The 71256-nt window shown below is 44.8% G+C and overlaps 3 protein-coding genes across 6 annotated transcripts in view; all 3 read right to left on the bottom strand.

Moving 5' to 3' along the window:
- The window catches only part of lrif1 (ligand dependent nuclear receptor interacting factor 1), a 4300-nt gene extending 1354 nt beyond the window's left edge, over window positions 1–2946 (bottom strand). Inside the window, exons 1-2 of the mRNA XM_023957101.1 lie at window positions 2355–2946; window positions 586–1633 (exon numbers count right to left, since the gene is read on the bottom strand). Coding sequence (XP_023812869.1) covers window positions 586–1633; window positions 2355–2371 — 1065 coding nt within the window. The 5' untranslated portion in view covers window positions 2372–2946. The remainder of the gene's footprint in view (window positions 1–585; window positions 1634–2354) is intronic.
- An 8370-nt stretch (window positions 2947–11316) lies between these two features.
- On the bottom strand, window positions 11317–21944 carry renbp (renin binding protein). Of its 3 annotated transcripts, none has more exons than XM_023957098.1 (11): window positions 21746–21944; window positions 20122–20254; window positions 19977–20052; window positions 19815–19890; window positions 19081–19259; window positions 16588–16815; window positions 15739–15820; window positions 15482–15657; window positions 15278–15409; window positions 14902–14989; window positions 11317–11453 (listed from the first exon to the last, which is right to left on the bottom strand). In XM_023957098.1, the coding sequence occupies exons 2-11, from the start codon at window positions 20220–20222 to the stop codon at window positions 11377–11379; spliced, it is 1215 nt and encodes a 404-aa protein (XP_023812866.1). In that variant the 5' UTR covers window positions 20223–20254; window positions 21746–21944; the 3' UTR covers window positions 11317–11376. The 3 variants fall into 3 exon arrangements, with proteins under 3 accessions (XP_023812866.1, XP_023812867.1, XP_023812865.1); XM_023957099.1 differs by having other exon boundaries at window positions 21721–21917; XM_023957097.1 differs by lacking the exon at window positions 21746–21944 and adding an exon at window positions 21512–21641.
- Window positions 21945–23341: 1397 nt separating this feature from the next.
- pex10 (peroxisomal biogenesis factor 10) lies at window positions 23342–45023 on the bottom strand. 2 transcript variants are annotated; one of them, XR_002873573.1, is made up of 7 exons: window positions 44750–45023; window positions 38358–38438; window positions 37890–38287; window positions 37219–37385; window positions 36993–37128; window positions 24115–25404; window positions 23342–23593 (listed from the first exon to the last, which is right to left on the bottom strand). XR_002873573.1 is itself a non-coding variant. In XM_023957100.1 (6 exons), the coding sequence occupies exons 1-6, from the start codon at window positions 44859–44861 to the stop codon at window positions 33019–33021; spliced, it is 963 nt and encodes a 320-aa protein (XP_023812868.1). In that variant the 5' UTR covers window positions 44862–45020; the 3' UTR covers window positions 32844–33018. The 2 variants fall into 2 exon arrangements, 1 of the variants encoding a protein (XP_023812868.1); XM_023957100.1 differs by lacking the exons at window positions 23342–23593; window positions 24115–25404 and adding an exon at window positions 32844–33087 and having other exon boundaries at window positions 44750–45020.
- Window positions 45024–71256: the final 26233 nt, after the last annotated feature.

Below are 71256 nucleotides of genomic sequence, written 5' to 3'. Positions count from 1 at the left end.
AGGAGAGTTCAGCTCACAGCCAATCACAACAACACAAGAGCGGAAACAAACTCCAGAAGCACAAAGATGGTAGTTTCTGCACACAAAACAACAGAATCCCCGTAGCATCGTCCTCATTTGGACTTCAGAACTGAAAATGGGTTTTAGTGCTTCTGTCCCACTCCCATCATCTTTTATTCTACCATGAAAATATTCCCAGTGGTCTTTTAACTATAATTATGCTGCTTTTGTCAGTTTACATCCTGGCAGCTATAGACCAATCAAACTTCTCCTTTGTTTCAAAAAAATCAATTCAATTTTCAATTCAGTTCCATTTTATTTGTTTACCCAAATTCCCAGCAGCAGTCGTCTCGATGGGCTTCCTATCCGTCATTGACAGATACGCAGCTTCACGCCGCCTACAGGACAATCCATACTTTAAGTCCTTCCTGCTAAGTTGCCTAAATTCACATTACTGTGATGAACTTTGCTCATTTCAGGACAAGAAAGTTTATCGAGTGAAGAAGATATTTCCCATCATGCCACAGGGCAGCTTTAAACTCCATTCTATTTTCTGGTTCATAAATGAGATCAGGAGAGCCTCACCTGTTCTTTCTCTGCAGGAGGTCCCGCCCCTGAAAGAGGGTCCTGGGCCCTCTGATCCCCATGTGTCACCTCTGAAGAACAGATGATGTCAACGTCTCTAACCGAGAAGCTCCGCCCACCCCCTGAAGAGGAAACACGGCAGGGGCTGAGGCGGCCCCCGCCCTCTTTCTCTGATGTCGGGTCTCCGGCTGAACCAGGCTGGCTGCGGGGATGAGTGTACGACACGAAGATGACGTTGTCTTCATCATGGGAGGGGTCTGCAGCATCGGGGTCCTCATCCTCACATAGATCAATCACCTCTCCTGGCTGGGGGGGAGGTCTGCACTTAGCCAACTGACAGTTTGGGGGGCTGTTGGACTTGCTGGTTTCTGGGGGGGTCTTCACAGCTGAGCTGCTTTTCAGGCCCACGAAGAACACCTTCCCGTTGCAGACCACCAGCGCGTCTTCCTGAATGTGCTGGTGCCCCCCCGGGGGAGGGGAGGATTTAGGGTTCTGTGCGGGGGGGGAGTCAACCTCTTCAATGACCCATCGGGTGGGGCTGCTGGGCCTCTGTGAGACCTTTGGAATCAGTTTTAAATGTGGCTTCAGTGGAGGCAACCCCGTGGAAAATGGTCTGGGGGGCCCTGGGGGGCGTTGATCCACGGTGGTGATGGGGGACACATACACAACGCTGGCCAAGCCAGAGCTGGACAACGAAGCAAAGATCTGCTCCTTGACTTCTGGTGGGAGGTGGGATGCAGGGACTCTCTGCACCTGAGCATGGGGGGGGATCTGCAGGCACTGACCTCGAGGGAGGGCGGGGGACTCCACAGTCACTGGAAGCTGCAGCGGGAGCGCTCCGGGCATCCTGGGGTTTACTGCCCCCCCAGATTTCTGCAGCAGTGAAGCAGCAGAAGGAGCCACGGTGGGGGATTCCTGCAGGTCTGACGGGGGCCGGCCCTGCAGGGTTTGGTTGAAGCGCCTTTTGGCCACCTGGACTGGGATGAGCTTCATGATGCTTTTCCCGTCTGCACCAACAGCAGGCATGGCCCTGTAGAACACCCCCGCCCTGAAAGACAGCAGGTTTCACAAACCCAGCAGGTTCTGTGGGATCAGTACCTTCTCACAGGTGGGTTAACCCTGCTATCAGGAAAACAGCAGACCCCCCAGTCATGCTGGGGGAGTCTTAAAATGGTCTGCAGCCTTAAGAAAGTTCAATCCCAGAATCTCTAGGACCTTTGAATTAAATACAAAGAAATTCCGATTTCCTTCTGATAGCCACAGACGTTCTGCGTGGAGCGAAGTGACGTTCCTCTGGACTGTCCATCATGTCTGGTTTAGCCAACAGGCACAGCAAATGTCAGGCTACAGGAGTAAAAACTGTTCCTCTTAAGATGTTCTGGTTCTCAATCTGTTCTGACAGTTTAACCACAGAAACTTTGAATTGGGACAGAAACGTTTTTTATCTCATATTTCTTGTTCTGTTTTTTTTCTTTCTTTCCATTTTTACCAACAAAATAACATGAGCCAATTAGCCAGCAGATGTAAAATGCTTAGGACCAGTTCAAGTGACCGTCGCCCCAAACCTCCATGATCATCACCCCCCCCCCCCCCCCCCCCCGGGGGGGTTTTGGTGATAAATAAAGAAGCATTTATACTGGAATTTAAAACAATTCCATTAGAACACGCAATAGTTCAACAAGTGTCTTTAACACTTAACGCATCCTAAGATCAGACATGAAGCATTTCCTGGCGGGACAGTAGAGGTTTCGTTCGGGCCCCCCACCCACCTGTGCCGCGCATCCATCCTGTCCCTCTCTGAGGAACAGGAAGAAGAACCGCTCCTCACAAACGGACACTCGAACCCCTGGAGCAGGAGAATTCCTGGTCACGGATGATGATCCACGGCGCCGTCAGCGGCGAGAGTCTTTACTAAAACGCTCCGGTATCGAGGCTCGAGTCTCTCCATCGCCAGCAAAGATCAAATAAAACAGGAGAATTATTGGAAAACGGTTCTGTTTCTTCATCTGTGTGTTCGCTGTCCGTCGTTGGCCTCTTATTACCTCTTACATCCAACATGTACGTTTATCCAGCTGACGGTCAATCTCACATTAACGATTAAAGGTTCGGAAATTCTATAAAACACAGAAAGAGGCATTTGCCCGGCAACGGTGTCACTAACTAAATGGTCCCCTTCGTTTAGCTTTTGTTCCGGGTTCCGCTCGAGTTTTTCTTTTGAATTAGAACTTCAAAAGATGATACACACGTTCACATAACTACAACGGAAAGAGAAAAAAGGAAAAAATACAAAAAATTACATTAGAATTTTAGTTTGCAACACTAGGGATTGTCATACAACATGTGATCTTCAATGAAAATGGACAGTTTTGTTGCGTTTTTGTTTTTCATGAATTTCAAACAGATCTCTTTATGAGATGTATTGAATAATAGTTTGGTTTTTAAAAATCTGCTCTTATGAATGAAGAATTTCCCAGAAATTAACAAAGTACTAAACGCCAAATCAAATAAATTATCACCAGATACTACTCCAGATAATACAATATGTTTTTGTAACTATATAGGAAAAGGAAACTTTGAGGACCACCAACGAAAAAAAAATCCTCCTAAAAACCTATAACATATATACATTCAAAAAACAGATGATCAAGTATTTCTACACTTATGTCACAGAAAGAACAGTTGTTTTCTGAAAACCCAAACGTACATGTAGTAGTTCCTTGCATGGATAGACTGCACTCATTATTTTAAAATGGATTTCTTTGTATTTTGGAAAAATTGGGTATTTAATAAACTGAGATCTTAACTTGCTTATCTCCTCTTTTGTGTAATGCTGTGACATAGAATGATTTATGTAAGATGTTGGAAACAGTTCTCTAACAAACAAAGATCTTATAATTGACTTTGGAAGTTTTGAATTAAGCGGTTGACCATCAAACAACATAGATGGAAGCTGAACTTGAACATTATGACCAGACTGGAGGACATTTGGACCAAAGTCTGAAGGGATTGCTTTGATTACATTGTTATAATGTTTTCTATCATTTAATTTAAACTTACTGGAAAAACTTTCAGATGAGAAAATGTTTCCATTATCATTTATGATGTGTAATAATGACCAATTACCGTATTTAATCCACTTTTTGTAAAATATTGATTTATTCCTACATAAAATATACCGACAGTTCCATATGGGAGTGTTGTGTGGACTACAGTTATGTTTGAATATGAACTTCCAGTACAGTAACACCTGCTGATGATGAGTAGAAAGTTTAATAGGAAGTTTTCTGTGATCAAAGTCACATTTTAGAAGGAACTCAATGCCCCCTAGATGAGAGAAAATGTTTGAAGTTATATGAAGCCAAATATTTCTTCCATATTGCATTAAAGGGGTTCCGCTCGAGGTCATCTCCATGATTCCGCATGACAGACAAGTTCCTAAAGCTGTTTGTCGAAAATGAGCCTCAACAGAACTTTTCACTACATATATATCTTTTATTTACTGAATGCAGGGGTGGTGCCAAGTGGTGGCTAGGGGTTGCTATGGCAACTGCAAGATTTGGCAAAGCAACCCCTAAGCAATGCGAAATATATAAAACCTAAATCTGATGCTTTATTTAAAAAAAGTTAAAGTACAAAATTTTATTGCATGTCAACTGTTACCATCAAACCTTTAACGTATTTCATGTTTGTCTCGTTTATTTTGTGTTGAAATTTGACACAACAACGAACTAAAACGATGGTCACTGCGTAACTGTGTACAATCATCAGGAGAGCACAACCATCACAAAGCCCTCTCCTCTGCCGCTAACACAAGCCTGGCTGCACTGCTCCTAGTGTCTGTGTCTGTTAGCAGCCGGACACACGGAGAAAGAACTGACGTCATCGCCCCGCCTCCCCGCTGGAAATGCTTATTTGAATTGAATAATGCAACAATGTTCACAGGATGGATGTGAAAATGCAAATGCAATCCCCTCTTTGCATTTTCATTTTAATTATGACACAGAATAAGTAGAAAAGGAAAAAGCATTTTGAAGTATTGATTTTTCATTTTGATTTTGAGTCCTTTGATGCAGTTACATTTTAAAAATGAAAAAGCATTTCTGTAAATCCATTTTAATTGTCAAATCAGACATTTCTAAATGAATTTTGCTACACATTTACCAGAGAACTTCTTGAAAATGAAATGTCAAATACTATTTTCATTATCATTTTAATTAAGTGGCAAAATAAGCAGTGTTGAGGACGGAAAGGAAAAACCATTTTGTCGAATTGCCTTTTCTTTTTAATTTTGAGTCAAAAAATGCAGCTTCATGTTGAAAATGAAAAACCATTTCTGGTTTTGACTTTTATTTTTAATTATGCTACAGAATCGCTTCCATAGTATGTAACTGGGATTACATTTTCACTGTAAAGACCGTTGTTTGTGGAAATAATTTTTTTGTTTTGTTTACCTCTTTAAACCTGTTTCACACATGCGTGGACATCACATTTTGTGTATATTGCCACATTAGTCAATTCTGTTTAACTGGGACCCTGTGACTGTGTGTGGAATCTGAGGCCAGATCAATTACATAATTTGGAAATGGACACAATCCGTTTTAAAAAATGCACACCCCCTACATGAAACGGCACCATGGAGGGGTTTGAGACCTCAAGTGATCCCAGCAGCCAAGTTTTCTTGGTGGGGTCTCCCATGGTAGACAGGTCCTGTTTGACAAGCAAGGCGGTGTGGTTCAGAACCCCCTTTATGAAAAGTACAAGTAAAGATTCTGCTACGTCGCCCGGATTGGCATAACCGGGGCCCCACCCTGGAACAGTGGCGCCTCCAGAAATTTTTCATGGGCCGGTAGGGGACCACATTAAATCTTGGGGTGGCACACAAAAACCATGAACTATATTTTTAAAATTCATTCTACAAAACATAGTAAAACAACCTTTAGAAAACCAACAGAAAGTTAAATGCCTACTGATTTTTTTCTAGAACATTAACTTAGTAGTAGATACTACTAGATTCTAGTAGATATCATTAGGCCAGTGTTTTTCAACCTTTTTTGAGCCACGGCACACTTTAACCTTGACAAAAATCCCACGGCACACCAGCATCCAAAAATAAAAAAGGAGAAACTTATAGCCTGTTTATGATCTACAGCCCTTCTGTAATCTTACGTGCATTTTTGTGATTGTGTCAGAAAAAGCTGGAAGTCGCAGCTGTGTTTTCTAAAAGATGTAATAAAAGTTAAGTTAAAATGTTCCATAACTCTTTGTGTGTTCGTTGTTACAAGACGTTAAGAGGAGAGACACATTGTGCGCCAATGCATCATGGGAGATATAAACAGCCGCCAAACACAGAAAGACTAGCCTCTGAGCTTCATTGTTTTGTTCACTTGTTCCACTGTCTGATACCGGATTCTGTGGAAAGTTACACCGCTTAAGACGAGCTACAGGGACATCCTTTTTTAAATATTAATAGAAAGTAATGGCACATCCACCAACGCTGATGATGTGGCGTATTTGCACCAAGTATTTGCACACAATACAGATCAAGTGATCTAAAGTACAGTAAACAGATTGTTAAAAGACCCCACAGAAAATAGTTAACAGGCATGAAAAGAAATGTAGTGTTTTGGGATGTTTGATTGTGTGCGTGTGTGAGTGTGCGCACGCATGTGTGTGTGCGTCCGTGCGTGCATGTGTGCGTGCTGAATACCGGTGCTCGCGTGATGCAGGAAGAGAGGGGGGAGAGCACATGTGAGGGGTGGAGCGCATACACACGCGGTCAGTCACTGCTTTGGACTCAAGGAAAAAGTAATAAAGAAAGTTCATCTTTAGTAACTGAGACTGGTTCTTTTGTCTAACCAGCCCGGAGGCTCTGAGGGTTGGAACGCGGAAGTGAACCCCGCGTCTTATTCGTGTTCTGCGTCTTTAGATGTCTGCGCACTCAAAGGCAGCAGGGACAGGAGGGGTGTGGGCTGGTTTAGGTGATCAGATCAACTTGCCACCTGCTGGCTGTGCATTTGGGATGAAACGCACAACTGATGCTACCACAGCTTATAGTGGCTAGTGGGGGGGCCACTGGGGTGGCCAGGTGTCGGAGGTGGGTGGCCGTGGTCACCCCTGGCCACCCCCTGGTGGCGCCACTGCCCTGGAACCAGGCCTTGGGTTGAGACTCGCAGGTGAGCACCTGGTAGTTGGGGCTCCTGCCAGAGGCCCCGGTTGGGTACAGCCTGAAGGAAAAACATGGGATCACTCTCCCGTGGGCCCAGGGTAGATATAAGTACCAGCTAGATATAGAGGGGCTCATCTCCACGCACAGCCGGGGCTCTCAAACTCAGTCCCTCAATAGAGGTTGGACTCCCTACCATTCTGGAGTTGTGCATAGTAAGAGGCAGCGGTGTGGGCCTACTTGTGAGCCTTCAGCTCACCCACCAAGTGTTGGAGTTCACACTGGTGAAGGGGGTCACACTGGTGGGAGGGTCATGTCCCTCAGCCTTACTGTGGTTTTGGCTTGTGGGCCGAACAGCTGTTTGGAGTACCCAGCCTTCCTGGTGTCTCTCTCAAGGGTACTGGGAAGTGCCCCAACGGGAGACTACATTGTCCTCCAGGGGGACTTTAATGCCCACGTGGACAATGACAGCTGCACTTGGAGGGGTGTGATTGGTAGGGATGGCTTTCCTGATCTGAAACCGGGTGTTGTTTTTTTTGTAGCACTTCTGTGCTCGTCATAGTTTGTCCATTAGAAACACCATGTTTGAGCACAAAGGTATCCATCAATACACTTGGCCCCATGATACCCTTGGCAGGATATCGTTGATCGACTTTGTAGTTGTTTCAGGTGACCTTTGGCCTTGTGTCTTGGACACTTAGATAAAGGCAGAACTGCCCACTAATCACTACCATTCCCTGGCAGGGAAAGAGGCTGGAAAGACTTGGAAGACCTAAACGTACTGTGAGGGTCTGCTGGGTTTGACTGAGCCCTCTGTCAGGGAAATCTCTAACTTCCACAGCCGGGAGTTCTTCAAACTGGTACCAAGGCAGGCTGGGTCAGAGTGGACTATGTTCTCCACCTCTATCGTCTCTGCTGCTGTTTGGAGCTTTGGTCAAAAGGTCTTGCTTTGCCACTGTCGCAGTGGCAATCCTCATAAACAGTGGTGGACGCCAGAAGTAAGATGCAGTCAAGCCGAAGAAGGAGTCCTACCAAGCCTGGCTGGCTTGTGGGACAGCAGAAGCAGATGACAGGTACCGGCAGTCTAAGCAAGCTGTGGTCCAGGCTGTTGTGGAGACAAATACTTGTTCCTGGGAGGAGTTTGGTGAGGCTATTGAGGACTATCAGTTGGCCTCAAAGAGATTCTGGCAAACTATCCAGCACTTCAAAAGGGCATGCACTGTTTTCAGTGAAGGTGGGGAGCTGTCGACCTTGACTAGGGAGCTTGTTGGGTGGTAGAAGGAATAAATTGAGGATGTCCTCAATCCTGCTGACATACTTTCTCTAAAGGAAGCAGAGGCTGAGGACTTTGAAGTGGGGCTGTCCATCACTGTCCCTCCAAGCTGAAGTTGCAGAAATAGTCGATGAGCCGTGGTGGCAAGGCACCGGGAGTGGATGAAGTCCACCCCGAGTACATCAAGTCTTTGGATGCTGTGAGACTGTCCTGGCTGACACGTCTCTGCAGCATTGCATGGCAGTTGGGAACTGTACCGATGGACTGGCAGACAGGGGTGGTAATTCCCCTTTTCAAGAAGGTGACTGGAGGGTGGGTTCCAGCTACCGGGGAATCTCATAGCTAACTCTGTGACAGGGGGTGGGGGGCCTGGTCGTCGCCGCTCCTTGTCCTTCTGCCGTGGTTCGGGGTGGGGGTCGGGGCCTCCGGTGGCCGGCGGGGGGTGGTGGGTGGTCGGGGGGCTGGGTCCGGTGCCTGGGTGGGGCGGGCTGGGGGGCTGTGTGGTCCTCTGGGCTTGGGTGTGGGGGTGCGTGGTGGGGGGGTGGGGTGGCACTCTGGCTTGGCTTGGGGGGTTGGTCCCTTTGCCTGTGCTGGGGGGGGGGGGGGGGGGGGGGTTGGCGGGGGCCCTGCTTGGGGGGGGGGGGCGGTATTGGATGGGCTGCCCGTCTACACCTGGGGCTGGGATCAGCCCTTCCCTGGCTCTGGGACGGGACGGGACAACCCTCTTGGGACCCCCGGTCGCTCTGGGGGTCATCCGCTTCGGCTGCGGGGTCTGGGATGGGGTGGGGGGCTTGTCGGCCCTGTCGTGTGGGGGGGCGTTCTGGGGGGAGGGGGAGTCCACTATCGGCACGGGACCTTGGGGGGTTGACGGGTCCGGGTCTCCGCTGAGGCAATCGGCGGTTGCCCTGGCCGGTTGGCTGCCTCGGTCCCGTCGAGGCCTGACCATCTGTCTCCTACCCCTTCCCTGGTGGGGGGTACGGGGCCCTTGGCAACGGCAGCCGTGTCCCCTGGGTGCCGGTTTCCTGGGCGCGGCGGTGCTCTCTCCGCACGGGGAGGGGGGGGGGTCCGTGGCCCTGGGGGGTGGGTTCTGGTCCTTGCCCCTAGGTGCTGGGCCCCGCCAATTCTCCAACTGTGGCCGAGCCTGGTTGGGCCAAGTTTACAACACCCCTGGTGGGCCCCCTTTCTCCCCGGGGCGCTCCCCTCCTGGGCGGGGACGGCTGGCCCCTGCCTTGCTCCTCCCTGGACCAACCGTGGGCCGGGTGGGTGGCTGCCTGGAGTGCGGAGCGGGTCTCCCTTGGGGGGTCCTGGCTCGTACCTGGAGTTGGGGCGGGGGGATGCCCGGAACTCCTAGGGGGTGATGGGCTGCTCGTCTGGGGCTGTGGGCGCCCTTCTCGGGTGGGCCCCTGCGTTGGCTCTCCCGGCGCGGCGGGGGGGCTGTTCTCCTGGTTGGGCTGGGGCGGCTCTCCATTTCCCTCCGTGCCTCCCTGCTCTCTGGCTCTGGGGGCCTCGCGGCGGCCCTGCTGGCCCTGGCCTGGGTGGCGGACTGGGTCGCCCGGGGGGCGGTTGTTCCCTGCCTGCTGCCGTGTGGCGTTGGGGGTTCCGGCTGCCGCTGCGGCGGGGGTCTTGGTGTGGGGATGGCTGGGCACTCTCCTTCCTTCTTTTCACATTCCACTGTCCATTTTAGAAAAACATAAACACTCACCTGAGCACAGGTGTTAGCTCACCTTTGCACTAATAGTTTGCATGATTGAATGAATGAAATATTTCACACTAGTTGGTTTAAAGGCATAAGTATGCGTGTGTGAACACTATCGGTTTTATGTACATGTTGACATGTGGACATTTTTTTCAGCCAGCAGGTGTGTTGATAACATTTGAGTGTGTGTGTGGACAGGCCCCGCCCTTTTTGTATTACATTTGAACCTTACCGTAATGATAAACAACCAGTAAACTTGTTGCTTTATGCTGCTTCATGGTATCCCCCCCCCCCTCCTATTATCACCCTCTTACCCCCCCCCCCCCCCCCATCTCAATAACGTCCCTCTCTCTTCTTCCCTCCTTTCCTTTTCCGTCCGGTCCAACACCAAAGATTTTCAAACATGATTGAAGTTAATAAAGTTTGGCCTCAATTACAAAAGGGGTTTATTCAGACATACCTTTGGTTTGTCTGAAGATTAATAACCCCTATTGTTAAAGTAAAATATGTCCAACACAAGAGGCCGTCAGCTCTCATCTTGCCTGCCCAGCTGTTGGACAGGACAAGTTAGAAAAAAATAAATAAATAAATAAAAAAAGAGGCTGAGGACTTTGAAGTGGGGCTGTCCATCACTGTCCCTCAAAGCTGAAGTTGCAGAAATAGTCGATGAGCCGTGGTGGCAAGGCACCGGGAGTGGATGAAGTCCACCCCGAGTACATCAAGTCTTTGGATGCTGTGAGACTGTCCTGGCTGACACGTCTCTGCAGCATTGCATGGCAGTTGGGAACCGTACCGCTGGACTGGCAGACAGGGGTGGTAATTCCCCTTTTCAAGAAGGTGACTGGAGGGTGGGTTCCAGCTACCGGGAAATGCCACTCCTCAGCCTGCCTGGAAAAGTCTTTTGCCAGGGTACTGGAGAGGAAAGTACGTCCGATAGTCAAACCTCAGATGCAGGAACAATAGTGCAGTTTTCGCCCTGATTGTAAAACAGTGGACCAGCTGTACATCCTCTTTAACCCTTGTGCTATCTTAGATGACCCCCCCTTCCATTGCCGTGTTCCCCCTACCATGACAAAGGAGGATAAAGGTGGAAAGATTTCATGTAATCCATGGACACCAGTGAAGATCACAAATCATTGAAAAAAAAATGTTCAACACACTGTCTAGTGGGTCTAGATGACCCAACTCCCAATGTTAAAGTGCCTAGGATAGCACAAGGGTTACAGAAGTATGAGCATTTTGAAAATGGATTGATGGATGGAAAAATGCACAGTGAGTCAGTGTTCTGGATGTCAGAGGGGAGATTTCTAAGGAGGACAGAGTGACTGAACTCTCTCATGGTGACTATATAAGTGGTAGAACTATATAAGAGGATAGACACCCCCATCCTGCCCCAGCAGACCTTGCAGGAGTGAGGTTGTGCATAGAGCACGTGTTGTCCCCGCCAAACTCTTTCATGAAACCACCCTTCCTTCGTGACAAGTGCTGCTTCTCTGGATAGGTCAATGATAAATAAACACAAAAGTATTTCTGTGACAGAAATGTGAGAAGAGCTTCAGTGCTGCATTAAGGAGGTGCTCAGCAGTGGGACACAAGGAGGACAAGCCTTTGACATCTCTTTATTTATGTTTTGCTGATGTTCAGAATCAGTTGGAGTGTTCATTCATCATGCATTTGGAGCAGATCATCCAGTAGGCGTTCACACATGAGCAGGCAGCGAGGCACATGGAAGAACCCTGAAGGTGAAAGAAGACCTCAGTCAGTGGACACTAGAATGACACCATTGACTGCACAAGAGAACTGGACTGAGTGACTCCTCCCCTATGGCGCTCAAAACAGAGTACCCGCGGACTCCATGAAGCCAAAATCCCATATACGACTTCTTTTTTCCCTTTAGAAGCCCAAAAATAGTGTTTTTAACATGTTCTTTATGCATTTTCTCTGGCTGGCTCTGTCCTGGGCTGCACACTTGAGTCCATCGAGGAGGTGGCGGACAGGAGGATGTTAGCTAAGCTGACATCCATCATGGATAACCCCTCCCACCCCCTGCACAAAACTGTAGAGGCGCTGACCAGCTCCTTCAGCACAAGACTGTTCAGTGTAAGGAGCGCTACCGCAGGTCATTCCTCCCCACAGCCATGAGACTGTACAACACCGTGTCAAAGTGACACTCCACGGTCCCAGGGGTGTTTTTCTGTTTAGTCATTGATTCATTTACTTTTGTTGTAGTTGTTGTTTTTCAATTTTAAATTGTTTTTTGTTCCTGAACAGTTGTTTGTTTTTGTTCTTGGTGTGAACTTCATTAGTTATTTCTGTATTTTGAAAAAATTTGTAATGTTTTTTTTTTTTACAGTTTACATGTTTTGCAGACCGCATGTTTTTTTACACTTTTGCAGCTGTATTTATTTAATATTTATTTCTTTATTTAATAAGAATCTCATTTTTGATAATAATTTTTCATAATAATTTTAGTAATTTGTGATGTCCTTTATTGATGTTATATTATATAGATTATTTCTGAATGTCGTGTTGCTGCCACAGATAAATGAAATTTCCCCATTGTGGGATTAATAAAGTCATCCATCTATCTATCTATCTATCTATCTATCTATCTATCTATCTATCTATCTATCTATCTATCTATCTATCTATCTATCTATCTATCTATCTATCTATCTATCTATCTATCTATCTATCTATCTATCTATCTATCTATCTATCTATCTATCTTAATATGGAGGACATATTTAATGACAATTAAGATTAAAATGGCATTTCTGAGTATTTCTTTATTCAAATAGTTGGGAATCAGGAGCGGTCAAAAAATGCTATTGGAAAAAGCCTGTAGCCAGCTGTGGCTGCTACACACGGCGTGCCATAAGCTCCCCGCTTCACTCCATATTGATGCATCCACTTTCAGACAGATTGATCCATCTTCTTCTTTTCCTTTGGGCTTTTCCCTTCAGTCGCCACAGCCAATCAGCTTCCTCCATCTAACCCTGTCTTCTGCATCCTCTCCTTCAACACCAGGCACCTTCATGTCTTCATTCACTGCATCCATAAACCTCCTCTATGGTCTTCCTGTAGACCTCTTGCCTGGCAGCTCTATCAATAGATTCACTGTCTCTGTCTGAACCATCTAAGTCTGGCCTCTGACTTCATCTCCAAAACCTCTAACATGTGCTGAACCTCAGCATCTTCATCTCTGCTACCTCCAGCTCTGTTTCCTTTCTTTTCCTCTCTAGGTCCAACAGCATGGCAGTTCTCACCACCGTTTTCTACACCTTTACTTCACTTTGAGCTGAAACTCTTCTATCACACCTGACACTTTTCTCCCCCCATTTCAACCTGGCTGCACTTGTTTCTTCCCTTCTTTTCCACACCTCCATTACTCTGGACTGATGACCCTAGATCAGGGGTGCTCACACTTTTTTGGCATGTGAGCTACTTTTGAGTCGACAACGTTTGGGAGATCTACCTGTGTGTGTGTGTCGGTATATATATATATCTTATAAACACCATAGCACATGTTTGTTAGTTATGTTTATTAGTTACATGTTTATTTGAACATTGTTGTTTATATACTGATGATTAAAAACTACACAATAAGATTACACAACAATACTTTTGTATTAACAGATATGGCGTTTTTTTTACAAAGACAGAATGCAGCGTCTATCGTTTGTCATGCTCTGTTGTAAATTGTGCAATGGGGGGAGCGTGGCATTTCAGAGGCGCTGACGGCTGCGTACGAAGCGTGCGCCACGAAAAACACTGCTTCCTTAATAAGCTTGTATTTATCGGGCGAGATCTGCGGAGCCGATAGCAGGAGGACACACACGGGACGGCCCGGGCTTCAATAAACACTCCGGTTGTCTGGAGTGGTCTTCTGCCGGGGAGAAGACGTGCTGCGGGGCAGAAAGCGACTTTCTGATGACAGACAGAACTTGGGCTCTGTGTATTTAAACACGCATGTGCAGTGACGTATGTGTCAAAGGATGTTCGATTGGCCGTTCTGCATGTCAATCAAGTCCCGTACCTCTCGGTGAGGATTTTGATTCGCATACAGATTTTTCGAATTCACCTTACGTAGCATCTCCCTGTATACCTGTCCGGTCTCCTCAGTGTCCCACTTCTTCTTCGCTAGTCTCTTAATCCGTTTACACTCATGGACCCCCTCATTCCATTATCAAGTTTCCTCACCAACTTTCTTTCCTGATGACACAACACTTCTACCTGTGTACCTGATCACATTATCTGTAGTTATCTAGTCATCTGGGAGTAGCTCCTGACCACCCAGAGCCTGCTTTTCTGTATTTGCCCTTTCTTTCTTTGTCTTCTTTATCACCAGAGTCATCCTACACACCACCATCCTATGCTGTCTTTAAACACTCTCACCTACCACTGTTTTGCAGTCACTGATTTTCAAATTACATTGTCTACACAAAATGTAGTCTATCTGTGTGCTTCTACCTCCACTCTTATAGGTCACCCTATGTTCCTGCTTCTTCTCAAGGAAACTTTTTTACTACAGCCATTCCCATCTTTTTTGCTAAATCAACCACCATCTATGTTCATCACCTCCTCATCACCTCTGTTTCCTGCACCAACATGTCCATTGAAATCTGCACCGATGACAACTTTCTTACTTCCAACCACAATGTCTCCTTCTCCTCCAGCTAACATTCTACCTGTGGGGTAAACCCACTAACAACATTAAACATCACACCTTCATACCATAAGTTAAGTTTTCAACAGGAGTTCTACAGAAATTAGCAAACCTGACATTCTTCAGTTTTCTTCAATGTTCCAGCCATCAACCCAAGTGGCTGACTGTTCCTTTGGTTTATGTTCTGTCACCCTTGTGCTATCCTAGCCACTTTAACATTGGGAGATGGGTCATCTAGACCCACTAGACAGTGCTCTGAACCTTTTTTCTTCAATTATTTGTGATCTTCACTGGTGTCCATGGATTACATGAAATCTTTCCACCTTTATCCACCTTTGTCATGGTAGGGAGAACACCTCAATGTAAGGGGGGGGGTCATCTAAGATAGAACAAGGGTTAAACTGCTTTCATCCACTGAGTCAGATGAAGTGAGCACAGAAACTCTGCTGAAGATTCATTTGCATTCCTTCCAATTTCCATTCATTTCTTTGACAATCCCTTTTTCTGCAGCTCACCTTTGAAGGGTCCTCCTTTGAAATCCAGTACTGTGCTGCCCTCTCGGCTCAGATAACCAACCCACTCGCCGTTCTTCTCATCAGGAAACTGTGCAAACCCACAACCCCCAACAAACACACACACCCAACCAGCACACACAGAGAGTTATATAGTTCATTTAATTGAAATATTAAAATAATAACATTTTTTTAAAGGGGGAGTTAGGCTTTGGTGGATTATGAAAGAAACCTTAGGCTGAAAGCAGGGGGCATGTATTCTTTAACATGACTGATTCCCAATCAGTAAAAGCACTAAAATTACAAACTCATTTGTATTTTAACCCACTTAGCAGCTCAGACTCTGAGAACATGGACAGACGTGGGCAGAGAGACTCACGTGGCTGAAGCTGTAGTCGTAAACCTGAAGGAACCTCTGCAGCAGCTCCGGCCTTTTGGTCTGACTGTAGGCCATGAGGAGGGCGATGAGAGCCTCACAGTGGGGCCACCACGGCTTCATGTTCCACTCCAGCTGCCCTAACACAGCAGTTTCATCAGTCCCATTTTACAGAAAGATCCAGAAAACATGATGAAGGTGTCTGACCTGGGTGGGGCAGTGACCATCCACATCCAGAAAGTAGAAAAGGCCGCCGTGCTCTCTGTCCCAGCCGTATTCCAGTGGGAGTTCTATGAACTTCTCAATAGCAGTTTTCTGGATCTCTTTGTCACCGGTCTCTGCACTGAACTGCAGCAAAAACCAGCCCGCCTCCAGAGCGTGGCCTAGATCAGGGGGGAGGAGGCAAAAGATGTTGAAATGACCAAAAGCTTTGGTCAGATGTGTCACACAGCTGGGTCCCGTACCCGGATTCTGCAGACGGCCTGCGCTGCCCGGCAGCTCAGCTCCGCTCTCTGACACGTTCTCTAAGATGGCGGTTCCTGCTCTCTGCAGGAAAAAAGGGGACGTTGACCGACAACAGTTTACAGTACAACATGACTTACTGTGGAATTATTGCACCTGGACTGAACCATCAGCAAAGAAAACTTCAAAGAGGAAATTCTCTGGAACTTGTTGGAACCTAAAATTGTTGGCAATAAAACTAAATAATGGTGAACAGAGCTACAGATATAATGCTAAAATGATGTGTAGCTACATGTTATTGACGGATACATTTAAATAGGCTATAGTTTTCAGAAACTTTACGGCAACCAAAACAGATGAAAATGAGTTTAGATGGAGGGCTAATGGGAACCTTTATTTTTCTTGAATGTATTTTAGAGGCTGATATTTAACACTTTCACTTAATGTATATACTTTGCAAGGAATTCCCCATAGAGATAAAAGAATAAACCTCACTTTATTGTTTGAATAAAATACAAAAGCAGAACACATCTGATGTTAAATATTACCATGGCAACTATGCGGCTGTTGGAAACAAAATAGGCTAACTATTACTGAAACTTTGACTTTTACATAAAGAAGATCTCTCCACGCTTTTTCCCGCTGCAGATGTGAAAAAATCTTCGGCTTTTTCGTAAACCACCAGCTTCAAGACAGTTGCTGCTCTGATAACCATCGTCATCAGTGGTCAGAGTGGACTGTCTCTGCCGCGTCCTATTCTTGCTTTTTGAGCAGGTTCAGCTAACATGTTTGGGTTTACTGAACCTCATCTGCCCACAGATTACAAAACCTTCAATCCCTCATCCACTCACCTGGACATGTTGGAGAATCTGAGCGACACACCAGCTACCAAGCTCCCGGTACTTCTGGGCCGCCTCATGGTCCCGGCCTTCAGTTAGCTGTCGAACCAGACACAGCAGCATCATGGGAACTGCCATGCTGTTGGTGGCAACATCTCCTGGAAGGCGGGGGCGGCCCAGACCTGAAGGGTCCACCTGGACCCAGTAGATGAGCTGCTCCATCATCTGCTCAGCTTCCAGCTGGATGTCAGAAAAGGGAGACAGCATGAAAGAGGGCAGAACATTTTACAGCTTCCTCTGCAGCCTGAAGGATTCTGTATCCATGCAGTTTTCATTCATCCTAATCTGTAGGTCTGATTAAAACTGGATGATGCTAAAACACACAAAACTAGATGAACCATTTGAAATAAAATGGAAATGAAAACAAACTGGGTGTGCTCACTGATGCTGCAGCTGGCCTTAGTCAGTCTGAGGAACATCTGTTGTCTGTAGTTCTGGGCTAGAAGCCAGTTTTAGGCATAAAACTTTGCTTTGCTTTAGAGAAATACAGGAGGAACTACGGGTTTGACCCCTAGCTGATTTTGTAGGTTCGCCGTCTTAATTAGAAATTGACAGTCTGACGTCCTGTGGTAGGTTTATTTGAAGAGCGAGATACAAAATCATAATAAAAAAATCAATAAAACAGTTTTAAGGAATTTGTATAGATTTATCTAAATTTCATTGAGGGAAATGAGTATTTCTTCTTCTTCTTGGGTAGTTTTATGGTGTTGGGAAACAACAGAATGGGGCTTTACCGCCACCACCTGGTGTGGAGTGTGGGTTGAGGACTTTATTATATGAACAGATTCGATAAGTTCTGCCTAAGGCAATTTATTCCTGCCCCATCAGGCATGAATACCTTCAAAATGGACAGTGGCTCAGGTGGTTGAGCGGGTCGTCCAATGATCGAAGGGTTGGCGGTTCAATCCCCGCTCCCACCAGCCAAAATGTCATTGTGTCCTTGGGCAAGACACTTCACCCTCCTTGCCTCCAATGTGGCTCCACTGGTGTGTGAATGTGCATGAATGGTCCCGGTGATGGTCAGAGGGGCCGTAGGCGCGAAATGGCAGCCACGCCTCTGTCAGTCTGCCCCAGGGCAGCTGTGGCTACAACCGTAGCTTACCATCACCAAGTATGAATGAGGAGTGAATGAATAATGGACATAATGTAAGCGCTTTGGGTGTCTTGAAAAGCGCAGATAAATCCAATCCATTATTATTATTATTATAACTGTTTGATTACCACAAAACCATTAGCAAGAAGCTTGGGCTTAAAGTGGTAAATGGCGTATATTTTATAGCGCTTTTCTACCTACAAGGCCCAAAGCGTGTTACAGTCACAGTCCCATTCACCCATGCACACACACATTCACACACTGGCGCCAACCTCCCACCAGTGGCAAGGTGGGGTTCAGTGTCTTGCCCAAGGACACTTTGACTCATGGGCGTGCAAGGAGGGAATCAAACCTGCAATCTTACAATCATGGGTCAACCGCCCTACTGCTGCACCACGGCCGCCCCTAAATGACAACCGTTGGTACAATTGGGACAAAATACATGAACATGAGCATCAATCCACCTATAGGTCTGGGGCTCCAAAAAAGATCTCACCTGGTGGGGTTTCCATGATCAGAACAGTGAGACAACACGGCAGGAGTTAGCTGATAATCTCAAAGCAGCTGGAACAAGAGTCACCAAAAAAACCATTGGAAAGACTTGACGCTGCAATGGTCTAGAAAGTCCCCCTGCTTAGGAAGGCACATGTGCAGCCTGCCTGAAGTTAGCCAATGATCACCTTAATGACTTAGAGAGTAATTGGGAGAAGGTGCTGTGGTCTGATCAGACCAACATGGAGCTCTTTGGCATCAACTCAACCCGCTGTTTGGAGGAAGAGCAGAGTTGCTAAGTGACCACCACCACATCTGAAGGATTTAGAAAGCCTTGGCAAAGAAGAGTGGACCAGAATTTCTGATGATATGTGCAGAAACCTGCTCATCAACTATAAGAAACCTCTGTGCTGCTAATAGGGGTTTTGCCATAAGAGTGTTCAAAGACATCATTCCCTCAGTGCAAATGCATGTATGTAAATGATTTAAAGTGAATTCCTTGATTTTCTTTAATCTGTATCTTTTACTGTTAAAATGAACCGACCATCAGGACAAATTGACAGACTGTCGATATCTTCTTAAGTGGGCAAACTTACAAAATCAGCAAGGGTTTAAATACTTAGTTCGTCCTCTGTATATATTTATTCTCTAAACTCAGGTCCTCTGTGAAGATTTCTAATAAGTTTACAAACAGAGCTGGTGCTCCGTCTGCCTGCTTCTTGGGTTGCAGAGACCCTTGAGGGAGACCCTGGAGGTAACTTTCTGTCTGGATGTCTTGAAATTCCACCAATCCTGAAAGACTATAGAAATCTCTCATCATGACTAGAACATGAGAGTGGATCAGAGAGTCCTGTTGGCACCTGCATGTCTTGATCAGCAATCACTCTGCTAAGCTCATCCATGGCCATGATGTAGAAACACTCGCTGAAGATGCTCCTCTGAACTTTGACTGCTTTGCCGTCTCTCGTTAAGCAGAAAGCACATTTCCACGGAGAGCTGGAGCTGGACATACGAGCAAACTTCCTCAGGAATGCTGCTCCTAAGGTCCAGAGGGACAAGAACCAGGTCAGTAGACAGAACTCTTTGAAACCCCTCCAGAAGCTTCTATGCTTGTGTCTGCTGTCAGGGAACTAAAATACGCTCTTTTCCTCCTGTCATAACTGGCTCAGATAAAGGCCATGACAAACAAGAGGGAGACGGTAAGGCTTAACAAAAGTTTATGTCAAACAAATATTTAACCCAACTAAATATGCAAAGAAATGTGAAGGGGCTGTTAAAGGCTATAGAGTCAATTGCCAGGTGGGAGACAGAGAGACCCTACAACTCCCAGCAGCTTTTATACCCTGTATGGGACTGGGACTGGGACTGGGACTCCAGCTCAGCCAAGACCGAGGCCGAGAGTTCAGTCATCCAGAAACAAGCTGCACTGTCAGTGGTGAAAAAACCTCTGATGGTGGTTATTAATCACTTAAGTCGTCTGAGGCTACGCCCTGCTCCTGAAAACTCCACTTTCATTAAATGTTCCAGCTCAGTCATTATGTAAACGCTGAAAACAGACATTGGGCAGAACACACTCATGAAGAGTCAGGCTCACCAGCTTTGGCTGCTTCCAGAATTTCAGGTCTGTGGAAACGTTCCAAGGTTCGGTACAGACGACAGTACATCCACACCTGTGAGAGAACAGGGCCGCTTCACGCTGCAGCTTCATCAACCCAGATCTCACCTCAGACGTACTTCATCTACCCTGCAGCCTCACCTGTCTGCCCTGCAGCCACACATACTTTAGGTCATCGTAAACCTTCCCGTCTCTCCCAATGCAGGTAAAGAATCCCCTAAAAAGCAATCAGAGTCAGACGTGCTGCACTGGTGCCTCCACCAGGTGATTCGTGTTACTGCAGTACCCGTATTCAGCATCATGGGAGTGTCTGAGCCAGAAATCCACCACGCCATCCAGCTGTGCAGAGATGTGCTGACGACATTCCTGCAGCTTCGTGGCAGACATGACATCCAGCAGTTCCAGGATGAGCTGCTGATCTGCAAGAGAAATGTTCATTCTAAGAATGCACTTTCATGCTCACAGTCAGCCCAAAACGCTGAGCAGGAGGCAGACAGATGTCTTACATTCTTGCATCATTCCCAGCTAGCTGTTTCTTTAAAAAAAAAAAAAAACATTTCAATGTTTTATCCTTAGTGTTTCAAAGTCTTCCAGTATCCCCTTAAGTACGTCTATAACCTCTTATAAGGTAAATTACTGGCATGGCCTCTGAGGTCAGCTCAAACTTTTAGTCCCTAAGCCAGGAGCGTCTTCAACAGTGGGTCACAAACTGCACAAAGCTCTGCACTTTGCCCCCCAAGATAAGAACGACTCATCTGAAAAAGGTTCTTTAACTCAACTAGAAAGCTGCTGGGTTCACTGTTCAGTTTGTTTAAATGTCACTGTAGGTCAAGTGGGCTGCAGCCCCCTGCAGCTCTGCCTTCCTAGTATTTGTTTTAGTTTCACAGTCCTAAAAACCTTTATTACACATTGATCCCAACATTCTAACCACTGATGTTATTCACACATATTTAAATGTGACCAGCACAAAAACCAATGGAAATGTGTCTTCAAGATGCACATTGCTCCATTTGTCCACACATATTTTAGAAATTGAGTGCAAATAAGTCGACTCTTTTTTTAAGCATGTACTTTGTACCATTCTGACCTATAACGTCCTGATAACCTGTATTATTAACTGAAAGTTCTCTCCTGAAGGATTGTAAAGCATGCATTAATACTTTTATAAACTGTGATGCCAAATTACAAAGATTCATTGTTTCTTTTAGATATATCCCCATTTCATATTTGTTTTCTATTTCAAATGATGTTGCATTTATCCTTTACTTTACACCACATTAAATGTTTTCACTCTACAGTCATTTGAACAAATCCCAAAAGTCATTGTTCTCCTATTAATGTTCAACCAGTGGAATTTTCGCGTTTGCTCTCTTTTTTTCAGTATACTCTTCCTGTTTGGAGACAGGATCTTTGAAGGAAACTGAGTCGCAGTTTTATTTTGCTTAGATCTGCATTTCTGAGAAATAAAAGGCGCGTGCACCGTGACACGCGATCACGCCAATTTAAAAAGTCATCATTCAGCAAAAAACTTTGATTTTTCAAACTTTCTGTGTTTTTTAAACAAATCCTGAAAATCATAAAGGAAAAGCTTCAATTTTTTAAATCAACTTAACCCTTGTGCTATCCTATGGGGTCCAGATGACCCCCCCCCCCTTCCATTGACGTGTTCTCCCTACCATGACAAAGGTGGATAAAGGTGGAAAGATTCATGTAATCCATGGACACCAGTGAAGATCACAAATCATTGAAGAAAAAAGCTTCAGAGCACTGTCTAGTGGGTCTAGATGACCCAACTCCCAATGTTAAAGTGCCTTGGATAACACAAGGGTTAATAAATATCTGTTGGTCACGTGACCGCGAGCTTCTGCCTTCTAGGCGATCCTACATGTTTTCCCGCTGCCGTCACGAACCTTCCTCTGCCGCACAACAGCGGGAGCAGAACCAGAACCAGAACCAGGACCAGGACCGCACCAGATTCAAGAGCGCCGAGACCGAGGAGCAGCTGAGCTGTGCTGGTCATATGACTTCTTCAGGCCACGGCACGTGACAGGGGCGGGAAAATGAGCCCCGCAGCCAACCAGGCAGAGACAGGCTGCTCACGCACAGCAACCCAAAAAGCACAGAAAGAAGCGATTAGAAACCCCCCCCCCCCCCCCCCCCCCCCCCCACAACAGAATCAACAGGCAATCTGTTGCAGCAACCGATCAGAAACAGCAACAAGAGCGTCTCAGGCTGCTGGAGGATCGCTGTCACGTGATTGTTCTTCTGCCTTCTCAGATTCATGAAAAAGGCCTATTAGATTAAAGGGTTTAAGTCTGTTTTCATGGTAAAATAACAGCTCAAGTAATGAAAAACTGAAGTGATCACAAGCAGTTAGACTGAATTTCAACAATAGCTCCAAATGATATGTCTTATTATATGTTTGACATTTTGTCCAGTGGCTATAATCATATTTTTGAAGGTTGTTTTCGTGTTGTCATGGAAAAACCCTCCTGAAAGCTCACATTCATCAGGCACTAAGGTTTTTCTTTTCTATAGAAGGGGCAACAATCAATGTCAAGCCTAAGATTTGAACCCCAAACCCTTTGAACCCCAAACCCATTGACCAGCAGCTGCTCGGCCTCCTGTCTCCCTCCCCCCACAAACCTGGACATTAACCCAGCGCAAACCCTTTGACTGCCAGATTGAAGTCTTTTTTATAGCAAAAATATAAGAAACTTACATGTCAGTAATGACATCGTATACAAGAAAAACCCCATAAAATCATGCATGCATTTATCTCATAAAAAAACAAGGTAATGTGCAGGGAAGTGGAAAAAGCCTAAAGGCTTTTAAAAAGATCACTATCAGATAAACAAGATACTTGTTCCATTCAGCCCAACTTTACAACAGAAACACTCACAGTCTACAAATACCTCCTAGCAGACTGACCATAATACTGTCTTTAAAAGAATTTTACTTTCAAAAAAAAGTAGTAAGAATAATTCAACGTTAGATTTTACACCAAACAGATTGGACTAAATCTTGACTTTCTCAGATAGAAATCCTGAAAGTGATCATTGCCACCAATCACCTGCCTCTTTAATGCATGTTTTGGTCATGTCCATCACTCACACAATATTGGACTAATGTCTTTGGGTTCTGATCACAGATCCTCTAGTTCCTTTGTTTGGGTTTGTCCCCAATGAGACAGCCTTGCTAACACTAAAATCTGATTTTTCTAGCAAGATGTAGGATTTTGTTGTGTTGGAAGTCTCCCTCTCCCCCTACATGGGAAATCTAGATCAGAGATGTTTAAAAGATTAAGTTTCCTATACCCGGCGCCACAGGCAATTTTTCTAAAATATGGCAACCCTTCTTTGGACATGTTGAGACTTTACAATCCCGCAACATACCCACCTAGCTGGATTTCATTTTCACAAACAGTTTTTATTTATTTACTCCTTATCACCCTAAACTATCACTTACTTCTGACTATTTTTTCTCTGTTTATGAAGATTATTTTGTTTTGGTTCTTGTGTGTTCTATTTCTTCACACGTCTCTTAATTTCTGGACACTTACTTTTGGTGCACCATATTTGTTGCACTTTTTTTGAGAACCAGTGATGGATATCCATCCATCCATCTTCCTCCGCTTATCCCGGACTTGGGAGACATAGTCTCTCTCCAACGTGTCCTGGGTCTTCCCCGGGGCCTCTGCCCAGTGGGACATGCGCTGTACACCTCCCCAGGGAGGCGTCCAGGAGCGCCCAGCCACCCTACGGAGGAAGCTCATTTCAGCCGCTTGTATTCAGGACATCGTTCTCTCGGTCATGACCCATATCTCATGACCATAGGTGAGTATTGGAACAAAGATCGACCGGTAAATTGAGAGCTTTGCTTTTCGGCTCAGCTCTCTCTTCACCACAACGGACCGATACAGCGACCGCATGACTACAGACGCTCCAAGGGTCTTGGTGGCCACCGAGAGATGGCAAACTACCTTGACGTGATGGGATGTGCATCGCCTTTCAGTTTGTTTGTTTTTTGTGGTTTGAGTGTGTATAAAAAGAAAAAAATGCATACAATGTTTCATATCACTTGTTCAACACCGCTGTACTAAAATCCAATAAAAATAATTTTGAAGAAAAAAAAACAGTAAGGAAAGAAAACTATGAAAACAGGCAAAACAAGCTAAACCCTAATGGCGCACCTGGAAACCACAGATTTGTTAAACTGAACAGATAATCTCTAAATCACCCAAAGAATTAAAGATGAAGCTGGACAAAAGTCAATCAACCTCATCAGCTGGTATTCAGCCTCCAGTGGTCACTGGAGGAACAGCCTATCGCAGCAGGTGGGGGCTTGGTGAGAACACTGGTTGATCAAAAATATCTGGGGAAAACAAACATCGGAACACAATAGGAAAATAAACACACCCCTGTGAGGAATCTACATTTTGGAAAGTGGCTTCCCTGTTTCTGTGGAGATTCCTTCGGCTGTCTCATTCCTCCACAGGAATTCCTGCCTCCAACTGCTGAGCACACGAAACGTCCCCCAAAAAACCCTTCTCTATCCTGTTAGGAAACCTTCATCTTCATCAGGTCTGCCTCACATTGGGGGATGGGTTTGTGAGGCGGTTACTCAACAGAGGAAGCCCCGAGCTTGCAGCTGTGGTGTTGTAATGAGCTCTGAGCACATTTGTGTGGGACGCAGCCTGGTATTCATCAGTGATGGCAGGCAGGTGGGACTTTGCGAGCTGTGCTCTCAGTGCAGGTGTGCTTGTTGCAGGTAGGTCCAGGAAGACTCAGACCCAGATGAAGCAGGTATGGCCACTGACGCTTCCTGCCCTCTCTACAGGGCTCCTGCTGATCGTCATGGCAGCGTTCCCGGTGGTTCAGATCTCAATAGGTGAGTCCTCGTCACGGTTCCAGGGGCTTAGAGTTTTATTTAAGCCTCAGTAAATCTAACTCTGAAAACTCAGTACCTTCAGGGCTGTAGGAAAACTGTGTATTGTAAAAAGTTTACTGTCCCACCCTGCATGGTGTTGCCATGGTAATGATGCCAGTGTTGAAAAAGTTCAAAGTAGCGAGACCGTGCTTGAAGTCAGAAAACGTAACTCTGTGAACCTGATCACAGGTTAAACAGGGTCTCTTCTAAGCATGGGGTGGGGGCATGGCTGTGGGTGGGGATGAAATGGGGTGGGGTGTTCATCACTTGCTAAGGTATCATTTCCTTAGTTAGGTTTGGTTCCTGGTCCACTTTCAGATGACCTCTGGTGTGATTCACTTCTGTGTGAATAGAGACAGACCTTCCACAGACCAAAGAGAGGAGGAGAACCAAAGGGAGGAGAGGCTGTAGCTCTGAGTTTTTTCTGAGCATGAATCAGAAAAAGCAGGAATCACGAAGAAGTTTGGAAATGTCTGCTGGGTAACCACAGTTTAGTGAGGAGCTGGAGGAGTTTCTGCAGAGATAACAGTCATAGGACAAGTTGCTTCTCTTCTTGCTGCAACTTTTTCATCCTGGTCAGAGAAGGTTCTGCATCAGGGGTGCTCATGATGTCAAAAGGATGGGACGGTAGATCTCCGGCCTGCAAAGATAAAGAAATAAAAAAGTTATACATGTTTGTAACCCCTTGTGCTATCCTAGGCACTTTAACGTTGGGAGTTGGGTCATCTAGACCCACTAGACAGTGCTCTGAACCTTTTTTCTTCAATGATTTGTGATCTTCACTGGTGTCCATGGATTACATGAAATCTTTCCCCCTTTATCCACCTTTGTCATGGTAGGGAGAACACGTCAATGGAAGGGGGGGTCATAGGATAGCACAAGGGTTCCCGCCTGAGGGATCCGGGCCCACTTAGGCAGCAGTGTTGCCCAGAGCGAGGCATGCGATTCTCGAGCCTTGCCCACGGAGCAGGGGCCGCCTTTTGCTCAGCTGTGGTTAAACCAGCTGCGGTTTAGAAATGTCACGCCAACAGATGCACAAACATCTGGACAGAGCATCCTTCTGGTAATTCATATTCATAATAAACACATTAAATACATTTCAGTTGTGTGTAGCATACATTAATTTTATCCTTCAGTAAAAAAAAAAAAAACTTTTATAACTTTTTTTTAAACTAATGATTGACTTTTTGCATGTAAAACTAATAATATTAAAATATTCACACCAGCATGCTCAGTCAGGTGTGTTTTCCAAACTCCATCTCAGAATTTCTTCCCTTGCTGCAGTGATGGATGATGATCTCATTGGGATTTCTCTAGTTTCTAGTACTCCTCTGCAGATCAGGTTTATATTCAGTCGTATCTCTGATCAGTTCCTTTACGTGAGTGTCGGTTAGAACGGACCGATGCTTTGATTTCACGTGTTTCAAGGTAATAAACAGGGACTCACAGACATATATTGAGGAGAACACCGATCGACAGCAGCTTGAGAGCAGCTCTTTTACACACAGGTATTTTTCCATTCTCCAAAACGTAACAGGACCTTCTTTAAAAAGAGATTTCAGCTCAATCATCTCTGGTTCGCCGGCTGCCTCATCAGTGACAAGCGGGGATTTCAGGCAGTCAGTCTCTGCATTAACCCTTGTGCTATCTTAGATGACCCCCCCTTACATTGACGTGTTCTCCCTACCATGACAAAGGAGGATAAAGGTGGAAAGATTTCATGTAATCCATGGACACCAGTGAAGATCACAAATCATTGAAGAAAAAAGCTTCAGAGCACTGTCTAGTGGATCTAGATCAGTGTTTTTCAACCAGTGTGCCGCGGCACACTAGTGTGCCGTGGGAAATTGTCCTCATTCACTGATCTAAAAACATTTCCCATCTCCAGGATTTCAGCTCTCTGTTCATCCAAACAGGCCCTGATAAAACACTGAGGAGTTAGGAATATAAAAGATGTAAAATACATTTTCTTTACGTTTATTTTATTTTATTAAAGACATTTTGATAAGAATGACTGTACAGTACCGCGATTCAGCTGCACTTTCGGCTGTATTTTGGAAAAGTCCCGTCCCTTTAACTGTCTCCACCAATCATTCTTGGGGAGCTTAATCACATGTCATCAGTCTGACCAATCAGACGTGGTTAAAGTCTTCACTTCCTTGTCCCGATTTAGCTCGTAAAGTCGCTCAGTTCTAACAAAAATACCAGCTAAAGCTCGTCTTTAGCGGTGTAGCTTTGCACAGAATCCGGTATCAGACCGTGGAACAAGTGAACAAAACACTGAAGCTCCGAAAACCGATCTCCAGCCGTTTTATGCACTACATCTCCCATGATGCATTGGGTCATGAGATTGACAGCGCACAAGGAGATCTGTTGTTAAACGTCTTGAAACAACGAACACACATCAATCTGTTTTTAAATCTTCTAACTTAACTTTTATTGCATTTTTTAGAAAAAAAAAAAAACAGCTGCAGTTTCCAGCTATTTCTGTAACAATTATCTCAAAAATGCATGTGAGATTGCGGAGGGACTGTAGATCAATACAGACCATGAGTTTCTCCTTTTTTTTTTTTTTTTTGGATGCTGGTGTGCCGCGGGATTTTTTTTAAGGTTAAAGTGTGCCGTGGCTCAGAAAAGGTTGAAAAACACTGGTCTAGATGACCCAACTCCCAATGGTAAAGTGCCTAGGATAACACAAGGGTTAAAGCAGGGGTCGGGAACCTATGGCTCGCAAGCCATATATGGCTCTTTTGATGGTCACATGTGGCTCGCAGACAAATCTTTAATTATACTTTTTTTTTTCATTAGACCAGTCCTTCTCGGGTGCGATGCGATGCCAGAGGCGCGCAGTAGCGGTGCTTAGAGAGAGAAATCTGCGCCAGCGTTATCACTTTACTATTATCTATTATTTCACAGAGTTTGTACCAGCTGGAAACCTGTGAATTGCCGTGCCTAAAACTGCGCGCTCCCGTCTCTGAGAAAGAGCGCGCAGTTGCGGAGACGGGAGGTGTGACGAAGAAAGCAGAGGGTGGGGGGGTTGTGGGGACAGGCAGCAGATGAACCGCGCAGGGATTGTAAAAACGTAAAACCCGCTTCCTGTCACTCACTGCAGTGTGTGAGTGTGTGTTTGGCTCCATGTCTGTCTCACATCTACAGAACATTCAGACCTAAGATCACGTTTAAAGTCTCAACGCCTGCATGAAGCAGAAACTCACCACGTATCAACCAGACTAGACCATCAGCAAAACTACCACGAGAAATACTCATCATTTATTAGCAATAGCATAACAATGTTATTAAAAATAATCCACAGACTTATTGTACTTTAAAAATGTTGAAATTACATCAAATCCACACATTCACTTGTATATTTAGTTTTAAACATATTGTCGCGGACTGAGTTGGGTGGCTGTTGGGCCTCGTTAAAAGTTCTGGAGTTCTGGAACGCATCAAGCAGAGATTTGATTGGCCCTCAGTTCTGTCGCTCAGCCTGTTGTTAGGTAATTTGGACCAATGGGGTTCAGCTATGGGCCAAATAAGGGAAATGGGAGGGCTGGAGCGGGAGCAGGGGAATATAAAGTTGGGAGAAGCGCTCTCGTCTCGCTGGAGAGATTGAGGAGTTGCTGAATTAATTGTACGGCGTTTGTTGCGGTCTGCAGTAACCAGAATAGAGAACCTTAAAAGAGGTTAAGTCTCCGTGCCTCACTGTGGGACAGGGACACTACAGTGTTGTGTGGCTCTTTCAAAATTACATTTAAAAATATGTGGCGTTTATGGCTCTCTCGGCAAAAAAGGTTCCTGACCCCTGGGTTAAAGGATCAATGAGAAAAGTGATCTGTGGTCGTTTCTGCTGCGTTTCTGCAAACCGGTTAGTAAAGTTTCTGTCCAGTTGCGCAAGCAGCATAACGTTCTGCACTTTATTTATTTTGATTGCAGCTTTCTGCTGTGAGCTCCTCAAAGAAGGAAAGTGATGGCCGTTTTGAATGTGCACTTTGAAAAGCTTCAACTTGTTAATAAAGGAGACAATTTGTGTTGATCAGGAAGTGACTTGCTATTCGTTCAGTAAAAAAGTAAGAATCTTCCCATTCTTCCAGAAATGTCCTGTGTTTATCTTTATACTCTGAATTTCACCATTTTGACCATGAGGGTAACAGTCTGCACGCACATCAAATGTTTAGTTATTTATTCCGGCATTGGGCGTAAACCGCGCAAAAACTTGGCGCAGCATCAAAACACAAACTGCCAAATTACTTTTATTATTATCTATTTAATACCCTCTGATGGTTTAAGTGTGGTTTAAGAGGGAAAAACGATGAAATGAGGCACAGTATATAGAAAATATTATGAGACGCAAAGAGCCGCATGCTCATTGGCTCGAGAGCCACGTGTTTGCCCACCTGTATTAGTACATAAACATAGCATTTTAGACTAATAAGACTTTATAAGAGAGGCATACAACAATGCCTATCTTACCCTTCCGCGGGTGGTTTCAGGTCCTCTCCAAAGGCCTGGGAGCTGCAGGGTCCTGCAGTATCTTAGCTGTTCCTCGCGCTCAGTGGAAGCCTTCAGAAATTTTTCATGGGGGTGGTCGGTAGGGGGCCACTTTAAATCTTGGCGTGTCACACAAAAACCATGAGCTATATTTTTTAAAATTCATTCTACTAAACGTAGTAAAACAACCTTTAAAAACTAACAGAAAGTTAAATACCTACTAATATTTTGTAGAACATGAACTTATAGTACAACTGTCTGTCTCTTTTGACTTTTCCCATCAGGGGTTGCCACAGTGAAACAACCTCTCTTTTGAGGATGAGTCACATGGTTAACTTGGCAATGTTTTACGCCGGATGCCCTTCCTGATGCAACCCTCTCAATTTATCTGGGCTTGGGACTGGCACAGCAGCAGAGAAGGGAATAGGGAGCAGCCCGGATTTGAACTCTGGTTTCACGGACGGAAGGTGCTGCAAACCAACATGAGCTAAACCGGCTCCATTAACTTAGAGTAGATACTAATAGTAAAATAACTAATAGATACTAGTAGATATCATTAGTAGTATTTACCACTGATATATATATTTTTTATTTTGTTTATATTTAATGCTTAGGTGTGTCTGCTTGGGCTGTTCGGCTCTTGACTGGGAGATATCTATAATAAACACAAAGTGAAATCAGTTCTGAAATAAAAATAACAATACCCTTCCATGGTAATTATGAATTATATCTGTAGACATTTCTATTCAGACTAATAAACATGAAACAGTTTTATTATTAGGGCAACATAATTCTAACTTCACCTGTTGGTCCAGGAACAGGTCAAGCCCCTACTTATACTGAGTTCTGCCTTGTTTCTCTGACCAATGATGCTGACTGTCCCTCCTCTGATGCCGTCTCATCTTTGTCTTCTTCATTCTCTTCTGTCATTAATGCTGCTCTGTCTCATCGTCCTCCTCCTCAGTACTCCTCTGTTTCTTCCCTACTATCTCTTTCCCTCCTTCTGCTGTACTTTTCTTCTTAAAATAAGAATATATGTTGAATTTCTCTTAATTCTCTGAAGCTTCAACTAATGAGTTTAGGTAACTCTGTGGAAACAGGACAAAAACAAATCAAAATATTGGAGTAACACAACAACCAATGCTTAAATAGTGCCATAAAATGAGAGGGGCATGTGACAGGGACATCCTTTTTTACATATTAATAAAAAGTAATGGCACATCCACCACCGCTGATGATGTGGAGAATTTGCACCAAGTATTCACGCACAATACAGATGAGGTGATCTAAAGTAAAGTAAAGAGATTGTTAAAATACCCACAGAAAATATTTAATAGGCATGAAACGAAATGTTTTGGGATGTGTGGGTGTGCATGCGCGTGCGTGCGTGCGTGCCGAAACCGGTGCTCGTGCGATGCAGGAAGGGAGGGGGGGGCAGCGCGTGTGGAGGGCATACACGCGCGGTCAGTCACCATTTTGGACTTAAGGAAAAAGTAATAAAAGAAAGTTCATCTTAAAGAACTGAGACTGGTTCTTTTGTTTAACCCGCTCTGGAGGCTCAGAGGGTTCAAATGAGGAAGTGAACCCCAAAGGAAGATCAGCCTCACCGTCTTATCCGTGTTCAGCATCCAGCGACTTGTCTGTAGATGTCTGCGCACGCAAAGGCAGCAGGGAAAGGGGGGGTGTGGGCCGGTTTAGGTGATCAGAGCGACTTGCCGCCTGCAGGCTTTGCATTTGGGATGAAATGCATAACTGATGCTTCCACAGTCTATATTGGGTAGTGGAGCAGTCGTAGGGTGGCCAGGTGTCGGCCCCCCATGGTGGTGCCACTGCTCGCGCTGCGCTTTTCTGGACTTTAACTGGACTTATTTTTATGCTCATAACAATCTGGCTCACACGTGCGTGAAACACTTGTTCTAATTTTACTTCATTTTAAGCAAAGAAGTATTTCAAATGTGCATGTTTTCTTTCGTTTTTTTATCATCTTCAAGCTTTTATTCATGTTACTCTGATGTTACAGTTGCTTTGCTTTTTGGGTGTAGGGACCCTCACTTTTTGATGCTGACATTTGAGCCTGAGGGTTGGTGGGTTTACAAGAAGAACGAGGCAGCGAGCTTAGGTCAGGTGGAGACCCAACAGGAAGGGTTTGGGTGTTGAACCAGCAGAACCCTTCCATCCAGCACTCTTGGAGGAATCTTTGTCTCCTCTCAGGAATGTTTCTGTTTCCAGGTGCAGCTTTCATGCACGAGTGTCCAGCTGCTCCTCTGCTCCCAATCTATGTCCTGGTTTTTGGGATCTGGGTTATGCTGATGATGGTCTTCTTCACTGTGCAGAAGCTGCTTTGCTCTGCAGCTCCTGCTCGCATCACCTGGACCCTGGGGGCCATCTTCATCCTGCTCCTCCTCCTCTGGATCCTCTTCGGTTGGTCCCGGCACATGCACACTCAGGGTTGTGTGCACCTCAGTGATGTGTCGTCTCTCTGCAGGCAGCTACCAGGTTTACTCCATCTATCCACCAAACTACCAGAAGAATGAGACGAACCTTAGCAGCACTCTCCAAAAGAGCTTCACAGCAGAGATGCTACTGAACAGCACCGCCTTCAGGGAGGGGGGGCGCTTCTGCAATAGGAGCTTGTACCTGCTGGCCTTCTGGAGCACCACCCTACTGTATGTGCTAGCAGGAAGCACACTCCTGGGCATGCTCTGCATGTGTGCATGCATGAAAGGGGTGGAGGTATTTGTGCAACACCTCCACTCCTGAACATTCTGGACGGGCTTTCAGAGAAGCAGAGGATTCAGACCAAACTGTTGCTTCACTTAAAATGGTGTGGGGGGGTGTTAACCCCTCAGTATTTCCTGCCCCAAGAGTGAAAGTGAAGTCGCGTGATTTATGATTATGTGCTACTGAAAGACCGGAGGGGTTGCAGAGGACAAAAAGAGGATGTTACAAAATAATTTTCTAGAGACAGTGAGGTTTCCTGAATGTTTCACCACAGAAGCAGGTTTCCAATCATCTCTAAGAAATTTAGTTCAGAGCTGGAAACCTTCTAAAACAAGCATAAATAAACCGTTTCATTCAATGACCCTTCAGAGCAGCATGACCGGCTCAGAAACAGAACCACACCAACATAGAGATTGCAGTGAAGATTGGACACAGACAGCCCTCACCGGACATTCTGTGCGACACCTGAAATCATTTGAGTTTGTCATCCGAATAAATTCATCAAATTTCCACTTTCCCTTTGGGTATAAAAACATTCAAGGGACCAAAGGAAGAATCCTGAGAAGCAGGACAGACATCAGCAGGACACAGCTGCAGCGGGTTGGGGTCAGCCATGTCCCAGTGTTTCTGCAGAGCTGCCAAACGCTGCTCCAGGGTTTTAGTCAGACTTCTGGTCAAACTAATCAATGGCTGAATGCTTTGTGAGACAGAGGAAGTCTTTAGAAAACACATTGGATATCTAAGAGGTTTCTGTTCCAATGTTTTGCCTTCATACAGAAGGTTTCTAAAAAATCTGTCTTTAATCTGTGCACTAAATGAATCTGGATTATTGTTTATGTGGAAGATAAACACACGGAAGCCAACAGCTGTTTTCGCACCTGAAAGAAATTTATTGTTTCAACAGGTTTGAACCAAACTTGGTAAAAAACAAAGGTCATATTTACAACTGTTACAGAAGGGTTTTTCTCAGCAAGTGTCAGCAAGCATGGGGGGGCTCAGCGCTGCAGAAGACTTGTTCCGGTGTGGTGCCGGTCCTGCTGTTCTAGCTAAAGTTCCTGAGAAACACCAGTCTGTGGGGCAGGAACGTCTCCCGGCACAGAGGACACTCGGCCTGAGGACAGGAGCACACATCAGCACGGGTCTTTAGCTCTAGCTTTGGCTCCTCTAGCTGGACCCAAGCATGTCTGCGGCCTCTTTCCTAGAGGAGCGTGCACGCATGCCTGCTCACCGACAGCAGGTCCAGGTCAGCTAGGATGGGATTTGTTTCAGAAACAAAGGAAGAATAAACATCTGCAAATCCTCAGGCGCCTCAGCAGACGGCCCAAAGCTTCATCTGCCATTGTTTTTAACAGGACTGTTGGACCGGGACCAGTGATGGTCTGAAGAAAACATTTACTTTCTCAACCTGAATGGGTTTCTCTGAACCTTATGCAGAAAGACACCATTGGTGAAGTAGAGCTCATCCTGAATGGACCGTTGACAGAAGGGGAAGAGTTTAAAACCCAAACAGAACTCCTCACACAGATTAGACCAGATTCCTTCATTGGGATTTTAAATAATTTAAGATTCATGTGAAAGTCCGTCTATCCTTCCGAAAATCAGAAATCATTGGACTCACATAATCCCCAGAGTACACACAGACTATTTAACCCACACTCTTCCAGCAGGTTCTTTCCTTTTCTCGACTTTAAAGTTTTGAAATGTATAGATGGTTCACGCTCACTAGAAAACATGGAAATATTTTTTAAGAATTAAGAACTGAAGGAAATATCCAAACTTCCTCCAGAGCTCTCTCCTTTTTACTCCACTTTTTCACCTCTCCCATGGTTTTTACATTGTTTTCTGCAGATTTCCCAAAAGTTTTACAGCATTTCTGAGTTTTTACTAATTTCCATTCATTCAATATTCAGAAGCTCAGAGCAGATGACATGACAAGCGGAGGGAGGGGCTGCCCAAATCCTCAAAGTAATCAAGTTTCTCATTAACATCAGGCCAATCCAATCAGCAAAAAGCATTTTTCCCAAACTTTGGCTTCTAGTATTTTAAAAATGGTTTGGAGGTTCAATGTTTGGAAACTTTGCCATTCCTTAACAGTTTTACATTTTTATAACTTTATTCGATTAAAAAAACAACAGTCAAATGTATTTAACGAGCATGGATGTGGTCGTTTACTGTGACATCAGCAGCATCGTTTTCTGTGGTTCTGGACCTCAGTCCAGCATCTTTCTTCATACTGCAGGTTTTTCTGCGTCTGTCAATCACATCTGTGAAAATGAACCTGAAACGGCCTGAACTGGATTTTCTGCAGGGAGCATCAGACCAGAACCCCCCGTGCAGAGTTTGTCCAAGAAGAATAAATGCTCCCCGTAGAATGAACCTTCTGCTTCATGCACACAAACACCCGGATGCTGATGCAGTGCAGACATACACTGTATAACCACAGTATTGGCTCACCCATCCAAATGATCAGAATCAGGTGTCCTAATAACTCATCCTGGTCACAGGTGTATAAAATCAAACCCTCAGCCATGCAGACTGTTTTTACAAACATTTGTGAAAGAATGGGCCGCTGTCAGTGAATCCAAGGGTGGAACTGTCATAGGATGCTACCTGTACAACACATCCAGTGGTGAAATGTCCTCTCTCCTGAATATTCCACAGTCAGCTGTCAGCTCTATCAGGACAACATGGAAGAGTTTGGGAACAACAGCAACTCAGCCACCAAGTGGTCGACCAGGTAACCTGATGGAGAGGAGTCAGAGGATGCTGAAGCTCAGAGTGCAAAGAGGTCACCCACTTTCTGCATAGTCAGCAGAGACTAAGATCCAGGCCTTCTCCACCAACATCAGTGTGTGACCTCACCTATGACCTTTTGGGAGAATGGTCAGACATTCCTAGAAACACTCCTCAACCTTGAGGACAGCCTTTCTAGAAGAGTTGGAGCTGTAACAGTTTCAAAAGGTGAACCCACATCACACTGAACTCTATGGTTAGGAATGGGACGGCACTTCAGTTCATATGGGAGTCAAGGCATGCGAGCCAATACTTTTGGTAATATACAGTCCCTGACAAAAGTCTTGTCGCTTATCCATTTTGTAGAAACAAAAGCCTATAACCTCACTTTTAATGAATCCACTGGTTTTAGAAATGTCTCATATGAAAGCTAAAACCCTCCCAAAATATGTTCAATATACTAAAATATAATTGCTTCACTGAAGAAAGATTGATCATTTAACCCTTGTGCTATCCTAGGCACATTAACGTTGGGAGTTGGGTCATCTAGACCCACTAGACAGAGCTCTGAACCTTTTTTCTTCAATGATTTGTGATCTTCACTGGTGTCCATGGATTAAATGAAATCTTTCCACCTTTATCCACCTTTGTCATGGTAGGGAGAACACCTCAATGGAAGGGGGGGGGGGGGGGGTCATCTAAGATAGCACAAGGGTCAATGAACACAGAAAGGTCACATTTTGGCAAGACAAAAGTTTTGTCGCCTTGTCATATGATGCACCCAATCCTAGATTACAGCCTCACCTGTGAGCAATTACTGATCAATCAATTAGTGGGTGTGTCTAAAAAGAACCCCAGCACACCAGGCCTTCACATCAACTGCAACCTGACCTCTGACAACATGCCTAAGATTCACCCTGAGACCAAAGCGTTGATTATCAAGAGACTGAAGACCAGATCCACTGCTGAGGTGGCTGACACCTTCAATGTGTCTCAGCGTCAAGTACAAAGAATAAGAAAAAGATTTGAAGAGACTAGAGATGTTGTTGACAAGCCGAGGTCCGGCAGACCCCACAAGACAACTGCTCAGGAGGACCGTTTGTTGGTTGGAAAATCCAAGGCCAGCCCCTTTTCCCCTGCAGCAGAGCTCCACCAGGCCTGGTCACCTCAAGCCCCTGTGTCAACCAGAACAGTTTGTAGAGTTCTATCTGAAAATGGCCTCCATGGTCCAAGCAGTGCCCAGAAACCAGCACTAAACAAAAGGCAATTGAAAAAAACGTGTGGCATTTGCCAAGGCCCAGAGCCTGCTAAAAGGATGGACGCTGGAAAAGTGGCAGACGGTGGAGATGAGTCTTCAGTTGAATTACATCACAGGAAACCAACTGGAGCCCGCATGGACTCAAGATTCACCCAGAAAACATTTAAGTTTGGTGGCAGAAAAATCATGGTCAGGGGTTACATCCTGTATGGGGGTGTGCGAAACATTTGCAGGGTGGAAGGCAATATCAATAGCCTAAAATATCAAGAAGTATTAGCTACCTCTTCCATTCCCAACCATAAAAGGGGTCAAATTCTGCAGCAGGATGGTGCTCCATCACATACTTCCATCTCTACATCAAAGTTCCTCAAGGCGAAGAAGATGAAGGTGCTCCAGGACCGGCCAGCCCAGTCACCAGACATGAACATCATTGAGCATGTCTGGGGTAGAATGAAAGAGGGAGCATGGAAGACCAAACCAAAGAATCTTGATGAACTCTGGGAGGCATGGAAGACTGCTTTCTTTGCTATTCCTGATGACTTCATCCATAAATTGTATGAATCATTGTCAAACCGCATGGATGCTGTCCTTCAAGCTCCTGGAAGTCATACAAGATATTAAATATGGATCTCACAGTAGCACTACTTAATTCACTGATGTTATGCAACATAATTTTGTTTTTGAAGTAAATTATTTGTTAAATTTTCACATTACTCTCTGTAGACAACAAAACTTTTGTCTTGCCAAAATGTGACCTTTCTGTGTTCATTAAATGATCAATCTTTCTTCAGTGAAGCAATTATATTTTAGTATATTGAACATAATTTGGGAGGGTTTTAGCTTTCATATGAGACATTTCTAAAACCAATGGATTCATTAACAGTGAGGTTATACGCTTTTGTTTCTACAAAATGGATAAGCGACAAGACTTTTGTCAGGGACTGTAGTGTACCGGGATGTTTAGGTCTTTTTTGGGAGAGGGGCAGTGTTGCTGCATGCTCTGTTTTTCAGGACGCCAGACCTACCTTGGTGTTGCACCACTCAGTTATGCACTCCCAGCAGAACAGGTGTCCACAGGGTGTGCAGGTGGAGTTCCTCCGGGCCTCCAGGCAGAGGATGCAGCGGGCGGCAGAAGGGGCGGGGCTCTGAGGGCGATCAGGACTGCAAACAAAGAGATCGCCTCACTGATGAAAACTGCTTCAAAGATAAAACAGTCTGTCAGTAACATAGACCTGACTCGGGGAGACAGACCTGAGGCTTCTGAAGAGCTTCCACTCCTGCCGGGCTCTCTGTCTCTGCCTGAAGCTGCCCACCTGCAGAGCCACGCTGCCGAGCAGCTGCAGGAGCGAAACAGCAGCCAGCAGCCTGTAGGTTGTCCTGATTGAGGCGTCGTCCCCGCGTAGGCCCTCCACCCGCAGCTGCACCACAGCAAAAGCCCATCACACCAACCTGTCTAACCTGCCCTCAGCTGCTGTGCACAAACATGATGCATCTCCTGCTGAAACTGTTTTTGCATCAGTATTTTGCCTCGTTCTCTGTTTCTGTTGCCATGGGTGACAGCCACCCCCCAGTATGTTTTGGAACGGTGCTGTTCATGGGAAAGGACCACCCTGACCTGCTTCAGGCCCAATAGCAGGAGCTTCCTTCTCCTTTCAGGAAATATCCTGACATTTTTAAAGGGAATGTTTAAGATGCTTGTGAGAGTTTGGATGTGATTTTCCTTCAAACATGTTCTGTCTGCGATTCCGTTGGTTACCTCGTTAAAGAACCAGTTTTCATCAGACAGATGGTCTGTATCGTTGCCATGCCCACAGTTTAGGAGGCAAAGTTGTGGTTTAAAAGACACATTTCAGATGTTTTTTATTGGCCGGGATCCGTCACGTGCCTTGCCCCCCCCCCCATGTGGTGCATGAAGGACTCACGTAGCTGATTCCAGCCGCTCTCTTTGACAGGTGGTAGAAGGAGCTGCTGAGGTAGAAGAGGGTGGTGTGGAGGCGGTGCACAAGCGCCACAGTCTGCTGTGCGATGCCCACAGCTGAAAGCCACACCCTCCTCTGCTCCCCTGTCAGTAGGCACACCCCCCTCTGCACCCACAGCCTCAGCCAGCAGCTTAGGCCCCACCCAGCCGATGCTGCCCGCCGCCTGCCATCCTGACTGCCTTCCAGCTCGTTCTCCAGACACACCAGCAGCTTGTCCAGCAGGTACGGAAAGAAGGCATGGAACAGGACAAAGAGACTGCGCCTGGCCCGGGAGGGAATCTGCCGTTTGGAGGGGTCCACCTGCACGATGTTGACATACTCCTCCCCCAACGTCTGAAAACCTGTGAGGCCAAACCCACACCTGAGTTGCGTCAATAGAGGCCGCCTTCATGTCTGACAGATAAAGCTTACCTGAGAGTGTGGTCAGACTAAGGTAAGTCACGTCAGACAGAAGCTCCACCTCCTTCCTCCAGTGCAGCCAGAGTCTGGATCCTAAACACACACCAGACCGCGTCAGCTCACTGACCCAACACCTCCTGATGGAGGAAAGAAAGCTGAAAATTTCAGGCCCTCAGACAGGTGTGTCCGGTCTGCTGCTGAGCTCCTGGACGTGAGTTCAGCCAATCAGACGCTTGGAGGGCAGAGGTAACTGAGAAGAAGCAGGGCAGTGGCACCAAGAACAGTCTGGACCAGGGTCCCAGAATCCAGGCCTACATGTTTTCCAACCAACCTGACATTGAAGCTCCTTATTGGCTAAACACACCTGATCCAGGTAATCAGCAATAAGGCAGGGATTCTGGAAAACCAGCAGGCCACCGGCCCTCGAGGCCTGGATTTGGGGACCCCTGGTCTGGACAGTCTGAAGAAAACTACCAACCAGGAAAACTTAAAGATCAAAGACGCCTACAGATGGATTCAAAAAACAAAAAAATATGGACCGTCAAACCCTAAAGACTTTGTTAGTCAGTTAGAATTGCTGCATTTCAGAATGTTTAGAAAGTCCCATCACAGTAAAGGTTTTCACTTTGACGGTTTCACGGCGGTCCTTTTGACTGCTTCAAACTTTTCAGCATCAAAACTGTTACAAAAATAATATGAACCAAAAGGACCCTGACTTTTCCTAAATGTGTGTGTGTTTTATTCTATCATTGTTTTGTGATAAAAATGTCAAACAACAATTTCCCAATCTTTCTCTCATTTGTTTTTCTTTGTCCAGTGACGCTAAAATCTATTTGAAGCCTCATTTTAAACCCAAGATACTAAAATGACTGTTAATGTTCAATCAGAAAAGGCCAGATAGATGACTGTGAACAAACTAAATCAGGCTCTAATGTTTTGGTGACTCAAACCTTATAGGTATTTATCAAACAGTGTCTTGGTGCCTTTAGACCTGTTCTCCTAATATTCTTCGATGTTTCAGTGTTCTCCAAACTACAGTCTACACAGAATGACCACAGCAGTCAGAATGGTCTAGTTGTGGAATTCCGGGGGCCGGCAAAATGGCGGCGTGACCGGTTTGTTTATATCGAGCTCCGAGCACCTAACTTTTTTATTGAGCTTTTTTGAAGCAGCAAGATTTTGCCTTTTCTCTAAAACGACCGGGGAACGTTGTGGATTGAAGTTTTTGGATACTTTTTAAAAATTCCCACCATTCAAAATGCCAAAACCTCCTAAAAGAAGCGAATCTTCAAAAGAAAAACAAAGCTCCGCTACCTTGTTACTAGCCGACGAGCACGACTACTCCGGCAGCAGCATGGACATACCCGTGACTTCAGAGGAAGAATTTCCTTCACTCCCAGTGACCCCAAGTAAGCCTCCTCTTGCTAAAAGGCCTACTTTGCCCTGGTCTATGAAATCGGATGAAGCAGTCAACATGCTCGCCGATCTGATCAACTCAAGAAGCGATGCTCTTGAAAAAATGGTTGAAACTGTCCGTTCCGAAATTAAACTCATAAATGACAAAGTTGATGCTATGGAACAACGTGTGGAAAAAAATGAGGAATATACATCGAAATGCTTGGCACGGGTTGCAGATGTGGAAGCTTATGGTCGACGATGGAATCTGAGGCTCTACGGTCTTCCTGAGGCTGAAGAGGAAAACGTGCGTGAGGAGGTGATAAACATTCGCCAGCATGTTCTGCCCTCAGAAAAAAAAAAGTTTCCCGATGCTGTTGATGTCGCTCATCGGATGGGAAGAAAACGCCAGGAGGACCCGAGGCCTCGAGGGGTTCTGATCAGATTCATCTCCCGGCGTCTGAAGGAAGAGGTTTGGAGAGCGGCCAAGAAGAACGGGTTTCTCCAAGCCAAAGGCCTGCACTTCAACGAGGACCTAACTAAAGAGGACAGGGAGAATCGGCAGGAGCTGTGGCTGAAAATCAAGAAAGCACGCGAGGAGGGAAAGGCGGCTTACTTCGTGGGAGGCCGTGGATTTATTAATGGATCAGAAATTCACCCGTGATTAAAGAAAGGAAAGAAAAATGAATGAAGAAGAGAGATTTTTTTTGTTTTGTTTTTATTTTTTTTGTTTTTCTCCAACCATGTGAGGGGTCCAGTATGTTCTCATCTGTATTCTCAGGACATTTTCCCCCTCCCAAATCCCTTTTCAATTTTTTATTTGAGATGATTCCCTCTTGTTTTGTTTTTATGGGGGGGTCACAAAGGAAGGAGGAAGAAGGGGCGGAAAGGAAAAAAGGGGAGGAAAGGGGAAAAAAAAGGAGTTTAACATTTTTTTTTCTCCTAAAGCTGCTAAAATTTATTTTGGTGCTGTTCTCGATATTGCACTGTTTGTTAACTAACTTTATAGTTTTTATAAAACAAAATCTTTTTTCTGTGTGTTGTTTATTGTTCTAGTTAATCTGTTTACTATCTTTTGTTTCTTTTAATGCCAGGGGGCTACGCAACAATGTTAAACGCAAAGCTTTATTTCTTTTTGCTAAGCAGTTTCAGTCAGATCTCTGTTTTTTACAGGAGTCTCATTCAATATCTGATGATGTCAAATTCTGGAAGTGTCAATGGGGTCATTCCTTGTGGTTTTCACACGGTACAGAGCGATCAGCTGGGGTAACGACTCTAAAAAAATAGGTTTAGTGGGGATATTTTACTTACTGAAAGTGATCCATCAGGTCATTATATTTGGCAAATACTACAATGTGATGATAATATTGTTATTTCAGCCAATATTTATGGATACAACACTGTCAAAGAAAATGATCAACTTCTTTTCTCTATAGAAAACCTATTGTTAAAATGGTTAGAAAAATTTCCAAATGCTATCATGTTGTTGGGGGGTGACTTCAATAATGTCCCAGATAATAATGCAGATAGGTGTCCTCCTCGTGCGCCGGATGGAAGCAACACCGAGCTAAAAAAAATTATGGAGAAATTTGACCTCCATGATATATGGAGAAGGAAAAACCCTGATGTCAAATGCTTTACATGGAGTAACAAAACGGGTACAAGTCAGTCCAGAATTGACTTTTGGTTGATCTCAAAAAGTGTTGCCATAGATCAGATTGATGTAAACATTTGCCCCACTCCTCTTACAGACCACAAAGCCATAGTTATTATGATAAGGTTTACCACCTCTAAGTCTTATGCCACTCATTCAGCTTATTGGAAACTTAATAGCTCTATTTTATTGAATGACAATGTTAAAAAACAAATCAAAAGAGAAATAGCACATTTTTGGTCTAAAGCTAACATAGACAAGAAATAAGGTTTACACTGGGAGCTTTTTAAATTTGAAATAAGTAAATATCTCAGAAAAGTAAGTAGTGATAAAGCTAAAAGTAGAAGAGCACATGAAGCTAATGTCATTTCAAGAATCACTCACTTGTGTCAAAATGCAGCTGACACACTATCAGATGAAGATAAACTCCAACTCTCCAACCTTCAAACTGAACTGGATCATTTATATCTTCAAAAAGCCAAGGGAGCTTTTGTGAGATCTCGATCAAGATGGCTTGAAAACGGTGAACAAAATTCACATTACTTTTTTAATCTGGAGAGACACCATTCTAAAGGTAGTAGCATTCACAGAATTAATATAGATGGAACTATTTCAGAAGACCATACAGTCATTTCTAACTATTGTTGTGATTTTTACCAGAAACTTTATAATTCTAAATTTAGTCAAGTTTCAACAGATGCCTTCATAGATTCGTTAACAGTTAAGACCATCACTGAAAGTGAAAAGGAGCAATGTGAAAGCATGATAACACTTGAGGAAGTGCAAAAGGCCATAGAACAACTTAAATCTAATAAATCACCAGGGACAGATGGGCTGACTTCAGAGTTTTATAAATGTTTTGCTGAGGATCTGTCTCCCTTTTTACATCAAATGTTTCTAGAAAGTATAGATAAAGAACTTCTTCCTACGACATTGACTCAAGGCCTGATGACATTAATTCCAAAATCCGGAAAAGACCCATTGTTCTTAGATAACTGGCGTCCAATATCACTACTCAACAATGATTATAAGATCTTTGCAACAATCTTGGCTAAGAGACTAAAACTGACACTGGACTCAGTAATTGATGAGACCCAGTCTGGCTTTATGTCAGGAAGACATATAATGAATAATATCAGGCTAGTTTTGGACATTCTTGATCATCCAGACATTATAAATGACAATGGTTTTATTTTATTTCTGGATTTTTACAAAGCATTTGATACCGTAGAACATAAATTCATTTTTCATTGTCTTAAAAAATTTGGTTTTGGAGAATACTTTTAATCAGCTATTGTTACATGATACAAAAACTGTAACAGCTCTATTAAATTAGCAGGTGGCACCTCTCCCAGATTTAATCTAGAGAGAGGAATTAGGCAAGGTTGTCCAGTTTCTCCGTATCTTTTCCTTTTAGTTTCTCAACTGTTAACAGATCACATTAAATCCAGTGCAGTAGAAGGCATCAATCTCATTGACAAAGAACTAATCATTACTCAACTTGCAGATGACACTACACTTTTTCTAAAAAATGAAAAGCAAATTCCTGTTGCTTTTGACGTTATTGGGACATTTTCAAAGGCATCCGGTCTTTGTCTGAATGTGAATAAATGTGAATTAATGTCAATTAAAGAATGTGCTGCTACCACTTTGAATAATCTTCCAGTTAAATCTGAAGTGAAATATTTAGGTATTTTAATAACAAAAGACCAACATGCAAGAAGCTCCCTAAATTTTAACCCAATAATAGAAAAAACACAAAGGAAATTGAATCAGTGGCTCTCCAGAGATTTATCTTTGAGAGGAAGGATTTTACTCAGCAAAGCAGAAGGTATTTCCCGCTTAACATACGCAGCTTTGGCTTTCATGTTGATGATAAAATTATCAAAGAAATTGACAAAATGCTTTTTAATTTCATCTGGAAAAACAGAACCCATTACTTAAAAAAAAAAGTTCTCATGAACTCCTATGACAAAGGTGGCCTCAATTTTCTCGATTTTTATACCTTAAATAACACATTTAAAATTAATTGGCTGAAACAACTTTTTAGAAATCCCAGCTCCATTTGGAACACTATACCTCTTCATATTTTGTCTAAAGTTGGTGGTGTTGATTTCTTTCTCATGTGTAATTATGATGTATGTAAAATCCCACTGAAGTTATCTGCATTTTATCGCCAAGCCTTCCTTTCATGGTCCCTTGTATACAAACACAACTTTTCACCTCACAAATATTCTATCTGGAATAACAGAGACATTTTATTTAAACGTAAATCACTCTTCATAGAACATTGGTTTCAAAATAAGATTATTTTTGTGTTTCACAACCAGGGCTTACTTTTACCTTATGAGGAATTTCTATCTAAATTTAACTTCCCTGTTCCCCCTTTAGAATATGCTAGAGTGTTTGGAGCTATTCCCTCTGGTGTCTGCATGTTATTTAAGTTCCAACACAGAGTTCATGTTGAGGAGCCTTTTCTACTCTCTCCCATTAATACTCCTGTGGGGAAAATATGTCTGACTGGTTATCCCAGGAAAAACAACAAATCCATTAGAACATTATTTCAAACGAACGTTGTTTCACTACCTCGTAGCATGTCTTATTGGAACATGTTTGTTGCAGATATTGCATGGAAGGAGGTTTGGCAAATACCCAATAAATTTTTAATCACTAATAAGGTTAAAAATAGATTTAAGTTAAACATTGAGACACTGTGTAGTTTTGGTTGTAATTCCCCTGAAACAGTTATTCATCTTTTCTGGTATTGTCCCAAAGTGAAGGTGTTTTGGCAGAAGTTGTGTGATTTTATTAATGATAAAATTGATTCTTGTTTTGTCTTATTCTGGAAAGATGTCTTGTTGGGTCTAATATCAAAACATATGCAAAAGGACTCTGGTTTACTTTTAAATCTTTTACTCATTTTGGCTAAATTCCATATCCATAAATGTAAATTTTCTGGTAGAAAACCCTGTTTCACTGCATTCCTTTCTGATTTAGCTCAATATATCAACAGTAATCGAAATTCAGAGAAGCAAAAAGCAATCAGAACATTGTCTGTATGTGATAGATTCAGTATTTTTTCATAGAGTTTAACCCCCTGGCTTATTTATATTTCTATTCTTGTTCCTCTGTATGTTACAGATGTGTATTTGATATATGCTGTTGTGTTTGTTTTATTGCATACCTAAAAGTACTTTCTTGTAAAATGGCATAATGTGCAATAAAGTTGTTAAAAAACAAAAAAGTTGTGGAATTCCGGTCATTACTTTAACTTCCGGTTCAGAAAGAATTTGTTTCCTCCCGAGAGTTTCGGGAGCACATCCGAGTAGTTCCGAAACCGTCCGAGCGTTCCTACCTGCCAGTGTCTGAACAGCCTCGTTTGCATTGTTTCTCAGAACCGTTCGGTAGTAGTCGTCCTTCTGACAGGACCGAATCAGCTGGGCCTGGTTCGCGGGAGCGAGCGGCATCGTGAGCGCATCACACAGAGACGCGCGTGCCCGCTGAGGACTCCTGAGCGGGCGGACGCAGAAATGCGAGCCGCTCGCGAACACTCGTGGACACCGACCAGCGGACCTGCATCAGGGCGGTCCGGGGTCCGGGTTCAGCCCACATTGGCTCTCTTCTTCTTCTAATAGTGACCGGCTGTACACTCGTGTGTGTAATGCTGCCCCCCCCAGGTGTTCATCAGAATTCTACCAAACCAGTTCCACGGAGGAAATGAATGACTGCTCGTCTAACTAATAAATCAAATCACACACTGACACAAAGGATTGAAACGAAAAGGGGGAAATATTCAATGGTGGAGCTGTTTATGCACATGTCTCCTTTCTTCCCTATACTTATTGCAATTGTAAATGACATGGGTTATGGACTCCCGCTCCCCACAATCACTAAGCCCACTGTCATGCTGGTTGATTGGAAACAAGCAGTCAGCCAGGCCACAGTGTACCAGGGGCCTGTTTCAGAAAGGAGGTTCAACCAACTCTGAGGTTAAACTTGAACTCTGAGTTGGTCTATTGAGAGATTAACAACTCTGAGTTTTCTGTTTCAGAGAAGCTGATCCGAGTTAGGTCAATCAACTCTGAGTGGACTGATTCGGAGGTAAGCGTGAGCACCGCGACTATAAGAAGCCATTATCAATGGAGCGCAGATATCACGAGTCACCATGGCAACCGTGAAGAAAAAGAGGTCTGCGTATTTTTCTCCAGCTGAACTTGACGTGCTGCTGCAGAGTTACAGTGAACATGAGCACATATTCCAGAAGAAAAGCAACACATCTGCATCTGCAAAACAGAGACAGTTAGCGTGGTAAAACATAGCTGCTCAAGTTAATGCGCAAGTTTGCATTTAAATCATTGTTATAAAATATTGGCTGTAATAACTTTTTAAATAGCGTAAGGTGTGAAATAAAAAATGGTGATATTTAGGTGTACTTTTGAAGTGTTATTCCTGGTGTAAATGCATGAAATGCTGCATAGTGTACAGAACCAATCGGGGGGGAAAAATGCATTTAACGTTGATAATGTTTAGAGGACTTTTTTGTTAACCTTCCCCTCTTGGTCAGTTTAATATTAATACATGCAATTGTGTTTTTCAAAGTGAACTTTTGTCTACCCTTGTATTGATCAAGTGGTATAGGTTTATGTGGGATTAAGAAAGTAAGCAGTGCTAGCAAATTGTGTTTCCAAAAAGTAATTGTTACATTAATCTAATTCAATGTCCCTGATTTCATTTTCATGTAGATGCAATCCTGCAGGAATTAAAAGAACATGGCAGCAGCTAAAAATGAAGTATAAAAACATAATTCAATCAGGTCAAATTTGAGCATGTCATGGATGTAGGCTTTGTTGACAATATTTGACATATGAAACATCTACATAGCAATACATATCTAATGTTGTTTTCATTGTATATATGTAATTGACTGCAACGAAAAACGGTAACGCTCAAACAATAACGTATGGGGAAATGACAAAAACTCGAGTCTAGGTCTCAAAATCCTCGCACGACGTAAATGTAATTCTCTATGAATTAATGCAGCCTCCTCGTCTATTGGGTCATCCAAAAAAGGACAAGCCATTCTTGTCACTTAGAGAGACGGTAATTTGGGCAATGAAGGTTAAAGCGAAAAATACCGCTTCGTCTTTAAAAAGGGGAGGGGACCGGCAGAAACTTTGAGTTTAGAGAATAAAACCTGCTCCCGACCAGGTTAGGTTCACAGCATAAGTAACCATGGACACTGACTCCGAGTATAAGTTACCTCTCTTTCAGAAACGGGTTTGACTTACTCTGCTTTCTCTGGTTTAACAAACCTTCCATTCTGAAACGGAAAACCCAGGGTTTCCCTGATTTCAGGGTTAACGCACTCAGAGTTTACACTTAACCTCCTTTCTGAAATAGGCCCCTGGGTTCATGTCCGAATTCCCACCCTAACCCCTACTTAGTGCACTATATAGTGCGTTCCCCATTTTGTGGAGCTGTCTAAATCTACAATTCCCAAATCCAGTGCCCTAGAAATTTTCCAGAAGTTTCTGTGAAAAACAAGTGAACATCGATGCTCACTAGATTGGTGAATATAGACCACAATGCACTGCATCGGAACAATTTTTTCCAAAAAAAGCATTTAAATGTGATTTTTTATGAAACATCAACAATTATTCCTTCAGAAGACAGTGGACTCATAAATAATCGTCGCTAAACGCTCAGATTAACTCGATTTTAACTCAGTGAAATGGATGACGTCATATCCGCCGTTTAAAAAAAAGTTGCAGCATGGTGTCTGAATTGCTTTTAAAATTCACGGCACTACACAGTCCCACATTACATCGTTTTAGTAGTTAGGGTGGGAATTCAGAAACGAGAGGAGAAGGGATTTTGAACTCTATTGAACAAAACTACAGCACCCCTAAAAGGCCATTGAAAAAAAAAATTGAAGTAAAAAAAAAACTAACTGGTGCTCACCAGTTATTATTCTATTTAAAAAAAATGTTTATTATTTGATGCTACCTGTGCAAATATTATTCACGATTTCAAAGTGTGTTTCTTTAACTTTTGGGGGAATATAAAGTTTCATGAATTCGTTTCTTAATTTAGTAACAATATTTTGTTCAGATTTTGGCAATATATTATTTTTGTTATGTTGTTCAAGAAATAATCTTTCAATGACCAATTTTTGACAAGTGTTGTTGCATTTTTTGTCCATAAGATGGCATCCTTCAATTGATAAAGAGGCTAACTGTGGTTTTATGATGACATGTGTCATTGTGTTCCTTGTTAGAAATACAAATTCTCATGGAAGAGTATTAAGTACATTTAAGAATTCTGAGATGGGATGATTGAAGTTATGGTTTTAAAAAAATTGCTCATGATTTAATAAATTACTATCCGTGTCCATCAGATCAGTTACCGACTGGTCATCCAAACCATTCAGCACAAAACAAGGACTTGTTTCTGTGGAGGATATATCTGTTGTTCCAAATAATAATTGAGGGTGGTGAGAAATTATGCACATACAATATTTTCCAGTATAGCAGAATTTGTTTGTGGAACTCTGATAACGCTATAGCGAGCTTATTAACATTAAAATCACTAATAAGTCAAAACTTTATCCCAACTAATTTGTTAAAAAATTTCGGACACAAAACCAGAAGGACTGGTTGTTTTTGATCCACAATTTAAACCAGTTTATCTTCAGGGTTCCGTTAAGGCAGTAAGAATCAATAACTTTGAGACCACCATCTTTAATTCTTCAACCACATAGTTCTTTTTCATGTAATGAGGCTTGTTTCTCTAAATAAAAATAGTCTGGTGACAAAGTTTTGTCTTGTCTTCAAGTTAACTCGTACTTACCTTGTTTCCTCGCCTCTCCCTCACTTTTCCACGAGTGTCCAACCGGTTACATTTCTCTCCAGAGCAGCCAGATCCAACTCACTCCACGCCACGACTCCTGCCACGCTACGCTCCAGCCACGCCACGACTCCCGTCTCGTTTCGCCTCCAGCCACGACAAAACTCTTGCCACGGCAAGACTGCTGCCACTGGCCGTCCACCTTCCAGTTATGAACTCGAAAAGACTCATATGCCTTTCCGTTGTGGAAAAATACATCCTTTTCGTCCTGAAAACATCCTGAGATTTCTTCCTGGTTCCAGCGTCTGGGTCTGCTACGTTACTCGTATCACGACATGACCCTTATTAAGCTTTGTGGACTTTTAGCTGAGTTAATAAACCTGCTGCATTTGGGTGCAACCGTCTGCCTGTTCTTGTGACCAAACCACTGGAGTTTCTTGTGGTTATCAGGTCTTGGCTAATTGAGTATGGCTTGGACATTACCATGGTCCATCCTCACCTTACCCCCCATGTGAACCAGGCCCAAGAACGATGTGGTAGAAGCGAGAAATTCACAATTCTTATCCTTGAAATACAGTTGGTTCTGAAGTAAACATGCTGAATGTGTTCAGCCATGGATGTCCTAGGATATCCTAGGATATAGTTCAGTAATTTTTGAAAAAACACCAGGTGCGTTGGTAAGACCAAATGACATGACTTGATACTCAAAGAGACCCGAGGGAGTGTTGAAGGCTGTCTTCCATTTGTCTTTTGCTGTCATTCTGACCAGATGGTAGGCATTGCATAAGTGAAGATCTTGGTCCCCCAGAGAAGTTCAAAGGCAGAAGACATAAGAGGAAGAGGGAACCTGTTGTGAATAATGATCTGGTTCAGGCCTCCGTAGTTGATGCATGGACGTAGTCCCCCATCCTTCTTATTAACAAATAAGAAACCCGCACCGGCAGGGGAGGAGGATAGATGGATCAGGCCTACCGCCACTGACTCTCTGATGTATTTCTCCATCGCCACTCTCTCAGGACCTGACAGGGAATACAGACAACCTCTTAGTTGTGACGTACCTGATAGTAGGTTCATGGGGAAGCAATGATGAGGATGTGACCTTGTTAAAGACCACCTTGAGTTTTCTGACCTGATAAAGGAGCATTCACGGCATGAAGGCAGTTGTTAGGACACTCAACCCAAGACCTTTCGGGACAACCAATCAATCTGAGGGTTGTGTTCTTTCAACCAGGAAGGGACTTATTGGAACTATGACAGTAAAAAGTTAGAGTTTGTTGGCATGATGCAAAGGAGGAAGATAGAATTACTGTGTGTCCAGAAGCTGTTCTATCATGGTGGAGATGAGAAGAGAAATGGAGAAGTTATCTTAAATGAATAATCTGTTAGGAGTGTTGTGGACGTAAAAAGAGTGTCAAATAGAGTGATAAATCTGAAGATAGAAATGGAAGGTGTAATGTTTAATGTTATTAGTGGGTATGCCCCACAGATGTGAGCTGGAGAAGGAGAAATTCTCGTTGGACCTTGATAAAGTGAAGATGAGCATCCCTAGAAGTGAGAGAGTTATCAAAATCTTTTCTGCTTGGTAAACACTCCCTCATCTCCGACATTAGCTGAGGTGAGTCCTTCAAGAGGTCCAGCCATGCTGCTAAAATCTCAGATGAACTGTCTGTAGAAATGTTCAACCCAAGGAACCACTGAAGTTGTTTTCATCCAGAAGGAACAGGCCACTCAATAACTGCTTTAATCTTGGCGTAGACCAGAGGTGGTGAACACGCGGCTCTCGAGCCGCATGCGGCTCTCGACCAATAAGCATGTGGCTCTTTGCGTCTCATTACATTGCGGCGACCTGGGGGTTAGCCCCGCCTTCAGCACCTAAGACTTATGGGAAGTGGGGAATCTTGGGTGTAAAGTTCCTCACCATGACTATGGGGCCTGTAAGCAGAAGTGAAGTCCATGCTGTTTGGCTGTTTGTGGTGTGTGCAAATACGTGGGCGTTGATGCCGGTGAGGAGAATATACTGTTTGCTCCTCTGATTACATCTCCCTCTCTGAGACTGTTCACAGTCGTACTGCATATGAAGCACGGAAAGCTCGGCAAGGCAGTCAATTAATTAGCAGCTCGGCCCTCGTCTCCCGCTACACTCACAAACCAGTCAGGTAGTTACTATGTTGTCTATATTGTACTTCATTTCATACGTACTTCCCTCCAAAACCACACTCAAATCCATCAGAGGGTATTAAAAATAAATAATAAATAATAATAAAAGTAATTTGGCAGTGTGTGTGATTTGATGCTGCTCGCGACACATAAGTGACCGCCAATCATTTGCGCGGGTTACGCCCAATGCCTGAAAAAAGCAGACTGTTACCCTCATGGTCAAAATGGCTTAATTCAGAGTATAAATATAAACACAGGACGTTCCTGGAAGAATGGGAAAATTCTTACGTTTTTATTGAACGGAATATCAAGTCACTTCCTCATCTGACACAAATTGTCTCCTTTATTAACAAGTTGAATTTTTTCAAAGTGCACATTCAAAACGGCAATTTGTCCCGTTTTCCTTCTTAGCGGAGAAGAAAAGAAAAGTTATAAAAGTAAAACATTTTTACTGATGGTCAAAATTTAATGTATGCTGCACACATCTGAAATGTAATGCATTTAATGTGTTTATAGTGAATATGAATTACTTAAACACCAGAAGGATGCTCTGTCCAGATGTTTCTGTATTTGTTGGTGTAAGAGGAATGTTGATGAGTTATAAAGAATTACGTGTTAAATACTGTAGGATAAATGGTGAAACATTCAGTTTCATAATCGTAAATCTGACTTCAGAGGAGTCAGTGCCTCACTAGCCATCAACCTCAAGGCACGTCAATGAGTATTTGTGTGTGTCAGAGAGAGGCAGAGAAAAGATAGATAGTGAGAGAGGTGCCTGTGTGTGTATGGAGGGGGTATCTGACCTCCAGGGTAGTTGCTGTGTTAACTCTGGCTAAGCTGCAATTGATGTGTGTATTGAGGGTGGACACTTTCCTATACATAAACACAAGTACAACACTTGCTGTTGTATTGTAGGGAGAGGAGTGTGTTATGGAAAATTATATAGCTTTAATTGCGTGTTTGTGTGTGTACGTCTTGGCAGGTCAGTGTGTGGTGTGGCTCTTTTTTCTCAGGACTATCGGTTCTGTGAACCTCCTTCACACAAGTTCGGACCTCATAGGGAAAGCAACATCAGACATCTGTCTTTCTCTACACACTTGACATCCCAGTCGAAATACATAGACCAGCGGGCTCTCCATGGCTTGTTGTCGGGACATGGAGGTGGCGCAGACGGCGGAAGGAGAGGAAGCAGAAACTGGACCGCCGGTCTTGCCCTATGCTACGGCTTAAGAATCAACCACACAAGCCACCTCTTCCAAGCCTGTATGTCGCCAACGGCAGATCCTTGGCACAAAAAACTACTTACTTACAACTACAACTCGCTAATAACAGTTATGTGCGCGACTGCTGCGTAATGATCATCACAGAGACATGGCTACACCCGGGGACACCCAACGGTAGCATGCAGCTAGCAGGCCGCACTCTTCTACGCTGGGATAGAACAAAAGACTCCGGTAAGAGCAGAAGAGGGGGGCGCTGCATCTACATACACGAGAACTGGTGTAACAATGGGACAATTATAGACAATTTCTGGTCTCCTGACCTCGAGTAAATGTCCGTTAGATGCCGGACTTTCTTTCTACCGAGAGCATTCACCATTGTGATTGTTACGGCGGTGTACATTCTACCCAACGCAAACACAAACAAGGCCCTCTCTCTCCTGCTGAACATCATAAACAAACATCAACGAGCCCACCCTGACGGCGTTCATGTTATTGCAGGAGACTTCAACAGGGCTAATCTAAAAACTGTACTGCCGAATTTTTACCAGCATGTCAAGTGTGCCACGAGGGGTGAAAACACTCTGGATCATGTTTATACCAACATCAAACATGCATACAGAGCTATACCCCTCCCCACACCTTGGGCAGTCAGACCACCTCTCCCTCCTGTTACCCCCAGCCTACACCACCCTCAGACGTAGTGGGAGGCCCACCACAAAAACTATAACGACCTGGCCTGATGATGCACTTAGCAGATTACAAGACTGCCATGAGCAGAAGGACTGGAATATGTTTCAACACCAGGAGCTGGAAACACACACAAGCACGGTGCTGGACTGCATCAAGTCTTGTATTGGAAATGTGTTGTTGTTTCTCTTTCGGCTTTTCCCATCAGGGGTCGCCACAGCGAACAAGTCGCATGGTAAACTTGGCAATGTTTTACGCCGGATGCCCTTCCTGACGCAACCTTCTCAAACCGGGCTTGGGACCGGCACAGAGGTAGAGAAGGGAACAGTCTTGTATTGGAAATGTGACTGTAGACAAAAGCATCCGGGTTTTCCTTAACCAAAAACCCTGGATGACCAACCAAGTCTGCAAACTCCTCAAAGCCCGCGACGCTGCCTTCCGGTCAGGCGACAGAAATCTGTACAGCGCTGCCCGAGCTGACCTGAGAAAGGGGGTCAAAAAAGCTAAGATGGACCAAGGAGGACCATCGAGTCCCATCTGTCCAGCAACAACACGCGGGAGGTGTGGAAGGCCATACATGACATCAACTACAGGGGCTGTCAAGTAACTACAGACGATCTGAATGCAGCGCTAGCAGAGGAGCTTAACAACTTCATCGCACGCTTTGAAGCTCCAAAACAACAGAACTGTGCCGCACAAGTCCCACCCCTTATCCCATCCAGCTGCACCAACTCCACCTCTCCAATCACGCCACTCACTGTGACTGAGGACGACGTCAGGAAGGCGCTTCTAGCAGTGAACCCCAGAAAGGCACCTGGCCCAGATGGAGTTCCTGGCAAAGTGCTTAGAGCATGTGCTCCTCAGCTCGCACCTATCTTCAGGCAGTGATACCTTCCTGTCTGAAATCTGCCACTATCATCCCAGTGCCGATAAAATCTCCCATCTCCAGCCCCCACGACTACAGAGTACTTAAATTATTTTTCTATCAGACACTGGTTTGTTTTTGTTAAACGTACCGACATGTTTTGGTGGAATACCTTCCGCCTTCATCACGGTCGTCATCAGGTGGTAGTGTGTGACGTCTTTTAAAAACAGATGATTGTGACTGTCAAACCTTGACAAGTGACTCCGCCCCTTGATGTCCATTTTTTGCTGGAGGATGTTGTTCCAGGTATGAGAGAGCAGGAAGGCCCCCTCATCCCAGTTTAATGGAAGTGTGGGCTCGCTTTCGTATCTCCACCGCATCCATTATCCATATGTAGTGTCTGTTGTCTTCAGAGGACTTTGACGGAAGGTATTCCACCGAAACATGTCGGTACGTTTAACAAAAACAAACCAGTGTCTGATAGAAAAATAACAATTTAAAAATAATTTAAGTACTCAGTATAATTTATAGACACAATGAACTTTATTGAACCCTACGACTACCGTCCGGTACCACTCACTACAGTTATCATGAAGTGCTTCGAGAGACTGGTCCTCCGGCACATCAATGATCCTCCCTCCCCCCAGACCTCGATCCCCACCAGTATGCATAGCACACAAACCGGTCTACAGAGGATGCCATCGCCTTAGCCGTGCATGCTGCGCTGAGCCACCTGGAGGAGAAGCAGAGCTACGTCCGGATGCTCTTTGTGGACTATAGCTCTGCCTTTAATGCAATCATCCCGGACATACTGATCAGTAAACTGGACACTGCCCCCCCCCCCCCCCCCCCCCCCACATGTGCCTGGATAAAGGACTTCCTCAATGACCGGCCCCAGGCTGTGAGGCTGGGCCCCCACCTCTCCCCCACACGCACACTGAGCACTGGCTCCCCACAGGGCTGTGTGCTGAGCCCCCTCCTTTACTGCCTCTACACCCACGACTGCAGTCCGCAGCACGAAAGCAACCTCATTGTGACGTTTGCTGATGACACCACAGTCGTTGGACTCATCTCAAAGGGAGCCTACAGGGAGGAGGTCCTGAAGCTGGCACTTTGGTGCTCAGACAACAACTTAGCTCTGAACACCAAGAAAACCAAGGAAATCATTGTGGACTTCAGGAGCCACAGCACCGACCCAGCTCCCCTATACATCAATGGAGAGCATGTGGAGAGGGTCCACACCTTCCGGTTTCTGAGAGATGTATTCTCCAACAACATCTCCCGGACAGAAAACATCACAGAGGTCATCAAGAATACCCAGCAAAGACTCCACTTTCTGCAGGTCCTCAGGAGGCACAATCTGGACCCCAGCCTGCTGACAACCTTCTACCGTACGTCCATTGAAAGTCTTCTGACGTACTGCATTACAGCGTGGTACGGCAGCTGCACCATGGCGGACTGGGAGAGACTGCAGAGGGTAGTCAAAGCAGCTCAGAGGATCATCGGCTCCCCCCTCCCCTCCCTGTCGGACATCTACTCTTCCCGCTGTCTTAGCAGAGCTGGAAAGATCATAAAAGACAATTGCCACCCTGGCTCTAGACTGTTTGGCCTGTTGCCCTCAGGAAGGCGCTACAGGTGCATCAGATCAAGGACAAACTGCCTTAAGAACAGTTTTTTCCCCAAAGCCATAACCATCCTGAACTCACACATGCACTGACACTGACTTCTCCACACACACCCATGTCTCTCTCTCTCTCTCTCTCTCTCTCTCTCTCTGTCTTTCTCATCTTCCTCACTATGCGCATCTCATCATGTCAACACCATCTGATTATGTCCAATATAATCTCATCATGTGCAATATATTAAGTGCAATATATCTCTGCCATCATGGGAATAGCAGTTTTTTTTTTTACCTACCTCTCTGCGGAAAGTAAAACCTACTAGGCAAATACATTTTTATTGTACATTTTTCTACTTATGTAAATTGTACTTTCCTTTCTTGTGAAATTATTTTATTATTTTTGTGAAATTATTTTTCTCATGCATGTTTGCACTGAACCGTGAGCAAACATGCATCATTTCACTGTATTCGCATGTGATGCGAATTGTACATGTGTATAGTGACAATAAAGGCATTCTATTCTATTCTATTCTATTCTATTCTATTCTATTCTATTCTATTCTATTCTATTCTATTCTATTCTATTCTATTCTATTCAAACCCCTGTAGTTAATACAAGGCTGAAGACCGCAATAACACTTTCCCACATAGAAAAATCCTACCCCTGGAGATGAGAAAGGGACCAATGTTGCCTGTACTCCTCCATGGCTTCAATGGAGGAGTACTTACAGGCCATGAGCCGCGCCTGACTGACGGACTTTGGGTCACAGCTGACAGGCTGTCACTCTGCGGGTGTTCCTTCCCCGGAGCAGAATCCACAAGCGAGGCGAGCCCAGGAAGTTTAAGCTCAGTCAAAAGATTTTATTTTGGCTTATGATCAAAAAAAATTGTTGGAGTTTAATTGAAGAAACAATAAAAAGTTTAGATCATCTCTGATCCAGAGTTCTGGTCTTTTATTTCTCACTCGCTTACTTTTTTGTCCGTGACCTTTGAGTCTGGTGAGCCTAACGGTAGATGTCAGTGCTAAGAGCCACTTCTGCAACATAACCACTCATTTTTATCAACAAAACTCACAGTACTGAGAGCTATGGGATAATGTTATGGGACAGAATGAATCCACCATGCCCGACGCTCAACTTAAGGCATCAAATACATTGAAGCTTTGGTGAGCTGGCTCGCGGGTGATGGCTGTGAGTTGCAACGCACAAGACGTGAGTCAGGTGAGCCACCAGAAGTTGTTCGAAGCTGTTGCTAGTGCTTTCTGTCTCTCAAATTTTGTGGAGGAGGAATTATGGTGTGGGGTTATTTTTCAGGGCTTGGTATTGACCCTTTATTTTCAGTGAAGGAAACTGAATGCTTCAGGATACCAAAACATTTTGGACAATTCCATGCTCCCAACCTTGTGGGAACAGTTTGGAGCAGGGCCCTGCCTATTCCAACATGACTGTGCACCAGTGACCAAAACAAGGTCCATAAAGACATGGATGACAGAATGTGGTGTGGATGAACTTGACTGGCCTGCACAGAGTGCTTACCTAAGACAGATGGAACACCTGAATTCAGCGGAGACCAAGAACCAGGCCTTGTCCACAACCATAAGTGTGAACTCACTAATGTGCTTTTGAAAGAATGGTTAAAAATTCCTATGAACTCACTCCTCAAACTTGTGGACAGCCTTTTCAGAAGAATTTAAGCAATATAAAGTTCAACATTGTATTGAACTCTACAGGATAGGAATGGGATGGCACTTCAGTTCATATGGGAGTCAAGGCAGGTGAGCCAAAACCTTTGGTAATATAGTGTTACTGCAGGGTGTAAGATGCTGGCAGGGAAAGCATACATGGAGCGCCACAACCAAGTGGCTTTAATAATATGCAGAAACATGTGTGCAGAATATGAACTGGAAACCGCAAGGTCAAAATGGGAAACACCTCTAAAGGTGGTAGAGAATGAGAGGGCAAAGATCCTGTGGGACTTCCAGATCCAGACTGATAGTATGGTAATGGAGCACCAACCAGACATTGTAGTGGTGGATAAAGAACAGAGGAAAGCCGTTGTGGTGGATGTGGCAGTACTAAGCGATGGAAACATCAGGAAGAAGGAACATGAGAATCAGTTCTTCCCTGAACTTAGGGAAGAACTAGAGAAAGCTGGAAGGTAAAGGTGACAGCTGTGCCTGTGGTGATTGGAGCCCTCGGGGCAGTAACCTCAAAACTTAAGAAATATCTACAGCAGATCTCTAGAAAAACTCAGACACCTCAGTCCAAAAAAGAGCAGTACTAGTAACAGCAAAGATACTGCGCAAGCAAGCATCTTAGCTCCCAGGCCTCTGGTAAAGGATCCAAGATTAGAGGAGATACCACACGCCATGTCGCCATGTCATTAAAGCTGCAAACATCTCAGATTGTTTTCCTGAACATGACAATGAGTTCTCTGGACCTCAGGAACTCCTTACCGTAAACTACAGTGGAGACTTTAGAAGACAGAGACCGATTAGCCCGGCTCAAAACTGCCACAAGACACAAAGTACAGGCTCGCTCACTCATATGTTGGTGGCTGCTCCTGCTCTGGAGTTTTGGGTAGGGGGATGCAATGTAAGGTCCTCCTCAATGAGAAGTGACATCTAGCTTCAATCAAGAAAACAGTGTCTGAGTCCAGTGGATGAGGGCTAAAAAGAGCAAACAGGGTACAGGGTAATGGGCAAACTCACTCAGACAGGGCAGTAAAACAGAGGGGAAATATTACAAGAAGGCACCAGAAGAACTAACAGACTGGAGGAAAAGCTGACAGCTCTTTACACTCCAGCACCAGGTGGAGGACAGAGACGAGCATAAACAATACAGTGGTGGACAAAATAGTTGGTACCCCTCAGTTAAAGACAGAAAGTCCACAATGGTCACTGAAATGACTTGAAACGATCAAAAGCAACAATAAATTCAAATTTATTGAAAATTAAATAATCAAAACCAATCATTACTTTTGAGTTTTTGATTAACAGAATTATTTTAAAAAACAAACTAATGAAATAGGGCTGGACAAAAATGATGGTTCCCATAACTTAATATTTTATTGCACAACCTTTTGAGGCAATCACTGCAATGAAACGGTTTCTGTATTTGTCAATGAGCCTTCTGCACCTGTCCACAGGTATTTTGGCCCACTCCTCATCAGCAAACTGCTCCAGTTGTCTCAGGTTTGACAGGTGTCTTCTCCTAATTGACATGTTTCAGCTCCTTCCACTGATGTTCAATGGGATTCAGATCTGGGCTCATAGAAGGCCACTTCAGAATAGTCCAACGCTTTTCTCTGAGCCATTCTTGGGGGTTTTTGGCTGGGTGTTTTGGATCGTTGTCCTGTTGGAAGACCCATGACCTGCGACTGAGACCAAGCTTTCTGACACCAGGCAGCACATTTCTACCCAGAATGCCTTGATAATCTGGAGATTTAATTTGACCTTGAACAACTTCAAGACACCCTGTGGCAGATGCAGCAAAGCAGCCCCAAAACAGAACTGAGCCTCCTCCATGTTTCACAGTAGGGACAGTGTTCTTTTCGTTGGATGCTTCATTTTTGAGTCTGCCAACATAGAGCTGATGTGCCTTACCAAAAAGCTCCAGTTTTGTCTCATCTGTCCAAAGGACATTTTCCCAGAAGCTTTGTGGCTTGTCAACATGCATTTTTGCAAATTCCAGGTTGGCTTTTTTATGATTTCCTTTCAACAGTGGTGTCCTCCTTGGTCGTCTCCCATGAAGTCCACTCTGGCTCAAACAATGACGAATGGTGGAAAGAAGCCATAACTCACCTTTCTATATAAAAACTTTAAAACTCACCTTGTTGTCCGATTCTCCTTCTGGGTTACAGCATCTGGGTCACTCCGAACTATTGTCCGACGATGGCACTTTACCTTTACGATGATTGTCTATCATTTTGTTTCTAATGTCCTGGGACAATTCTCTCCTTCACTTTCTGTTGTCCATGTTCAGTGTGGTTCACACCTCTTCACCAAACAGCAACGTGACTATTTGTCTCCCTTTAAATAGGCAGACTGACTGATTATGGGTTTGAAAACAGCTGTGATGTCAATTAAAAGACATACCTGAGATCATCATGACCCCCTGGACAATTAGTTCCCAGTCTTTTACGTAGGTACCATCATTTTTGTCCAGTCCTATTTCATTAGTTTTTTTTTTTAAAATAATTCTGTTAATCAACAACTCAAAAGTAATGGCGGATTGTGATTATTTAATTTTCAATACATTTTTATTTATTGTTACTTTTGAATGTTTCAAGTCATTTCAGTGACCATTGTGGACTTTCTTTCTTTAACTGAGGGGTACCAACTATTTTGTCCACCACTGTAGGAATCACACGTGAAGTGAGTCAGGCAATTAGGTGACTGGTGTGCAGAGGGATGACTGCAGGGGGAAAGCTGCTTCACATGACAAAAGGGGGTCCAACACAGTACTTACAAGGTCTACCTATAAAGTAGCCGGTGTGTATCTTCCAATTAATAAATGACCATTTATCTCAATTAAGTTTCATGTGTTTGTTTTTATTTGTTTTGTTAGCTTTTTTAATTTAATTTTATTGGTTAAAATAAAACGTTGAGATTTCTGATTCTTTTCTTCATTTTGGGGTTGAAGCTCATTGATAAAACAGTAGGTCTGGGGCCTGTTTCAGAAAGGAAGTTCAACCAACTCTGAGGTTAAACTTGAACTCTGAGTTGGTCAATCGAGAGATTAACAACTCTGAGTTTTCTGTTTCAGAGAAGCTGATCGGAGTTAGGTCAATCAACTCTGAGTGGACTGATTCGGAGTTAAGCATGCGCACCGCGACTATAAGAAGCCATTATCAATGGAGCGCAGATATTACGAGTCACCATGGCAACCGTGGAAAAAAGAGGTCTGCATATTTTTCGCCAGCTGAACTTGACGTGCTGCTGCAGAGTTACAGTGAATATGAGCACATATTCCGGAAGAAAAGCAACACCGCTGCATCTGCAAAACAGAGACAGTTAGCGTGGTAAAACATAGCTGCTCAAGTTAATGCGCAAGTTTGCATTTAAATCATTGTTATAAAATATTGGCTGTAATAACTTTTTAAAGAGTGTAAGGTGTGAAATACTTACTTACTTTTGAAGTGTTATTCCTGGTGTAATTGCATGACATGCTGCACAGTGTACAGAACCAATCGGGGGGGAAAAATGCATTTAACGTCGGTAATGTTTAGAGGACTTTTTTGTTAACCTTCCCCTCTTGCAAACGTTGGTCAGTTTAATATTAATACATGCAATTGTGTTTTTAAAAGTGAACTTTTGTCTACCCTTGTATTGATCAAGTGGTATAGGTTTATATGGGATTAAGAAAGTAAGCAGTGCTAGCAAATTGTGTTTCCAAAAAGTAATTGTTACATTAATCTAATTCAATGTCCCTGATTTCATTTTCATGTAGATGCAATCCTGCAGGAATTAAAAGAACATGGCAGCAGCTAAAAATGAAGTATAAAAACATAATTCAATCAGGTCAAATTTGAGCATGTCATGGATGTAGGCTTTGTTGATATTTGACATATGAAACATCTACATAGCAATACATATCTAATGTTGTTTTCATTGTATATATGTAATTGACTGCAACGAAAAACGGTAACGCTCAAACAAAAACGTATGGAGCAATGACAAAAAATCGAGTCTAGGTCTCAAAATCCTCGCACGACGTAAATGTAATAGGCTCCGTGCACGAAAGTAAGGAGTTCTACTTCCGCCGCCTTGAGTGTGAGGCCGACCATTTCCGGCTTGTGACTTCTATAGCAGCGACACGGCAGATTTTGATTGCGAAAGATGGTATATTTCACCCGTTTTCTACAAGGTCTCCCGAAAATCGACGTGAACGACATCTACAGGATTGTCGACCAGTGCGTGGTTACATGGGCAAAATATCGTGTCTAAAATATATAGTGTCGAAAATACCGAAAGGAAATGTGTCCGGTTGTAGACAAACCTGTGCTGTCACATATTTATGCAGCAGCTCGGTAATATACGAGGCGATCTTCCAAACGTGCTTTTATTAATTTTATGAATATTATGGAGTGCCTGTTCGCTCATCATTTTATATTTAATCTTTGTGGTCAGTGCTTTTTGTGTGGAAGAAGAACAGAACTGAAGAACAACCCAGTGTTAGGATAGGCTAACAACACGGGCTAACAACATTAGCCTTTTGATGGACACAAAATCCAGGACAAACCATGTGGGAAACGCTGCAATCTGCATCCTGGCTGCACGTAAATGATAAGCCTTTATTTGTCGGGGCACAATTAGAAACACAATTCCATGTGTCGTGATTTTTTTGAGCAGTTTCTAAGGACTGAGCGGCATTTCTGCTCTGAAAAGCTCACACACACTGTGTGCTCTGCTCTGTCCTCGCGAGTCCGGCAGCCGCTAACCCAGAGCGGCGGTTTGGCTCGCAGTCCGAATTCTCACACATAACAAAACGCACACGTAACAAAGCACCCTCCCCTCAAACACATTAATAAATCCGGCTGGTCTGCTCAGAGAGGTTCACTCGGTCCACTGGCACCGGAGCCCAAACGCAGAGCTCGGATGCCGGGTCCAGACCTCAGTGGACACGCATCCCCCCGGATCTCCCTCGTGAGGGGTGAAAGAGAGGGGAGACCCAGCGGGGCGAGAGCGGAGCGGGGCTTTACGCGGGGCGTCCGCAGAGCCTCTGGTCGGTCCCGTATGAGCTAACTAGCTTTCTCTCAGCGAAACACCGTCTATGCATGACGTAACCATGAGCAGCAGTGACACACGATCGGAATGACCGTTTACATGAACAACGATCGGTATACCCAGCTATCTTGATCGGAAAGAAATTTTGATCCGAACGAGTCTGACCGGGGCAAAGTATTCCGAACGGCGTGTTTACATGACGCATTTTCTTTCCGATTGCTGCAAATACGAAACACGACTCGTCTTGCTTGGGGTGAAGTCCTCCCGCCGTGTTCACCATCCATTCGGCTCTCACGGACACATCTACTGGAAAGCTATGAAAGCTTATATTAGTACTGTTGTACTTTGACAAATTCGCACACGGGTACACAACAATGTTGTGATGTCGTTGTCACGCGTTGAAACAACAAACGCCTCTCTTTTACCCGAAATCCGCTCCTATTTACTCAAAACTAGCAACTCAACAAAACTCCCCACAACAATAACACGACCAACAGGAAGTTGTCGGCCTCACACTCAAAACACGGAAGTTAACCGGAAGTTCTATCGTGCACGTAGGCTATTCTCTACGAATTAATGCAGCCTCCTCGTCTATTGGGTCCTCCAAAAAAGGACAAGCCATTCTTGTCACCTGTCTCTGTGTTTTTTTTTTTTTTTTTTTTTAACTTGTCCTGTCCAACAGCTAGGCAGACAGATGAGAGCTGACGGCCTCTTGTGTTGGACATATTTTATTTTAACAAGAGGGGTTATTAATCTTCAGACAAACCAAATGTATGTCTGAATAAACCCCTTTTGTAATTGAGGCCCAACTTTATTAATTTCAATCAGGTTTGAAAATCTTTGGTGTTGGACCGGACGGAAAAGGAAAGGAGGGAAGAAGAGAGAGGGATTTTAGAGAGGGGGGTGGGGTAAGAGGGTGATAATAGGGGGGGGGGGGGGGATAAGACCATGAAGCAGCATAAAGCAACAAGTTTACTGGTTGTTAATCATTACGGTAAGGTTCAAATGTAGTACAAAAAGGGCGGGGCCTGTCCACACACACCCGACCCCCCGACCAACAGGGCCCCCACCACCCCCCGCCAGGCACCAGAGGCCCCGACCCCCACCCTGGCCCACGGCAGAAGGGCAAGGAGCAACGACGACCAGGCCCCCCCACCCCCTAAGTCATGGAGTTAGCTATGGGAGACCAGAGAGACCGAATTCTTTCAAAGTTACTTGAACCTTGGGCTGACACTTTTTCCAAGCTGATATGATCAAGCAGCAGATTTCTGTGTTGACTTATATTTATATTTTTCTTGCTTTTCCAATTTATTAAAATAGTTTTTTTTAGCAATGCAAAGAGTTATGAAAATGATAGAGCCTAATCTTCCTTCTACATCGATGGCACTCATGTCACCAAGCACACAAAGTGACGGTGAAAAAGGGCGGGGGCCTGTCCACACACACACTCAAATGTTATAAACACACCTGCTAGCTGCAAAAATGTCCACCTGTCGACATGTACACAAAACAGATAGTGTTCACACGCATACTTATGCCTTAAAACCAACTAGTGTGAAATATTTCAGTCATTCAATCATGCAAACTGTTAGTGCAAAGGTGAGCTAACACCTGTGCTTAGGTGAGTGTTTATGTTCTTCTAAAATGGATGGTGGAATGTGAAAAGAAGGAGGGAGAGTACCCAGCCATTCCCACCCCAAGACCCCCACCGCAGCAGCAGCGGCAGCCGGAATCCCCCCCAACGCCACACGGGAACCAGCAGGGAACAACCGCCGCCCGGGCGACCAAGCCCGCCACCCAGGCCAGGGCCAGCAGGACCGCCGCAAGGCCCCCAGAGCCAGAGAGCAGGGAGGCACGGAGGGAAAGAGAGCGCCACCCCAGCCCAACCAGGAGAGCAGCCCCCCCGCCGCGCCGGGAGCGCCCAACGCAGGGCCCCACCGAAGAAGGACGCCCACAGCCCCGGACGAGCACCCCACCACCACCCAGGAGTTCCGGGCATCCCCCCGCCCCAACCCCAGGTACGAACCAGGACCCCCCAAGGGAGACCCGCTCCGCACTCCAGGCAGCCATCCGCCCGGCCCACGGTTGGTCCAGGGAGGAGCAAGGCAGGGGCCCGCCGCCCCCGCCCAGGAGGGGGAACCCCGGGGAAAAAAGAGGGCCCACAAGGGGTGTTGTAAATATGGCCCGACCAGGCTCGGCCACAGTTGGAAACTTGGAAATTTGGCGGGGCCCAGCGCTCAGGAGCAGGGACCAGAACCCACCCCCCAGGGACACGAACACCCCCGGCTCAGATGTAATGTGAACCCCCCCACCGCGCGGAGAGAGCACCGCCGGGCCCAGGAAGTCGGCAACCCGGGGACACGGCCGCCGTTGCAAAGGGGCCCGTACCCCCCACCAGGGAAGAGGTAGGGGACAGATGGTCCTAGGTCCCACCTTCCTTGCAAAATGTGTGTGCGTGTATGTGTGTTTAAGAGGGTGTGGGTGTGCATGTGTGTGTGTTTTTGTTGGGATGTATATATTGAGGAGGGAGGGGTGTGTGTACTAAGGGCGGTGCAGTTAAAATTGGCGGGTAGGGCACTAAGGGGACATCTCCTGATTACTCACAGTGACGTCCCCTCACCCTCCCCACCAAGGGGCCCTAAATGTCTAAGGTGCGGTTAAAATTGGCGGGTAGGGTGCTAGGAGGACATCTGCTGCTTGCTGGCAGTGATGTCCAAGCACCCCCCCTACCAAGGGCCCTACATGTCTAAGGTGCAAATAAAACCGAAAGAGGGGGGGCCCACTCCATACGGCAACCATAGGAGGGGGGCCACTGCCTAGTCACTCCCCCCCCAAGGCCCATCGCAGGCTAAGCCCCCCACCCCCTCACCCTAATATGAGGTTATATGAGGAAGGGGGTATGTTGGGGACAGCTGGTAGACTGTCCCCCGATGGTCAAACAGCTGTCCCCCCCCCCCCCAGCAAGGGGGCCAGGCCCACCCAGCCCAGGGGCCCCACCCCCGGAGGCGCCGACACCCCAGGCCCAGCACCACCCACCCAACACAGAGAGAGAGGAGCCAGAAAGCGTCGCCCCCCCCCGGAGCAAGCCCAGGCCCCCACCCCCAGACGCCGGCCCTAGAAGAGCTCTGGTCAGGCCTCGACGGGACCGAGGCAGCCAACCGGCCGGGGAAACCGCCGATGGCCTTAGCGGAGACCCCGACCCGTCAACCCCCCCTGCCCCGTACCAATAGTGCCCCCCCCCTCCCCCAGAATGCCCCCCCACAGGACAGGGCCGACAAGACCCCCCCCCACCCCCCCCCACCCCACCCCAGACCCCGCAGCCGAAGCGGATGACACCCAGAGCGACCGGGGGCCCCAAGAGGGTTGTCCCGTCCCGCCCCAGAGCCAGGGAAGGGCCGATCCCAGCCCCAGGTGTAGATGGACAGCCCATCCAGCGCCGCTGCCCCCCCCCCCCCCCCCCCGAGCAGGGCCCCCCGCCAACCCCCCCCAGCACAGGCAAAGGGACCACCCCCCCAAGCCAAGCCAGACCACCCCCCCAGCCCCCCACCATGCACCCCCACACCCAAGCCCAGAGGACCACACAGCACCCCAGCCCGCCCCACCCAGGCGCCGGACCCGACCCCCCGACCAACAGGGCCCCCACCACCCCCCGCCAGGCACCAGAGGCCCCGACCCCCACCCTGGCCCACGGCAGAAGGGCAAGGAGCAACGACGACCAGGCCCCCCCACCCCCTAAGTCATGGAGTTAGCTATGGGAGACCAGAGAGACCGAATTCTTTCAAAGTTACTTGAACCTTGGGCTGACATTTTTTCCAAGCTGATATGATCAAGCAGCAGATTTCTGTGTTGACTTATATTTATATTTTTCTTGCTTTTCCAATTTATTAAAATAGTTTTTTTTAGCAATGCAAAGAGTTATGAAAATGATAGAGCCTAATCTTCCTTCTACATCGATGGCACTCATGTCACCAAGCACACAAAGTGACGGTGAAGCTGTGATTGAAACCTTAAGCCAGACTGATAGATCGGCACATACCTGCTGCCAGAGAGCCTGGACAGGCGTGCAGAACCATAGTGCATGCATGTAATTGTCGGGTAGATTACTGTCACAGTGCTGACAAATGTCTGAGTTGCTGAGACCCATCTTGAAGATCCTCTATCCAGTGTAGTAAATTCTGTGTAGAGTTTTGAAATGGATTAGCTGCAGATTTGGACTTTTTGTCAGTTTAAAGGTGTTTAGACAAAGTTCTGACCAAAAGCTTTCATCGGTGCTGATGCTCAAATCCGCATCCCATTTTGTTGTCGGAAGTGAAATATTATTATCTAAATTACATAAAAGTTTGTATATTTTGGAGAGAGTTTTATTCATTGAGAAATTGATCAGAGTGGTAACTACATCTGGTAGCTTTAAATCGTTGTCTCTGTATTTAAACTTTTTAGTAATAATTGATTTAAGTTGCTGATATTCCAAGAAGTTATTTATTCCATGTTTGTCTTGAAGTTCCTGGGGAGTTATGAATCTTCTATCAATAATTATGTGCTCTAGTTGTTTTATGCCCCCTGCTTGCCAAGCTGGGAAGTGGATAATTTTTTTGTTTATGAGGATGTCCGGGTTGTTCCAGATGGGTGTCATTTTGCACGGTTGAATTGATGATTTTGATATTTTGAGAAATTCCCACCAGGCTGTTAAAGTGGCATTTATATTAATACTTTTGAAACAATCCTGTTTTTTAACTGTTTGGCTAATAAATGGAAGATCTGATAGGTTGATCTTTCCACATAACGCCTGTTCCAAGTCTAACCATGAGTTGGTTTCTGGATTATTTTTTAACCATTTTAAGATGTATTGTAATCTATTTGCAAGAAAGTAATTGTGGAAGATAGGTAATTCTAATCCTCCACAGCTTTTTGCAGATTTTAAAGTTTTTAGACTAATTTTTGCAGGTTTATTGTTCCATAAAAAGCTTGATATGGATGAGTCTAATGTTTTGAACCATTTTAATGGCAGTTGTGTGGGAATCATTGAGAAGAGATAATTAACTTTAGGTAGGATCTTCATTTTTACTGTGGCTACCTTGCCCATAAGGGACAGAGGCAGGTTGGTCCAGCGTGTTAGATCCTCCTGTATGTTTTTCAGTAATGGGGTGTAGTTTAGCTGCACCAGTTCTGATAGTTTGGGGAAAAAATTGATACCTAGATATTTGATATTTCCTGATTTAACTGGTATTGTGAGTCTTTGCTCCGCATTATTGTTCAGTGGTAATAAGACAGACTTATTCCAATTAATGGAATAGTCTGATATAGAGGAGAATTCATTAATGATTGTTGCCGTTTCATTTACAGAATGTAAATTACTTAAAAACAGTAATATGTCATCTGCATAGAGACTAATTTTATGATGGCTGTGTTTGGTTTTGATTCCTTTAATGCTCTCATTCTGTCTTATTACTGCAGCTAGAGGCTCAATAAATATAGCAAAAAGAGAAGGAGAGAGTGGGCAACCCTGTCTGGTTCCTCTTCCAAAAAAAACCTGTTGGAAGTCTGTTTATTAGTTCTAACTGATGCATTGGGGTTGTGATATAATATTTTGATCCAATTGATGAATGATTCTCCAAACCCAAACTAATGGAGGGCAGCAATGAGGAACTTCCAATTTACTTTATCAAAGGCTTTTTCAGCATCCAGTGATAGTATAGTCATTTCCTGGTTTTTGATGGTGGCAAAGTCTATTATGTTAACGAGTCTGCGGACATTGTCATCCGAGTGTCTGCCTTTGATGAATCCAGTTTGATCAAAGTCAATTATGTGAGGAGTGACTTTTTCTATTCTCTGTACTAGTGCTTTGCAGATAATTTTTACATCTGCATTAATTAAAGAAATGGGGCGATAGCTTGAAGGACTCGTGGGGTCTTTGTCTGGTTTTAGAAGAAAGATAATGTTGGCGGAGTTCATGTTAGGTGGTAGAGATTGGCTTTCATTGATAAATTTTACCGTTTTATAAAATGTTGGTGCCAGTTGTTCCCAGAATTCCTTATAAAACTCTGCAGGAAAGCCGTCAGGCCCTGGTGCTTTACCATTAGGCATAAGTAACAGAGCTTCATGAAGCTCAGACAACGAGAGCGGAGAGTCTAAATTTGTGATTTGATCTTCGTTTAACCTGGGCAGGTTTCACATTGTTGAGAAATGAGTTGATGCTTTGTCCTGATGGATTGATCTGTGGAGTGTATAAGTTTTGATAAAAGTCTTTAAACGCATTATTAATTTTTACCGGGTCATGGGTGACATTCCCTGTTTGGTCCATAATCGAAGTGATTGTTGATTTTTCTTTATTAATTTTAAGGTGATTAGCTAGAAATTTGCCAGATTTATTTGAGTTTTCATATCTTTCCAGTCGAAGCCTTTGTATCTGGAATTGTGTTTGTTTATTGATGATGTCATTTAACTGCAGTTTTAAATTTTTCAGGTCGCCCAGTATGTGTTCCTGTGCAGAAGCAGCATAAGCAGTCTCCAGAGTTTTTATTTTATTTCCTAATTCTAATAAATCTGCTTTCTCTTTGCGTTTTTTATGCGTTGGAAAAGAGATGTTTTTCCCTATCATGACTGCTTTTGCTGCTTCCCAAAGAATACTTGGTGATATTTCAGAAGTATTGTTGAATTCTAAGAAGGTTGCCCACTCTTTTTTAAAGAATTCAATAAATTCCTGGTCTTTTAACAGAGACGTATTAAACCTCCAGGTTGAACCCGAGGGTCTGGGTACTTCCCTTGAAATAGTAACAGAAACTGGTGCATGGTCACTGATAATAATTGGATGAATGTTGGAACTTTTAATTTCTTTCAAAAAGGGAGTTACTGACTAATAAATAATCTAAACGAGAGTGTGAATGGTGAACTGGAGAAAAAAAGGTGAACCCCTTAGCATTTGGATGACATGAGCGCCAAGCGCCGCAGAGACCCAGATCATTCATGTACTGCTGTAGGATACATGCAGAGCGCCATGTACGCTGGTTTGCTGCTGTGCTGAGTCTGTCAAGTTCAGGGTCCAAAACAAGGTTGAGGTCTCCTCCTATAATGATTGTGGAGTCAGAGTGAACTGAGAGTGAGGTGAAGAATCTGTGAAAGAAGGAAGAGTCGTCAACATTCGGGCCGTAGATACTGGCTATACAAAAGTCCTTATTCTGAATGGATATATTAATGATTACAAATCTGCCTTCTGGGTCAGTAACTGTATCCTTATGAGTAAATGTAACATTTTTATTAATCAGAACTGCAACCCCTCTTTGTTTGTGTCATGGTCGAACTCTATGGAGACCCAGATGCTGGAACCCGGAAGAAACTCAGGAGACGAGGCAGAGTCAGAAGTTTTAATCTGAGAGGGGAGATGAGAGTCGTGGATGAAGAGGAGCGCCGAGGACGGCGAGCACAGCTTGGGGTGAGTGGTGGAGCCAAGGACAGCGTAGACAGCCTGTGACGAGGTGGAGCGCCGAGGACGGCGAGCACAGCTTGGAGCGAGAGGTGGAGCCGAGGACGGCGTGACAGGAACGAGGCGAGGAACCAGCGTGACCAGTGGAGAGCTGACCTGAAGGCATGAGACAAAGAGTAAGTACAAGGCTTGGATTTACTAGAACAAGGTTACTTGACTAGAGGCCAGACGTAAGCACCGGAGAGAGTATAACGGACTGGCGCTGGATACTTGTGAGGATCTCCCTTATGAAGGCTGGCAGGGTGATGAGGAGATGAAGGTCAGCTGGTTCCAATCAGTAGAGCAGGAGAGCTGTGTGAGGGGGAGGTGAACTGACAGGCACCGTGACAGTTTGGAGTTGAAACTGGCAGAATACATAGCTGGATACTGGGAACAGCACAGGAGATGACCAGCTGATAAAGATAAATGGGTCTCCTGCAGCAGAGCTATATCTGCTTTAAGATCATCCAGGTGATTTAACACTTTCAATCTCTTTGGCCCAGAACCAAGTCCACGCACATTCCAGCTAACGATGTTAAGACTGTTCATAACTGTTCTAACCGGGAGAGTGCAAGGCTAAATAGTGCGTGTGCCCGTCCGTGTGCGCGTGCACGCTGTGCGTACCTGCTACACTGACAAGCGCTGTGCGTTGTGGGTGAACGTGTCTTGGCTATGAGCTGCATGTTATGTGCGTCCTGTGTGAGTCTAAGTGAGGTTTTTGCAGTTTATCAACGTGTGTGTGCGGGATCGCGTGTGCATGCTCTTATGCGCGCTAGTATGCGCGCGCGCCCGTTCCGTGCATAAATAAATACTCACCGTGGTTGCGTTGACTTTACCTGATTCACATATAAGGAAATGGGAAGGGGGGGGGGCGAAGAGAAAAGAGAGAGGGAAAGAGAAAGAACAAAAAACAAAAACAACGAAACAACAACAGAAACATGAATGTGAGAGAAAGAAAAGACAGTTTTCCTGAGAGGTGTGGATTATTGATGATCCGATTATTTCCTATTCAATTAAATAAGTTTGCGGGTTTCTTCTGGGCGGCGCAGATGTCAGTGCGCCTCTGAAAGCCTTCAGCACAGCCAGGGTGTTACCTCTGGTTCCCGGAACAGCTTGCCGTTCACAAAAAGTTTATCAACGGCAACCACCGCGCGGGCTCCAGCAGACAGGTGCTTCCTCCTCAGCGGGAAGAGGATTTTCCGCCGGCGGAGGATCTCGCCTGGAAACTGATCATTCACGCTATAATGTGTGTCTTTTAGCTCTCGTCCTCTGCTTTTTACCAGTTCCTTTTGTTTATAATGTTCAAATTTAGCAACAATAGGACGGGGACGCTGATTGTCCGGCCTTTTTCCTCCGAGCCGGTGAACCCTGTGGAAGGAGATCTTCTGGACTTCTTCCTTGGGGAGTTTCAGGTGGACCTCTATGAAGGAATTAACAATGTTCTCCGGGTCTTCTCCTGCCTCTTCTGGAATCCCTGCGAACACTAGATTGTCCCTCATGCTCCTCGCCTGAAGATCCAGGAGGGTTTCTTTGATGGATCGGTTTTCCTCAGAGAGACGGGCGGTGTCGTTACTCAGGGTCTTCACGGTCTCTCTGAGGGCCTGGTTCTCCGCTGCGAGCTCCTGCACCTGCTGTTGGCTGAACTCCAGAGACTCTCGCAGACCTTGGAATTACTTATGGAGGATCTCCAGCAGATTTAAACGGCAATCAAGGCTGGAGAGCTTTTTATCAATTGAATCCAGGATATCACTCATGTTGCTGCCTGGGGAGGAGGCAGCCCCCGGGGAGTCTTCGGGACGGTTGCGTTTGGTGGACGGAGTGGCGGTGTTGGATTTCTTCATGAGGCAGGTATTGAAACACTCGTCGATGTAATTCTCCAGATCCTCCAGGTCCTCCAGGTCATCCAGGCTGGCAAATGCTTGACAAACTTTTTCAGATTTTTTTTTTTTTAACTTTCTGGATTATTTAAATATGGCGGTGTAATGAAATAAATCAAAAATGTTTGTTTACAATTTACGCGCCGCCAAGTAAACTCACCACACTCCTCTCGTCGGCTCTCGCGGTACTACAGCATCACGTGTCTCTGGGAGAGCTCAATGTGTGACAGAAATGTGGGCAATGAAGGTTAAAGCGAAAAATACCGCTTCATCTTTAAAAAGGGGAGGGGACCGGCAGAAACCTTGAGTTTAGAGAATAAAACCTGCTCCCGACCAGGTTAGGTTCAAAGCATAAGTAACCATGGACACTGACTCCGAGTATAAGTTACCTCTCTTTCAG

Source organism: Oryzias latipes, chromosome 7, assembly GCF_002234675.1.
Source record: "Oryzias latipes chromosome 7, ASM223467v1".
Classification (NCBI taxonomy): Eukaryota; Metazoa; Chordata; class Actinopteri; order Beloniformes; family Adrianichthyidae; genus Oryzias; species Oryzias latipes.
This window is presented reverse-complemented; position numbering and strand designations above follow the sequence as displayed.

Excerpts from the sequence above, each read along its gene's own strand:
- renbp (XM_023957097.1), bottom strand. The coding sequence starts at position 21,554 with ATGGATTACATGAATCTTTCCACCTTTATCCACCTTTGTCATG. Across the intron at positions 20,255-21,511 it reads CTTTATCCACCTTTGTCATG|ATCAGCAGCTCATCCTGGAA; the intron begins GTAGGGAGAACA and ends TTTCTCTTGCAG. Across the intron at positions 15,658-15,738 it reads AGGCCGTCTGCAGAATCCGG|GCCACGCTCTGGAGGCGGGC; the intron begins GTACGGGACCCA and ends CCCCTGATCTAG.
- pex10 (XM_023957100.1), bottom strand. The coding sequence starts at position 44,861 with ATGCCGCTCGCTCCCGCGAACCAGGCCCAGCTGATTCGGTCCTGTCAG. Across the intron at positions 38,439-44,749 it reads GGCTGTTCAGACACTGGCAG|GATCCAGACTCTGGCTGCAC; the intron begins GTAGGAACGCTC and ends GTGTGTGTTTAG. Across the intron at positions 38,288-38,357 it reads TAGTCTGACCACACTCTCAG|GTTTTCAGACGTTGGGGGAG; the intron begins GTAAGCTTTATC and ends TTGGCCTCACAG.